The sequence below is a fragment of the Nicotiana attenuata genome, chromosome 2 (assembly GCF_001879085.1).
Source record: "Nicotiana attenuata strain UT chromosome 2, NIATTr2, whole genome shotgun sequence".
In the NCBI taxonomy this organism is placed as follows: domain Eukaryota; kingdom Viridiplantae; phylum Streptophyta; class Magnoliopsida; order Solanales; family Solanaceae; genus Nicotiana; species Nicotiana attenuata.
In genome coordinates this window covers 58,692,979-58,761,334 of record NC_031990.1, presented here as the reverse complement: position 1 = coordinate 58,761,334, position 68,356 = coordinate 58,692,979, and the positions used below count along the sequence as shown (strand labels likewise).

Sequence of the window (68,356 nt, the reverse complement as noted above, 5' to 3'; positions counted from 1 at the left end):
GCACATTGACGGGGTGAATGCACCTAAGCAGTTAGCCATTTCTATTATGCCTTTGCTCGGTCACATGCGTCATCCCGGATTTCCATTTCCTTTCTTGCCAATTGCAAACTTTCTTCTTTTTCTTCTTTTCTTTTGCCTTGGTTTTTCCTTGTTCCTATTCGCTCCTTTCCTCAAAATTGTTTTTCCGCTCTTTTCTTTCCTTTGCTCCCTTTTTATTTGTGTTTCCTCTCTTTTCTTTCCCTTTTTTTTCTTTTCTTTTTTGGTTATGGTCGAATCCTATGGAGATTGCGTACGTATCATGACCTCGCATGAATCAGACCAAGCGTAGTTCTTGCAGAATAAAGGTAAAGCAGAAGCAAACATATTTTTGGGAATTTCAATTTTATTGATAGCAACTACGTCTATTACAAAGACTCTAATGCAGAAAAGAACTACAGACTCCGCCCTCCCTATTCTAGTTCAAACAAAAAATACGGGCTCCATCAACTGACTAACTTTTAAGGAAATACAGACGCCAGCAGAAACGGAAATACAGACTCAAATGACAAATTCTAGTAGAAAAAGAAATACAGACTCAAAAGACAATCATGAATACATTAAAGCTCCTGGTGCCCGCGGGACATCGTTCGGTCTCGCCGCGGGCCTATATGCAAGTACCCCTTGAAGTCTGTCCATGTCACTCATTATCTGCTTCACAAATATCATCACTGATGCGAAGAAGGTGGTACGGGTCATGTTCTCGCACATTTGGCATTTCCTGTTAATAGAATGAGCAACGGTTAAGATTCTCTCTCTGATTCTGCCTTTTTCTTGAAGCAACCGCCCTATCTGTTGGGTCCTAGCCTCCAAAGTTTGCTCAGCTGCCTGGCTTTGTTCCCGGAGTTGTTGCAAGTCCATTTCTAATTGTGCCAATGCCATGTAACAATGCTCTCTTTCAACTTTGAATTCTTTTGCCTGTTTAATCATTCTGTTCTCTGTGGCAATGACCTTTTTCTTTAATCATGTGACCTCATTATCGTATTCTTCTTTTAACTGCTTAACCATGCGGGCCCGTTCTTCCGCATTTTTAGCCAATTATTTTCGAACCCCAGTTAATTCCCTTTCTGCTTTGTTGAGGTCAAAACTGTAGTCATTCACTTTTTGCCTTAGATTTTCTATAAGCTTCGCATCTTTGACACTCCTGACGGGATTTTCGGCGGCTAGCTTCATCTTTTGGATTTGGGCTCGTAAGGCTTCATTCTCTTTGGCCAATTTCTTTCTCTCACCCTCGTCAACCGCGGCTTGCACACTGTTTTCAAACTGGAGGTCTTGGACCTATTTTTCCAATGCTCCTATGCGGGCCCTGTATTCATTTTCTTTAGCTAACCAAGCCCACTGTTCTTGCGATGATTCGGCAAACTCCCGGATGTGAGGTCTTTTAGCTGGCCTTTCATGCTTATATTCTCTCCTATACCAAGCAAGGTATCCTGGCGACACTTCGCCTTTGGCCCGATCCTGTACGCAAGTATCCTCTTTTAAGTATTGGCATTTATTCCAGATCTGGCGGACTCTTGCTTCTGGGAACTGTCCGTCAGGGCTAATTTCAACCACCTGAGCACTAAGATTGCCATCTTTCGGCACTATTTGGCACCTCCTGAGTTGCCTTAAAACCCGATACGGGGCGTAGGGCTGGATGCTCTTAAGACCCATCAAAAAGAAGTGCGGCCCCGTTGCTGGCATATATATGATTTCATTGACAGACAACCATCCAAACGTCCACTCTATTTGACTAGCAGTGAGGGATTGAAAGTATGAAGTCCAACCCGTGAATCCCTCGGGCAAGCTGATCCCTTTAATCCTTGTGTAAAACTCTTCTATACATGTCTTCTTTGTAGACCCATAACTCAGGAACTGAGGACGATGGCACAAGTGTTCGGTCATCCACATTTTCAACAATAAATTGCACCCCTCGAAGAAGTCTCCCCCGGCTTTGCAAGCTGTAAGAGCGCGAAAGATTTCGGCTAATATCATGGGCGCAAGGGTGCTTTTGGCTTGGGTGAGTAGAGTGCTGACAACTCCGGCTATTTTTATGTCAATGTTTTCGTCTTTCCTTGGAAATACCACAAGCCCCAAAAAGACCACCATAAAGGCAAAACGTCTATGCTCCTCCCATTTTTGGCGGCTCCCTTTGCTACATATCTTGTTTTTCGGGTTGTTGAAACCTCCTATATGGCCATATCTGTGATATATGAAGTGTGGAGTACAAAAGCCGTTTGCCAAATCTGCATTGTGGACCGTCCTGCTTATTTTCAATGAGTCTAAAAATCTGTGCACAGCCACAGCTCTCGGGGCCACCAAGTACTTTTGTCTTAAAGGAACCTCATCTTTTTCTATGTAGCTGGCTATTTCCTCCAGTGTCGGGGTCAACTCAAAGTCCGAGAAATGGAAGACGTTATGTGCCGGGTCCCAACAGGTGACCAACGCTCCGATGATGTCTCCCCGAGGCACAATCTCTAACAAACCGGTAAGCCCTTTCAAATATTTTTTGACCTCATCTTGCCCTTCTCCTCCTAAGTCGCTCCACCACAGATGCAACTCCAAAGGGACTTTATGCATGATTGAAAAAGGTTCATTTTGAGTCGTGCTCATCCTGCACATTTATTAAGGTGATTTAATCACTTATTCGACCTAACAATGAACAATGACACTATTTGTGTTCAAATTTCCAATTTAAAACAAATGATCGGTTTTGCAAGTACGGCCTTTCAGCACTTTGGGTAGAAGATTTTAAGGCTGTGCCTGCTAACCGCTGAAACGGACTCAAGGTGGCTGTTCTTGCAAAAACAGCCTTCCGGCGCCCTTTTGGGGACATTCGGCTTATTTTAAACAAGAATGGCGGCACCCGACTTATTCATGACGAAATTAATAGTTTGGCATTTTTGGCTATTTCTGAAAAATGGGAGGTTGGACCCGATGAGGGTTGCCTACGTATCTCACATCCGGTGAGAATCAAACCTGCGTAGTTCGGGCAGATAAAACTAACTATCTTCGAAAACTAGACTCCTTTTTTTTGTTGGCAAATACACTATTTCTGAAAGCAAAACTCTTTTTATATTTTCTTTTTCAGTGGCAAATAAAACAAACTAATTTGAAAATAAAACTCTTTTTGTTTTTCTTTTCCGTTGGCAAACTAAAATAAACTAACTAAACTAAAAAAAAAAAAATTTTTCTTTGTTCCTTCATTTTTCTCAAAAATCCGGCAGAATTTCGGCACTACTTGGACATTGGTTTTTCTAATATGGGTAATTAACTCTCTATACTGCTATTTTCTCTTTTCCCCTTTTTGTTTTTCAATTTTTCCAGATATTCAAAGCCGGTCAGCATGAGAGTCCAAAACAGATAAATGCACAAGTAGGATGCATCAGGATGGTCCATTATTTCGGGTACACCTGTCCTAGACGGACCCAACCCCTGTGTTGAGTCCCCTAAGTCAAAATGCACGTGATGCAAATAAGCGTTCCTACTAGGGATCCGGCATGGAGTCAAGTTATTCTAGGTTCCAAACTTGGGTATGTGTTCTAGACTGTGTACCCGAGCGGACAACTCGAGTCGAGGAGGGGGCTACGTACCGGGGACCCGCGGGATCGTCCGACTTAGTAACTTGTCCGGCCTCTTTCTTATTTCAAGGTATGACACTAACAGAATAGGGAGTCTCCACCAGTGAGCACATCCCCGGAAGTGAGAAGAGAAGGGTTTCGGCACAGTCTATATACAGTTCACATAATATCAAAGCGGTAAAGCATGTAGCACATAAGGCATGGAAACATGTAGGAAAATCAAATAAAGCCAAATATAACAATTATTCTAAGCTCGAATTCTTAAACCATGAACCGAAGTTCTGGGTTTGTGTCCCCAGCAGAGTCGCCAGAGCTGTCACACCTCCTTTTTCCGCTTACCCGCAAGGGGCATAAAGGAGTTTTTCCACTTAAAGGACAATCGAAACGGGATTTATTATTGAGATTCAGAGTCGCCACTTGGGAGATTAATGGTGTCCCAAGTCACCGGTTGAATCCCGAACAGAGAAAATTATGACTCTGTTAACGGTCCGCGAACCAGAAATCCGAGTAAGGAATTCTGTTAACCCGGGAGAAGGTGTTAGGCATTCCCGGATTTCGTTGTTCTAGCACGGTCGCTCAACTGTTGTAATTGATTTTATCTGATTTCAAAACATGTTCTAACTTATGTGCCTTTTATTAGTAAACCGCTTTTATTTTTATTTTTAAATAAGAATTGCAACGTCGTGAAAATGCGTCTCGAACCACGTCGCACCAGTGCACCCGTGATTGTCAACACATTTCAACTTCGTTGCGATTTGGATTTGGGTCACATAAATGTGCACCCACATTTAAGAAGGTAATATTATTAAAATACGCGCCTAAAGCAACTACACGTTTATTATCTTTGGGGAAGACCGTGAAATTCGCTAAACGGTCCGCCCGAATTCTAAGTATTTTTATATAACATTTATTGAGGGCCCCGCATTTGTATTTCAATTGGCGAGGCTCGTCTCATTTATTATTTAAAAGGCAAATCTAAAGTAGACTACGATTTTCTATTTAGTTGTCTCTATCAATACAAGAAAAATCCTAATTAATTAACATATTTGAAATATCCAAAAGTCTATAAGTCAATTCCCCACAATTAGGCCCAATAACTGAATGAATAGAACAAAACATATCTAGCAGGTATTTTAAAGCAATTCATGTTTCATTTTGAAAAGGGTCGGGACTGCCTGGGCCCAGAACAAATTCAAAGGCCCACTCTNAAAATCAAAGCAACTCTTAAAACAAGAATTAACTAAAGCTAAAAAACAAATTGGAATTTTTGAAAAAAAATAATAGCAATCAAAAAATATAAACAAAAATCAAATTGTTATTGAATTATCAATCATGCAGCAATTCGATTAAACATGAATCAACCCATTTTCAGAATCAAAATTAAAAGAAAGACTAAAAGATAATAAAAGAGGAACTCACTGATTTTGACTCAAAATTAAGCATCGTATAATGAGATTTAATTGCCGTTGACCTTGAATTCATTACGAGGGAACCCCAGGAACCATATGGCATTGATTTGGTAGGAATTGGAGCAATTAGGGTTTTGGCCGGAAAACCTTTGATTTAATATTCGAGGCATTCCAGCCACCTTCGAGACAAGTGGTTATGGGGGTTGTGTAGAGGAGGCTCGGGTGGTTATACGGTGTTATTTTGGGGTTATTTGGGGTAACCGACGTCGTGGCCGAAAAATTTCAAAGGGATATTTGACAAATTCCGGCAAGATTCGAGGGGAAACAATGGTAAGAATGGGAAGAGGGGAACGAGACGAACCGGTGGTGTGAATTTGAGGGCCGTTGGCATAGGTGGCGTTCACCACCGGCGGCGGCTCCGGCGATGTTACAGGCTTAATATGAGGAAGAGGCGTTTTGTTTTAGGGTTTACTGATTTGTTTGGACAATTTTATTGAAATTGACGGATCAATCTGAGCCCTTGGATTTGAGGATATGGATGGTTGAGATCAAACGACGCCAAACGGCGTCGTTTTGTTGACTAGAGGGCAGGCCGTGTGGAGACATGGTTTGGGCCTGGAGTGGTGATTCGTTTGGGCTAAGGTTTTTTTTTTTTTTTTTTGGGCTAAGGTTTTAATTATTGAAGATTGGCCCAATTTCCTTTTAATGGTCTTTCTTTTCATTTATTTTTCTCTTTCTTTTTTTTTCTTTTTTTGTTATTTTATTTATTTATTATTTATGCATTTTTCTAATTTTATTAAATGTAAGATCAAAAACTAAAGACCCAAATTGGATCTATTTAATTTCCAAAAATAGAAAAATGTAAAATTTAAAATTGTAAAAGGACTATTTTTGTTATTTTCTTTATCTTAAAGTAACTTAATTACTAATTAATCTTAAAAATATGAAATTAACCCTAAATGCAAATGCCATTTTTGTATTTTTTGACTAATTAAAATGCACAAAAAAAATGCAAACAATTAACATAAAATGTCACAAAAATTCACAAAATTGCAAAATAATGAAAGAAATCATTTTGTTTGAATTTCTGGGAATAATTCATATAGGGCAAAAATCACGTGCTCACAGCTATTGGGATGTGGATGAATTCTACAATCTGTGTGATCCAGGTAATTTTTAGTTGAATTTATGTTGTCGGTTTCTTGTAGATTGATGATTTTATGGCTTTTGATTGTAGTAATATATGCTGTCAATTTAAATATTTTGAGAATTGGATATGAAAAAGAAAACTGATAATCTTAGTTTGAATATTTAGTGCTAATAAATGAGTTTTCTGTTAGTCTACGAAAGTGTTTATTTCTAAGATTTTTTGTTGATTTAAATAGTTTAGATATGTTTTTGCTTAGAGAAATTATATTTGTAGGAACATTGTTAACAAGGAGAATTTTGAACAAAATGAAATGAACAGTGACTTCGTTTTAAAGAAGAGTTTTAATTGGACCTGTTGCAACTTAAAGCGTGATTAATTGTGGACACGTACGCGTGACATGATTTTTGATGCACCAAACAAATGCGTACACGTACGCGTGATCTGTTTTAAGATAATTTCTTAATTAAAAGGGGTGAAAGCACATAGGTTCCAAATTGAGTAGTTAAACAATTTGTTAAGCCAAGTATGATTAAAGCGACCGTGCTAAAACCACGGAATCCGGGAATGCTTAACACCTTCTTCCGGGTTAACAGAATTCCTTACTTAGATTTCTGTGTTTCGCAGACTGTATAACAGAGTCAAACTTCCTCGATTCGGGATTTTAAACGGTGACTTGGAACACCATAAATTATCCCAAGTGGCGACTCTGAATTTGATAAATAATCCCGTTTCGATTGTCACTTAAATTAAAAAAGCTCCCTATATACCCCCTCGGGGGTAGAAAAAGGAGGTGTGACACTTATTACCAGATACTCCTCCAATATCTATTCCTCCCTATAGAATGGCCCCCGCACAGCTGAAAGAGTTAAAGGAACAACTAAGGGACTTGCTTGAAAAAGGTTTTATCAGACCTAGTACGTCACCGTGGGGAGCGCCTGTGTTGTTTGTGAGAAAGAAAGATGATTCCTTACGAATGTGTATTGATTATAGGCAGCTGAATAAGGTGACGATCAAGAATAAGTACCCACTCCCGAGAATTGATGATCTATTTGATCAGTTGCAAGGTGCCAAGTGTTTTTCAAAGATAGACTTGAGGTCCGGGTACCATCAGTAAGGGTTAAGGATGAAGATATTCCAAAGACAGCATTAAGGACTAGATATGGGCACTTTGAGTTTCGGGTTATGTCGTTCGGTTTGACCAATGCCCCAGCAGTATTCATGGATTTGATGAACCGTGTGTTCAAACCCTTTTTAGATCTGTTCGTAATTGTATTTATCGAGGATATATTGGTGTATTCTCGTTCAGAGACTGAACATGCAGATCATTTGCGTACTGTGCTCAGAACTCTACAAAAAGGGAAGTTGTATGCAAAATTCTCTAAATGTGAATTCTGGTTAAACTCTGTAGCTTTCCTTGGGTATATCGTTTCGGGTGAAGGCATCCGGGTGGATACACAAAAGATTGAGGCAGTAAAGACTTGGCCTAGACCCACAACACCGACGGAAGTTCGCAGCTTTCTTGGTTTGGCAGGTTATTATAGGAGATTTGTAGAGGGATTTTCTTCCCTTTCAGCTCCTTTAACAAAGTTGACTCAGAAAGGAGCAAAGTTTCAATGGACTGACGCTTCCGAATGGAGTTTCTAGGCCTTAAAGGACAGATTAACTTCAGCACCGGTTCTAACGCTCCCACAAGGGACCGATGGTTATGTGATCTATTATGACACTTCAGGCATTAGATTGGGTTGTGTGTTGATGCAGCATGGTAAGGCTGTGGCTTATGCTTCTAGACAACTAAGAAAGTACGAGAAGAACTACCCGACCCACGATTTAGAGTTAGCCGCGGTGATTCATGCACTAAAGATGTGGAGGCACTACTTGTATGGCATTCATGTTGATATCTATACGGATCATAAGAGCCTCCAGTACATCTTCGAGAAAAAGGAATTGAATCTACGTAAAAGGAGATGGTTGGAGCTACTTAAAGACTATGACGTTGATATTTTATACCATCCGAGGAAGACGAACGTAGTAGCCGACGCCCTCAGCCGTAGATCTATGGGTAGCATATTGTATTTACAGCCAGAAAAGAGGGGAATAGCCCATGAGGTTCATCAGCTAGCTAGTCTTGGAGTTCGGTTACTGGACTCAGGTGATATTGGAATTACTATTCAGGATACGGCAACATCCTCTTTAGTAACTGAAGTAAAGGAACGCCAGTACGGGGATCCTGTGTTAGTTCATTATAGGGATACCACCTTTCAGAAGGAGAAGACTCAGATATCGAGGACGATTATATGTCCCTAATGTTGCAGGGCTACGTCGGCAGGTTATGGCAGAAACTCACTATTCTCGTTATTCTGTCCATCCAGGAGCGACCAAGATGTATCATGATATCAGGGAAGTGTATTGGTGGGACGGAATGAAAAAGGATATAGCGGAGTTTGTTGCTCAGTGTCCTAACTGTCAGCAGGTTAAGATTGAGCATCAGAAACCTGGTGGGTTATTACAGGCTATGGAGATTCCGACTAGGAAATGGGAAGTAATCAATATGGATTTCATCGTAGGCTTACCTCGTACCCGGCGTAAGTTCGATTTGATATGGGTGATTGTTGATAGGCTTACAAAGTCAGCCCATTTTCTGCCCATTAGAACTACGTATTCCTCAGAGGATTATGCAAGGCTTTATATTAAGGAGATAGTACGACTGCATGGTGTCCCTGTATCTATTATCTCGGATAGAGGAGCTCAATTTACAGCTAACTTCTGGAGGTTCTTCCAAAAAGGATTGGGGACTCAAGTAAGTCTTAGTACAACATTTCATCCCCAGACAGACGGACAGGCTAAGCGTACTATTCAGACACTAGAGGATATACGAGCTTGTGTAATAGACTTCAAAGGTAGCTGGGATGATCATTTGCCGCTTATTGAGTTCGCATATAATAATAGTTACCATTCCAGTATTCAGATGGCTCCATAAGAAGCTCTTTACGGACGAAAGTGTAGGTCTCCTATCGGGTGGTTCGATGTTGGAGAATCTGGATTACATGGGCCAGACCTGGTTCAGCAAGCCATAGAAAAAGTAAAATTGATCCGGGATCAACTGTTGATAGCTCAGAGTCGTCAGAAGTCATATTCTGACAGGCGACGACGAGATTTAGAGTTTGGGGTTGATGACTAGGTATTCTTAAAGGTGTCACCTATGAAGGGTGTGATGAGATTTGGCAAGAAAGGCAAACTTAGCCCACGGTATGTTGGGCCTTATAGGATCATTCGGAGAGTGGGCCAAGTAGCTTATGAGTTAGCATTGCCCTTGGAATTGGAGTCTGTCCATCCGGTTTTTCACGTATCTATGTTACGGAAGTACATTGGCGATCCTACCCGAGTGGTGCCCACGGATAATGTACAGATTACAGAAGACTTGTCATACGAGGAAATTCCGGTTGCCATCTTAGACCGACAAATCCGCAAGCTACAGAATAAGGATGTAGCCTTCTTAAAAGTACTTTGGAGAAACAACAATGTGGAAGAAATGACTTGGGAGGCTGAAGAAGTCATGAAATCTAGATATCCTTACTTATTTCCTCCTCCAGAGAAGGGTCTGACTGGGACATCACAACCATAAGGTACGTGTATAAATTCTTGTGTTGGTTATTGTCGTTGGTCGTGTGAGGCCATTATCGTTATTAATGATCATGGTCCTATGTGGCATTAAATTATTGAGTTACAGGAAGAGTTGGTAGTAGTGTTATTACAAAGGCGACCCTGCCAAAGTTATATGGATCACGGGGAGTTGAACATTCGAGGACGAATGTTTCTAAGGGGGGAAGGATGTTACATCTCGCGTTTTCGTACGTTAAAAGTTTCGTCTTCAGTTAATTGACGTAGACTCGGGGATGAGATCATCTTGACGTTAACATATTTACGCTATTTATAGCAAGCGATAAATAAGTGTTATGAAGGATAAAGGGGTACACGAATTAAAGAAAACGAGTTTCGTTGAAAGATTGGGTCGTGACAAAAGTGGTATCAGAGCAGTTTTGTCCTAGGGAGTCTACAAGCCGTGTCTAGTAGAGTCTTGTTTATAGGTGTGTCGTGCCCCACACTTATAAGCAGGAGGCTACGGGGCATTTAGGATTGTCACTCTTTCTTCTTACTCTAGATCGTGTGGTAGAGCTCACTTATAAGAATTCAAATTCTGAAATTCTATTTTATTCGTAATAAGACGATACCTACATCCAGAAAGAAGGTTGGAAAGAGAGATAGTTATGGAAGAGCTGAGTCAGAGGAATTGGATTTTTGTATGATGCCTGTGATAAGTAAATGTGAGGTCTTTAGCAGATCATGGATGTACTGAAAGGTGTAAACTTCCTGATAAGAAGCCTTAAGGCAAGAATGCCTATCCATCTTTATGGTGAAAGACAACGAGAGATTAAGGAGATAAATACAAGTTTCAACAAGCAAAAGAAGCAAGATGAAGAAGGGTACGAGGCGTCCAGTTAATGAAGGTTAACAATGTTTATAATTCGGGCAGAGGAACATAAGCTTTTTGAGTTATATTCAACAGTAACAAAGGTATGTACAATTGGTCACACCCATTTCAGTTATGACCTGTAGGGGCTAACAGGTATAGTTAAGAGAAGGACGGGAGATACGGCTGGGGTTAGGGTAACCCAAATTGGTAAATGGATTGCTTGTGTTAGTTGACATTGCCAAAGGATATTGCAAATATGCTAATAGATCTCCTTGTGAGACACCCAGATGGTGTACTCTAGAATATTACAATTAGATGTGAATACTAGCATGATCAAAGAAAAAAAATCAAAATTTTTTTCTAGATAATAGGCACTAAAAGCCTGGAAGGGATAAATATTACCTTAGTGTGACTCTCGTCCCTAGTAGCGCGAGGACGTTGGGCAACCCCAAGAACTGATGAATGAAGCAAGGAGAGCTAAAAGCGAAAGAATGTCGTGTTGAAGTTTTCACAAGAAAAGGGATATGCAGAAATATTAGTAGAGTAATGAGAAGAGAGATAAGGAAGCATTATGAATAAGGTGCGATACATGGATGACAACGGTAGAGTGTTACAGAACCTATAGTCAAATGAACCAAGAGACGAAAGGTGATGAGCCTTAAGAAAACAAAAGAGTATAGGCCATACAGTCACATCCTCATTTCGAGAAATAAGTTGGCGACTCTAACGTTATTAACAGAAGGAAAAGTTAGACCCTAGAGTAATAAAAATCAGTATGGACTAGTGAATAAGATAAACTAAACATGAATAAGGAACTGAGTGATTTGATAATAGTCAGCATCATGAGAATTTCATATTGCATTCCGGTAATAATGGAATGGACAACAGAAGAAGATCCATGATGAATTCAGAGAAAGGTCATTCAGGGAGATGCTTCCCTAAAGCAAGCAATGTGAGCAAAGTTAAGCTTAACAGACTATATGTGCCAGTTACACTAAGTGTCACCATCGTGAGCGAGGGATTTTGTTATCCTTGGTACAGAAGGATTACCGCAAGGTGAGTAAGGGTCATTAATAATGTGAAAGGACACCAAAGATGAAGAGGAAAAATATCTATAGGCAAGTCGTCATAACTCCAAGTCTTAGTACTCCCCTAAAGGGGGGAATATGGAATAATAAAGGAAGAATGTGATAAAAAATGAGAAAGGGATGAGGTTGCACTTATCCAAATGTTACAGATATGCTATGATTCCAGAACGTTATGTAAGCGCGACGTCAAAAAAAAGGGAAGTAAGGGTTCCTGCACGGGATGTTATTGATAGATAAAGAGCCAGTACGTAAGGTAAGTTAAGACAAGGAAATAGCCCAAGAAAGATTACGTAGAATATGGATATGAGAATGGGCCACCGAGTAATTAGTAGTTGATTCAGGAAGATCCTAGTCATGACTAGACAAGAAGTTACGGACAAATCAACAGATCATGCAAGATGAATGTAGTAAACCCCAACATGGAGAATTCAGACTCGCAGTAATGTCATTATAATACTTGAGATATATTCAAATAGGAGTCGAGGTAGTTAACGGTACCATATGAGTGTTACGGGGATGAAAGAAAGTGCCACTGGGAAGGCAATCAAAATATCAGTTCAGAAGCAACCCTACAAGCACAAGGCCACGGAGGTAAGCAACTACGAATAATTATAAGCAAGGAAGGACATCAAAAGGTCCGTAATAAGCTCACAGCTTTACGAGGGTCAAGGGTTTTCCCTAAGTACTACAACGAAAGACTAGCTGAGGAAATAAGGAAGAAGGCTTCAACTTAAGCACAATGACCTAAAGAGGAAATGGTCGTGTAGCAGTAGTCTCACAACAACATTATAATCACTCCAAAGAAATGTGGCACCTACCGTGACTAATGAACGAGAAGTAAAATTAAAAGTAATATCCGAGATCATATGAGTTGCACGAAAACTCTGGCGTGTGTGGGCACTAAGATAAGCTAAGTATGGACGTAACAAGGGGCAGAAAGATCAGGAAAAGTAATAGCTTACGTTGAAAGAAAGCTAAAATGGAACGAAAGAAATTATTCGATCAATGATCCAGAGTTGGTTACGTTATGAACTCACTTAAGGGTTCGGAGTTTTATACATGCAGCATATACAGTCATAGAAGATTCTGGTATACGTTAAAAGAAAGAATTGAGCCCAGGTCATAAACGAAGGATTAATTTATTAAAAGGTTGTATCATGCATATTTCTCAAGCCCATGAAAGGCTAAACAGGATAACTAATACCATGAACCACAGATCGGAAGTTAGCTTAAGCCTACATAAAGGTTGATCAGAGGGAAGAGGAAACTAAAGAGTGACATCAACTAAGTAATCAGGAGTCTGATTATTGGACCCAGAAAATTAGAAACATCATGGTTGAGAACACTGTAGAACCACTCTTAATATCGGAGGAACAAAAGAAATAGTACAGTAGCCATATTCTATAACGACTCTATGATAGAGCCAGCTAGAAGAGTACCAGTATGGAGCTACCACCAGATTGTGTATGCACCAGAGGTGCAAGTATTATAAGAGAGCTTCAAGTTGTGGATGTAATTATACCTATGTGGAAGGGAGGTCATGAAAGAGATAAAAGATGTGATGTGAGACTTTAAGATGAGTAAGGTAAAGGTGGACAACGTACGAGATACTCAAATACAGAAGGTAGTGAATAGTCCTTACTTCGGATAGAAGGCTAGAAGCGCGGGGATTCAATAACCGGGAATGATAGCAGTATCGTCAGCGGCATGTCTTCCAGCCTATGGTTTCTAAGTACCGAGAAGTCTAGTTAAGAGAGTAGAGAAAATTTAGAAACGATGTGATGTCTCGCTTGACATTCCAGAATAACATAAGGAAATCTATGGTGCAAACAAGTTGAAGGAAGGTTGCGAGTAGTATAAATGGATATGTATAGGTTGCAAGCTAAAGTATGGTAGAGCGACAAAGTTTTAAGAAGACATGAGTAAGGATAAGGAAAGGCAAGTGAAAAGGTGACGAGAATGGATAAGTCCTCGGGATTAAGTCCATGAAAACAAGAGAGCTAATGGTTTGTCTAAGATATAGAAAGTTCAGTATAGCCTGAATGAACTCAAAGGAGTCTAAGACTAATAGCATTTAGAAGAAATGGAATGTTGCCCTGTTAATGGAATGAGAGAGTAATTGTGATAAATAAAGGATGACGTTTGGGCCTTCGATTGAGTAATGATTTGAAAAAAAAGGGGGGGATTTCATGAGTTGCACAGGATTAAAATACCCACGTAAGGTGAATCACATTGGGATGCAATAAAATACGATTATAAAAGTATGGTATCTCCCCTGGGTGGATCAGGAAAATCACTTCCAATGTTCCTTGATGCGACGTGAACTCTAGCCGCGGTGTTACATAAAAGGTCAAGGTTATAAATTGTATATTATAGATCAATATTGAGGTGAATTAACAATTGATGGATAAAAGTTATAAAGTATGAGATGAGATTAGGCCACATTCCTAAGGAGAACAATAATGAGGAAGCATTAAAGGACTTAGACTTATACATTATGATAAGCAGTGAAAGGGTAACCTGGAATTTGGTAGCAGACCTCACTAACAATGAATCGAAGTAAGAGTTATGGTATAATATGACCTACCTGGATGCAGTAAAGTCATACGGATGATAACCAGATCAATGAAATAAGATATGGCCATATTCGCAAGTTCTAGAAAGTATCGAGCAAAGAACTTCAGTACACCTATGGATGCCCAGAGAGGCATCCTATTAAGCCTTGTATATGTTTACAAAGTAAGGCCTACAGATTGACTAAAAGCTAAATGGAAAAAGGAAAGATGAATCGCATAAGCGCACTTACAAAGCCAGGGTCATACAAGCTGCATGATAGGAGGTAACGGCAGTTGCGAGATTAGAAAGATTTCAACCACAAGTCATGATATGAGCAAAAGGACTAAAGGGGGGAATACCCTAGACTTTGGTTTTATTCACAGAGCAACTGCTTAAATGGCAAGGAGAGTATTAAGGTATTCACAAGAGCTATAAGTTATGAAAATGATAAGAGCATCAGTAAACATTCAAGGACGAATGTTCCAAATGGGGGAATGATGTTACACCTTGCAATATTACGATGATGTTACGTCCTGCAGTATTACATTACGATGATGTTACGCTTCGCAGTATTAAGTTACGACCATGTTGCACCCTACAGTATTCCATTATGGTGATGCTACGCTTCGCAGTATTAAGTTACGACGATGTTGCACCATGTAGTATTGTACATTGAATTTGTCGTAAGGTAATTGACATCAGTCCAAGTAAAAGATTATTTGGAGATTATAAGGATTATGCTATTTCACAAGTGATGAGTAAATTCGTGAAGGTGAAAGGTGAAGCAAGTCAAAGAAAATGAATTTTCGTCAAAGTTTGACATTTTGGGGTAAAATACGGCCCGAGCTAAAATACCCGATAATTATGGACTAGTGTCATACAAGGTACTATATGACCATGCTAGTAAGGTATACAAGGTATGTTAAAAGAGAGTCATATTTTAAGTAAGTTGAGATAATTCTTAATTATGCGGGTAATTGATTAATTAACGGGTGCCCGTCGCGGCCCTGGGTCGTGACGGCCTTTATGAAAATTATGTATTCTTAGAGGCTTGTAGACAGATGTCATGTACATAAAATATTGTATGGCCTTGTCGGCCTATGTTCATTATACGAGTGGTTATTTGGTCTTATAGGCCCGTATGTCTTATGTAAATGTTGGTATCACATGTTGTATTCTACTTATCTTACGGCAGCCTTCCACTTCAATTATCTATGATAGTATGACATGAAAAGATACGTTATGTTGGTACTCGGTTGAGTAAGGTACCGGGTACCCGTCGCGGCCCATCGGTTCGGGTCGTGACAGTATGATGATCCTCATTTGTTTGTCCTCAAGGATAGGGTTCGGCACGGTGATGCCAGAGATGTGACTATTGGTGATGATGGGGAATTGAGGATGTAGGGCTAGATATGTGTGCCCAATGTAGATGGGTTGCGGGAGTTGATTCTTGAGGAGGCCCACAGCTTGCGTTATTCCATCCACTCGGGTGTCGCAAAGATGTACCATGATTTGAGACAACACTATTGGTGGAGGAGAATGAAAAGGGATATAGTTAGGTTTGTAGCTCGGTGTCTCAATTGTCAGCAAGTGAAATATGAGCATCAGAGGCCAGGTGGCTTGCTTCAGCAGATAGAGATTCCAGAGTGGAAGCGGGAGTGGATCACCATGGATTTCGTAGTTGGGCTCCCACGGACTTCGAGGAAGTTCGATGCTATTTGGGTGATTGTGGATCGGCTGACCAAGTCTGCACTTTATTCCTGTGAGTACTACCTATTCTTCAGATCGGTTGGCTGAGATTTACATCTGAGAGATTGTTCGCCTGCACGGGGTGCCAGTTTCCATCATTTGGCATGCAGTTCACATCACAGATTTGGAGAGTCGTGCAGCGAGAGTTGGTCACTCAGGTTGAGTTGAGCACAGCATTTCATCCTTAGACGGACGGAAAGTCTGAGCGCACTATTCAGGTATTAGAGGACATGTTATGTGTGTGTGTCATTGATTTTGGTGGTTCATGGGACCAGTTTCTACCGCTCGTGGAGTTCGCTTACAACAACAGTTATCAGTCGAGTATTCAGATGGTTCCGTATAAGGCTTTATATGGGAGGCGGTGTAGATCTCCGGTGGGTTGGTTGAGTTGGGCGAGGTCAGGCTATTGGGTACAGACTTAGCACAGGTTGCCTTGGAGAAGGTGAAAGTGATTCAGGAGCGGCTTCGCACGGCGCAGTCGAGACAGAATATTTATGCTGATAGGAAGGTCTGTGATGTGTCTTACATGGTTGGGGAGAAGGTTCTGCTGAAGTTTTAACCCATGATGGGTGCTATGAGATTCGGGAAAAAGGGCAAGTTGAGCCCTCGTTCATTGGGCCTTTTGAGGTACTTCGGAGGATTGGGGAGGTGGCTTACGAGCTTGCTTTGCCACCTAGCTTGTCGAGTACGCATCCAGTATTTCATGTTTCTATGCTCTGGAAGTATATCGGCAATTCGTCTCATGTTTTGTATTTCAGCACGGTCCAGTTAGATGGTGATTTGACTTATGATGTGGAGCCGGTGGCTATTTTGGAGCGTCAGGTTCGCAAGTTGAGGTCAAAAGATGTAGCTTCAGTGAAAGAGCAGTGGAGAGGTCAGCTCGTGGAGGAGGCTACTTGGAGACTGAGTAAGAGATGCGGAGCAGATATCCACACCTATTTATGGCTCCAGGTATCTTTCTAGACCTGTTTGAGGACGAACGTTTGTTTAAGAGGGGGAGGATGTAACGACCCGGCCGGTCGTTTCATGAGTTGTAGCCCCGTTTCCCCTAATTTTATGCTCCTTTTGTGTTCTACAGATGTATTGTGACGTATCGAGTTAGCTGGTTCGGGTCCGGAGTGAATTGATACACTTAGTCTCTTATTTGAAAGCTTAAGTTGGAAAAGTTAACCGGATGTTAACTTATGCGTAAACGGCCTCTAATTTGAATTTTGATGGTTCCGTTAGCTCCTGATTGTGATTTGGAGGCCCGTAGTAGATTTAGTCTTGAATGCCGAAAGTTGGAATTTTGGGAAGTTCGATCGGGGTTTTCGGAAGTTTGACCAGGTTCGTGGTGTCATTCATGACTTGTGTGAAAAATTTGGGGTCAATCGGACGTGATTTGATAGGTTTCGGCATCGATTGTAGAAGATTGAGGTTTTAAGTTCATTAAGTTTGAATTGGTGTGCGATTCATGTTTTTTTTGTTTGATCTGATTTGAGGGCTCGACTGAGTTTGTATGGTATTTTAGAACTTGATGGTACCTTTGATTGAGGTCCCGGGGGCCTCGGGTGTGTTTCGGGGTGAGTTTTGAGCGAGTCCGGGCATTTCGGCACTCTGATATTGTTCTGGTACTTTTGGAGGTGCGGAACGCACATTTTGGAGTGTTGAGGCGAAGGAGAGGTACCTACCACACATAAAAGTGCGGACCGCAGCAGAAATATGCGGACCTTAGAGGAGGAGTGCGGACCGCACAATTCTGCCTGCGGCCGCACTCCATGGAGTTCTACAGATTCGCTGGTCCGGCTTCGGAATCCAATATCTTTTGATCTACAAGAAATTTTGAGATGATTTAAACTGAAAGTTATATCCCTTCGTGTCTAGTTTCCAGAAAGGTATAGAAGTCATCATTTAGACATCTGTAGAGAAAGTTATGGTCAAAATACTAAAGCCTGGAAGTGCAGCCACCAAAAGGTGCGGCGGCACCATTTTTGTGCCACTGCAAGGGCTGGGATGTGCGGCCGCACTTGGAATAGTGCGGAACACACAATGTGAGTTCAGAGGATGTACTGTATAAACGAGGTTTAGGGCATTGTAACATATTTTGGACCTTGGGAGCTCGGTTTATGACGATTTTTTGTGGAATTTTTCAAGAAATTCATCGGGGTAAGTGATTCTAACTCATATTTGGTTAATATACATGAATATATCGTTGATTTCATCATCCGATTAGTAGTTTGAGATGGAAATTTGGGGGAAAATGTAGAAATTTTATAAAATGAATTTTTGGGATTTGAAAGTCTACTCGAAGTCGGATTTGAAAGAAACTAGTATGGTTGGACTCGTAATTGAATGGGTTGTCAGATTTTGTGACTTTTACCGAATTTCGATACGTGGGCTTGGGGCCTTTAGTTGATGTCCATGAGGAGTAAACGGACTTGTGCGGCTGGTGAATGAGCTCGGGCTCAGGATGGTCTACTAATTTCGTAATGATTGTACGCAGTGCAGCGACGTTAGAACATCTCGGCATGCAATTTCCACAGGTTGGTTATCCCTTGTGAGCAGGTTAGCGGTCGCGTAGTGTTGACGAAGCTTTTATGGAGAACTCTACTGGCTATCCAGTAAGAGGTCGGATATGTAAATATGGCTAGTAATTCAGAGTGTTCATGAAGGGTTTAACAGAAATATTTCGAGAAATTTGGCGGGTTGATTGTGCAAGATTATGCCAACGATGAAGAAAGAGCCTTGGTGGGTTCCAGGTGTATGCAATGGTAGCTTCAAGCTAAGTGGGAGAGCCCCACCGCCTAGAATTGGATTGTATGGTTATCTACTTATGAGGTTTCTAGTTATCGGCATATTGATGGGTTATTGCGACTAAGGAAAGAAAACATCAATGGTAATTTGAGCAAAGGATTTGAGGTAAAGGTTCTGGTCAGGAGAATAGACCCAATGATTTGTTGACTCGGTAGTTGGATATGAGTTTCTACACATCTCTTTCGTCATGGCTGTATTGCAAGAGTTGGAACAGGACATATATGAGTCATGAGGTGTGTTGTGAGCATCGAATTCATGAAATTTTGGCTATCGTCATTAGAGGATGTTATTATGGTCATGTAAGTTATGCAGTGCATAGTGTAGATTCGGCAAAGGTATGTAATCACGTATTAGTGCATTGCATAGAGATTGATACGGTGTTCGTATGATGGAAGCAGGCCTGGCAGAGAATTCCGAATGTTGGAATTGAGCTCTAAGGCCGTTTTGGCCAAGAAAAAGGGGAAAATCTTCAGACTGGCTCGAGCTAGAGTGCTCAACTGAGTTGTGGTGGCACGGGTAGGTGCACGAGGTGTTAAGCAGTGATTTCGGACAGCTCCAGAGCAGTTCTTAGCACGTTCGAGGACGAACGTATGTTTAAGTGGGAGAGAATGTAACGACTCGACCGGTCGTTTTGAGCTCTAGCGCGTCGTTCGGCGGTTTGAGGCCAAGAGCAGCTTCACTTGAGGTATCATGACTTGCATGCGTGGTCGGAATTGGAATTTCGGAAGTTCAGAGTTAATTTGGAAAGAAAATCCTCATTTCGAAAGCTTTAAGTTGGAAGAATTGACTAAGATTAGATTTTTGAGTAAACGACCTTGGAATCGGGATTTGAAGGTTCTAGCAGGTTCGTATGATAATTTTGGACTTGGGCGTACGTTCGGATCTTGTTTTGGATATCCCAGGAGCATTTCGGCGCCTATTATGGAAGATAGCATTTTGGAAGAGTTCCATGATTTTGAGGTGGAGGTGAATTTAATGTTATCGATGTTCGTTTGGGATTCCGAGTCTGCGAATAGCTATGTATGGTGATTAAGGTATTGGGAGCGCGTCCGGAGGTGGATGCGGAGGTCCGTAGGTCATTTTAGGGTCATTTGGCTAAAGTTAGAAATTTGAAGGTTTTTGAGAAGTTTGACCGAAAGTGGACTTTTTGAAAGCAGGGTCAGATTCCTATTCCGGAAGTTGGAGTAGGTCCGTAATGTTGAATGTGACTTGTGTGCAAAATTTAAGACCAATCGGACGTGATTTGATAGGTTTCGGCATCTAATGTGGAAGTTGAAATTCTAAAGTTCATTAAGCTTGAATTGGGGTGCGATTCATGAATCACGTTGTTTGATGTGATTTGAGGCCTCAAGCAAGCTCGTGTTATGTTTTTAGACTTGTGGGGGTGTTTGGTTTGGAGCCCCGAGGGCTCCGGTGAATTTCGGACGTTCGGGAGGATGAGAAAACTCTAGTTTTTCTGGTGTTTCTTGGCAGCAGTTGCAGGTCTCGCAAATGCGAGAATTTGTTCGCATTTGTGAACCTGGCATATGCGAGAAGGGCTTCACAATTGTGATTGAGCCTGACCTGGGGCAGAGTTCGCATTTGCGATATTTTGGTTGCATTTGCAACCTCAGCAGAGTCCGCATTTACGACTCATTGGTCGTTTGCGACCTTGGCAATGGAGGCCCATGTTCGTATTTGCGATGCTTTTGTCGCATTTGCGACCTTCGCACTTGCGAACCAGGTCTCGTAAATGCTACGTCTGAGGCTTGTGCACAACTTATTAATTGCGAGACTTAGACCATTTAGCTCATTTCCATTCATCTCTTGGGCAGTGTTTGGAGCTTTTGGAAGAGGATTTTCACCTAGCATTTTGAGGTAAGTAATTTCTACACAACATGAGTTTAATACATTGATTATGGATAGATTAAGATGTAAAAATTGGTGAAATCAAGGGTTTGGATGAAAACCTAGATGTTGGATAAAAATGAGATTTGACCACAAAAATGGTTATGGAATTTGGTAAAAATCATATATTTGACTTCATAAGGTTATGGATAACTACTTTCATCAAACATTTCTGAAATCCGGGCACGTGGGCCCCGGGGTGAATTTTAGGAATCTTACATTTAGGGTTGGGTTTTGACCTTAATAGTTGAAATATGAATTTTTGATCATGTATTGATTAGTTTATACACTAGTTTTGGATTGTTCGGCACCGAATTGAGGGTTTGCATAGTCTTGGACCGGAAAGTGGGCTTCGGAGAGAGGTAAGTCTCTCCTTTCTAACTTTGTAAGAGGAATTAACCCCATAGGTGAACTAAATTATTATGTGCTTCTATTTGTGGGGGGCTACGTACGCACGAGGTGACGAGAATCCGTACGTAGCTACTAGCTATGCCTATGTGCGGATAGTTTTAGGCTTACATCATGCCTTGTTGATATAGTTATTGATTTATGCTTTATCTGTTTGCCTTGAGAGGGAGCGAGATTGAGTTTGCCTATTAAATATTCTGAAAGGAGTTGGAACTGAGGAAAAGTTGGGATCTTAAAAGTTTTCATTTGAACTTCGTATTTTGAAAAGAATGGAAGAATATCATAATAACTTAAGAAATCTATGTGTGACCGCGTCGGATTTGAGTGAAACTAGCATGGCTGGACTCGTTATTGAATGGTTTGTCGGATTTCGAGACATGGGCCCGGGGCTAACTTTTGAGTTGACTTCTTGACTTTTGACCTAAAGCTTATTATTTTCTTATGGAATTGATTCCTTTAGCTCGTGTTGATTGTATTGAATTGTTTGTGGCTAGATTCAAGGCATTCAGAGGCCAATTTGAAAGGCAAAGGCATTGCAAAGTAGATATTTGCTCGGATTGAGGTAAGTAACAGTTATAAATCTGGTCCTGAGGGTATGAAACCCCGGATTTTGTGTCGTATCACTATTTTTGAGGTAACGCACATGCTAGGTGACGGCCGTGTGGGCGTGCACCGAAGGGATTGTGACTTGGTCCGTCCCGTAAGACTGTGGAATCGAATAGCTTACTGTTTACTACATGTTCCCCCCGTTTTAATGGAAATTGACTCCACTTCATGTTAGAAACCATGTTTAGGCCTTATGATATCACTATTGAGACCCGTGAGGTCATGTACTTGTTGAATTAACTGCTATTTGTTGTTTTGTTCTTAGTAATGATATTACTTGTGTATCATACCTCCGTCCCTTCTTATTTATTGATACATGTTATTATCTCTATTTGGAGTTGAATTATATGTTTTTTTAGAGCCCGAGGGACTGGAGAGGTTGGTGACTGAGATAGGGCCCGAGTGCCGAGCTGTGAGCTATGTGAGTATATAAGGATCGGGTTGCACGCCGTAACGAGCCTCAGGGCTATGTATATATTGGATCGGGTTGCACGCCGCAATGAGCCTTCGCGCTAATTATCTATATTGGATCGGGTTGCATGCCGCAACGAGCCTTATGGTTATTTATATTTTGGATCAGGTTGCACGCCGCAGCGATATAGCGCTTGGGCTAAAAGAGCCCCTCCAGAGTCAGCACACATCCAGTGAGTGCAGGTACCTATTGAGTATGATTACTGAGGGCTGAGAGCCGAGTGATTGAGTTGTTGAGATGAGTTGAGTGAGTGTTGTCTTGAGAGGCTTTACTTGCTTTCAATTATTTGTTGCATTTAGTTTTTATATGTTCTTGTTGTGCAAATTTCTAGAAGACTTGACTGGTTTACTTGAGCAGGAACTGATTTGACTTAAACTAAAAAAATTGAAAGCATGACTGTTTTTTACTTGAATTATTGAAATAAACTGTATTTTCATAGCTCGTCACTGCTTCTCAATTCCTTATTTATTTTTGTTGCTAACTCACGTTACTCCCTGCACCTTGTGTGCAAATTCAGGTGAGACCGGTCACAGAGGTTATTGAGTTCGTGCGCAGTTGGCTATCGGAGACATACGAGGTAGCTGACGGCATCCGCAGCCCTTGTCTCTCCTTCCATTGATATCTTTTCTTTCTGTTTAGTATTGGTGGACTATTGTAAACTCTGATTCTGGACTGGTCTTAGATGCTCATGACTTAGTGACACCCCGATGTCGGGCTATCTTTTCCGCATTTTTGTTTTTAGTTTGACTCTTTAATGAAATTTCTGTTATGAAAAAGCTTTGACTTATCTTTTAATGAAATATCAAAGTGTTTTGAAAGGCGTCGACTTGCCTAGTACCATGATAGGCTCCATCACGACAGGTTAGAGTTTTGGGTCATAATAGAGGTGATGGTAAGATGCTTACCTATGTGTCGGGCAGTGAATGACTTGAGAGGAGGTTTACTCAGTGCATGATTCAAAGATTCGGTATCTTATTTCCGGCGAAAGAAAAGGCAATTGGACTATAAATAGGTTTGGGTTGATGGAGAACGAAACTTGGTATTTTCGAGCGTGGTGGAATTTTCATCAGTAATGTGGTGTCGTCGCCCTTGATCGAATGTGTTAAGTTCGTCGGTGTTATGGTTCTCTTCAATTCGCCTTTGGGCAAAATATTATGAAATGGTGCCGGGGAAGCGACTGTCAGAGATAGTGGAGAATAGAAATTTTGGAATCGAATTGGTATTTCTAATATTGACGGCTCGAGGAAGATGACCCTCGGAGGGGTTTAAAGTTTGTAGCGACCTATTGGTTCAAATGCTACAGAGATGGATTTTTGATTTAAGGCAACAGCTGGGCAACGAAGGATGAGGAAGGACATGTGGGAAGTGTTATGCGGTTGTTAAATTTTTAGAAGGCCAGGTGTAAGAAGCAGAAGTCGAGTAGTTGCTTAAAGGAGAGGGTTTGACCAAAGTGGGAGAGTAGTTGTCTAGCATATGGGTTTAGTGGTGGGATAACTACACGTGTTGAGGAAAGTTTAGGGCGATTTGGGATTTATGGTGGACGGTGATTGTGTCTATGGACTTAATTTGAAATATTGGCTATTATGTGGCAGGAGATTGGATACGACAGAAAGGAGTTGCTTGATATGAAGAAGGATACAACGTGACTTCGGATTAGGATGTATTGTCGCACCTTTAGTTGATGTCCATAAGGAGTGAATGTGCTCGGGCTCAGGATGGTCTACTGATTTCTTAATGATTGTACCCAGTGCAGCGACATTAGAAGATGTCAGCATGCAATTTCCACGGGTGGGTTATCCCCTGTGAGCAGGTTAGCGGTCGCGTAGTGTTGACGAAGCTTTTATGAAGAATTCTACTGGCTATCCAGTAAGAGGTCGGATGTGTAAATATGGCTAGTAATTCAGAGTGTTCATGAAGGGTTTAACAGAAAGATTTCGAGAAATTTGGCGGGTTGATTGTGCAAGATTATGCCAACAATAAAGAAAGAGCCTTGGTGGGTTCCAAGTTTATACAATGGTAGCTTCAAGCTAAGTGGGAGAGCCCCACCGCCTACGATTGGATTGTATGGTTATCTACTTATGAGGTTTCTGGTTATCGGCATATTGATGGGTTATTGCGACTAAGTAAAGAAAACAACAGTGGTAATTTGAGCAAAGGATTAGAGGAATCTATTCCATAATTAGCATTTTCGCCTTATGTTCAGGCTTTGGTAAGACTCGGGAATTATGCTTCGTGTAGAAGTGAGTTACAAGGAAGATGATTCGGCCGGGTGCTTCTTTGAGAGGGTGGTCATGTGCTATCGAAGCCTTGAAGTTGATTATATTCGGGACCAAGTCAGAGTGGGTGACTCTCAACAATGGTCCTAGTGGATTCAAAAGTTAAAGTGCGGTGCCTAAGGATTTCGAGTCCATAGTATGGTTGAGTATCGAGCTTTTGCAGCGGATTATGATAAGGGAGCTTGGGGTATTCTACGTTATCTCCAGTCTGTGGTGTAGTATAAGAAGAATGGGAGGAAATAACTTTGGATTTATAGAAGAATTATCAGAATGGGTGTACCAGTTGAAGACGCGATTACGCGCACAAGGAGGGTATGAAGTAGTTCGTGGGTTTTGAGACAGTGTGGTCTCGTGAAATGGGGTCACTCAGGATGAGTGTGGATTGAGTTCGCTATGTTTGGAATGGAACTATTATTATTCCTAAGGCAAGTCCAGGGTAAATTAGAAGAAGTCGGATCGGTTAGCGGTGGTTGAATCGGCATAATAATGGCAATGATCAGCTCCTTCAGCGTGTTGAGTTACTCATGTGATTTGTGACGGTACGTGCGAGGTTTGACGGTCGTCGTAATTGATTTTAGTTGGGGGCTTTCGAGTATTAGGGCATGTTATGTGCAGATGGATCCCAGAAGAGATATGGTGGTTTACACCACTACTTGAGGCTGGTATTTTCTACGGATATGAGAATTCAGTCATGTGTTGCAATGGTTCTCTTGAAATGAGTTAATTAAACGTTTCTATAAGATGAAGTGTTTACCTTATTAGAAGTTCAGAAGTTAAGATGAAATTCTTGTACTCTTGCGCATTGGCATGATTAAGTGCAGTGAACGACATGGGATTCGGAAGTTGAGGATCAAGGTTGCAGTTTGGTGTCGACAAGAATGTCAAGAACTCGGATGAGCGGCCAAAGGATTCAGATGGTTAGATTAAGCTGGTATTGTCATTTAGCCTCACCTGAGATCGGTGTCCTGTGTAAGAGGCTTTTAGTACTGATTTCGGATTTTTGATTTGCTTTACAGCATTTGTGTGGCCGGGGGTATGGATGTGCAGACTTGTTATCTGGTGCGGAAGGTCGTGGGAGCATGTCCCATAGGAAAATTGTATAAGTGTAACATATAGTCACTTGATTGATCGAAGATCGGAACCAAGTATGGAGATTGTGGTACTATTGTTCATGTGAGAATTTATGCCTGGAGGGCGCTCGGTTCATTTGGTTGTGGACTATGGAGGTTTGTTCCGGATATGATGGTTGTTTTTGTGTGTATGGGAAAAAGGGTTATTATGAACCCTTGAAAGGTTATTAGACTAGTACGGTGCGATCAGAATCTGCTTGAGGTCCGTGGATGGATCAAGATATGAATGTGGGCTATATATCGGGCCGGAGGTGTTCATTTCAGCATAGCGCTCCTTGTGGTGGAGTATTCGTACGTTGGATGTTATTTCGTCTCCGGCTATTTCATGTAATACTATATTGTGCCGTATGAGTTGTGAAATGGCTTGATGAATTTCATACGAGTTGAGGTTCTCCATAGCGATGGTGTTATGTGAGCAGGATGGCTCTCGAGATTTAGATCATATATCGTACCTTAGTTGTGCTTGAGTTTTGTGGCGTATGGTGCTATCTGTCTCCCCAAGGATGGTATTATGCACTTAGCGTGCTTGTGGCCGATATTCGGGTATTTTGTAGTAATGAGCATTCTAGCTCGGTAAGTATCTCCTTATATAGATTTTATGTGTGGATCGGGTGGCACGCCGCCAGGGGTATGTTGTTTGGATCGGGTTGCACGCCGCAACAGTGTAATATTGAGTACAGTCCCCTTTATCTATTCGTGTGTGTTTTGTTTCCCATTTCATAGGAAGGTTCATAATACCTTTTCGGTTGTCTAATTAGTTGCGGGTCATTTGGCTAAAGTTAGAAATTTGAAGGTTTTTGAGAAGTTTGATCGGAAGTGGACTTTTTTATACCGGGGTTGGATTCCTATTCCGGAAGTTGAGTAGGTCCGTAATGTCGAATGTGACTTGTGTGCAAAATTTGAGGTCAATCGGACGTGAATTGATAGGTTTCGGCATCGAATGTGGAAGTTGAAGTTCTAAAGTTCATTAAGCATGAATTGGGGTGCGATTCATGAATTCGACTTTGTTTGATGTAATTTGAGGCCTCGAGCAAGTTCGTGTTATGTTTTTAGACTTGTGGGGGTATTTGGTTTGGAGCCCCGAGGGCTCGGGTGAGTTTCGGACGTTCGGGAGGATGAAAAAACTCTAGTTTTTTCTGGTGTTTCTTGGCAGCAGTTGCAGGTCTTGCAAATGCGAGAATTTGTTCGCATTTGCGAACCTGGAATATGCGAGAAGGGCTTCGCAATTACGATTGAGCCTAACCTGGGATAGAGTTCGCATTTGCGATATTTTGGTCGCATTTGCGACCTCAGTAGAGTCCGCATTTGCGACTCATTGGTCGTATTTACGACCTTGGCAGTGGAGGCTCATGTTCGCATTTGCGATGGTTTTGTCGCATTTGCGACCTTCGCATTTGCGAACCAGGTGTCGCAAATGCTATGTCTAAGGCCTGTGCACAGCTTATTAATTGCGAGACTTAGACCATTTAGCTCATTTCCTTTCATCTCTTGGGCGATTTTTAGAGCTTTTGGAAGAGGGTTTTCACCTAGCACTTTGAGGTAAGTAATTTCTACACAACATGAGTTTAATACATAGATTACGGATAGATTAACATGTAAAAATTGGTGAAATCAAGGGTTTAGATGGAAACCTAGATTTTGGATAAAAATGAGATTTGACCACGAAAATGGTTATGGAATTTGGTAAAAAATCATATATTTGACTTTATAAGGTTATCGATAACTACTCTCTTCGAAAACTTTTAGGAATACGGGCATGTGGGCCCGAGGGTGAATTTTAGGAATCTTACATTTGGGTTGGGTAATCACGTTAATAGTTGGAATATGAATTTTCGAACATGTATTGATTAGTTTATACACTATTTGATTAGTTATGGATTGTTCGGCACCAAATTGAGGGTTTGAACATAGTCTTGGACAGGAAAGTGGCTTCGGAGCGAGGTAAGTCTCCTTTCTAGCCTTGTAAGAGGAAACTAACCCCATAGGTGAACTAAATTATTATGTGATTCTATTTGTGGGGGGGCTACGTACGCACGAGGTGACGAGAATCCGTACGTAGCTACTAGCTATGCCTATGTCCAGATAGTTTTAGGCTTACATCATGCCTTGTTGATAATGTTATTGATTTATGTTTTATCTGTTTGCCTTGAGAGGGAGCGAGATTGAGTTTGCCTATTAAATGTTTTGAAAGGAATTGGAATTGAGGAAAAGTTGGGATCTTAAAAGTTTTTATTTGAACTTCGTATTTTGAAAAGAATGGAAGAATATCATAATAACTTAAGAAATCTATGTGTGACTGCGTCACAAATATGATCCGTGAGCGGGGTAAGTCATTAAATTTATATTTGATTGTGTCGCATGTATGATTCGCGAGCGGGGTAATGGATGCATCTATGGTTCGAGCCGTTCGACCCTCGGCAGTGTATAGTTTACATTTATGGTGGATCTGACCAAACGTTCTCGGAGAAATTCGTGTGTGATAATAGAACTGGAAGTCCCTTTTATAATTGACATAAATTCATTATTAGTGTGATCATTTGTTTTAACAGAAGTAAGTGAATTAGGTTCTTAAATATGGTGAAGACTTGTTCAGTTATTTCTTGTTTTCAGTTTTATCGTTGTATATCTTGCCTTATTAGAATTTCATATTATCATATTATTGGACCACTAGTAAGTGTCGGAGTCGACCCCTCGTCACTACTTCGAGGTTAGACTGGATACTTACTGGGTACGCGTTATTTTCGTACTCATACTACACTTGCTGTACATTTTGTTGTACAGGCACATGTGTGTTCAGTGGCCTTATGGGCGCAACGGCGCCGTTGATACGGGACTTAGGTGAGCTGCATCTTATGAGACGATCCGAAGCCAGCAGAGTCTCCTTCAGAGTACTTGTATATTCTTTTCTGTCCAAATTTGTATTCCGGACAATTATTGTATTATATTTTAAATTCCAAGAAATGCTCATGCACTTGTTACACCGGGTTCTGGGATGATTACGGGATATTCAGTATTAAGATTTGAAAATATTATTGATTATTCTGTAAAGTTCATCTTTATAATAGTTAAATTGAAGGAAAATTTATGATTTAAAAAATATTAAAACGAGAATTTAATTAACTACTTAGTGTTGGCTTGCCTGACAGTGGTGTCCGGCGCCATCACGATTTTTGGATTTTGGGTCGTGACAGATCATATGTGATTGTGCAATTTCCTATTTCTCGTCCAAGCCAAGAGAATGGTTCATCTCCTATAATCCGCCACCATCGTATTAAAATAACTATTTATAATATGAATCAAAATGTTGCCAAATAGACCTTTTCTTTTAATCATAACTGGAGATTTGCTCTCATGACTCTGCCAACAAAATAACACCCATCTTTACCCTTTCTATTATGTCATGCTACATTCTGGAGTGGCTTTTGTTATTGGAATTACTTCAATATAATTTTTTCTCAAAGTGGTCTTGGGATAAAACTGAATGTAATATGAAACGGATAGTCAAAATATATATGGTGCCACACAAAAGTTTGTTTGTAGGTTATTTCCGCTAATAGGTATGACTGTACATATAGCGTGAACCGTTGCCTTTTTTTCTTCAAACTTTGTAAGAAAGATATTAATTTACTTAGAAGGGTATTTATGTAATTTAACTTTTAAATTTTGGGCTTCCTACATTTATAATAATATAGATATAGATATAGATAAATATAGATACGGGCAAGTCGATATTAAAATATCGTAAAAATATGCCTAATATCATTATGATGACATTTTCTTGAAATTTTGAATTGCAAATTAAAGTATACTAAAGTTTACTTATAGAAGTTTAAACTTATGTCCTGGAATTCGAATTTTTACAAATAAAACTCTTGTGAGTTTGAGAAGGAGAAGAAAAGACGATGTTATAAAGAAGTCGTTGTGTGCCAACGATGTGTGGAGGGATATTATTGTTCAAATATTATTACTCCATTAAAGAGTGATTTAATTCTGATTAGTTTAAAAATAATGGCTGATTTTTAATCAACAGTTAAAATGGCTATTTTGTCCAAATAAACTTGAGTCATTTTATGGTTAGAAAAAGTAAATTGATTATTGAACTACTACAAGTCTACAACTATGCTATAAGTTGAGCATTAACCTTATTTATTAACTCCCAAAAACGACCAAATTCATGTGTCTGCATGAGTTTTTACGGAGGAGAAACTGTATCATCTGACCAAAACTCGTAGATTGCAACCATCTTGAAAATTTATTTTTACAGTCGCCTCCGTTTGCTTTGACAGGATAGTAAGAATAAAGAGATGATTATAAGCCCATTATTTACGGGTCCCTGGAAGCATCACCGCTGGAAAGGGAGTCTGAGATTTTTTTCGAACATATGCTACTATAGAAATAATGCTCCGCCATCGAAGTCCAACGTCGTTGTCTCCACTAACAAAGCCATAACAGAGCAAATGAAAGAGGGTTCAATTGAACAAGCTCGAAAGTTGTTCGATGAAATGCCTGAGAGAACCGTTGTCTCATGGAATACCACGATTTCTGGGTATTCCGAATGGGGAAAGTTCACCGAAGCGTTAAAGTTAGTTTCTTTGATGCATGGCAGCTATATGGAGCTAAATGAATCAACTTTTTCCTCAGTGCTAAGTGTTTGTGCTCGATCACAGTCGCTCAGTCGTGGCAAGCAAGTCCATGGGCTAGTCTTGAAATCTGGATATCAAAGTTTTCGTTTTGTGGGTAGTGCTTTATTGTATCTTTACTCCACTTGTTGTGAAATTGAAGATGCGAGAATGGTATTTGATGTGTTGCATCAGGAGAATGAGTTGTTATGGAGCTTGATGCTTGCGGGATATGTTCAATGTAACCTGCTAACTGATGCTTTTGAGATTTTTAGGAAAATGCCGACCCATGATGTTGTTGCTTGGACCACTTTGATTTCTGGATACTCAAAGGTGGAAGGTGGATGTCACAAGGCTTTAGAGTTGTTTAGGTCAATGAGAGAGGATGATAACGTGGTCCCGAATGAATTCACCTTGGACAGTGTTTTGAGGGCTTCCGGTAGATTGGGATCTTTATGTGAGGGTAGAGCACTTCATGGGTTGGTAGTGAAGCTTGGGTTTGAGTGGGATAATTCAGTTTCTGGTGCACTGGTTGATTTTTATTGTAATTGTGAGGTTCTTGATGATGCTATGTTGGTTTATAGTGCACTAGTTAATCCTTCCTTAAATGATTCAAACTTGCTGATTGGAGGGCTAATCAAGGCAGGCAGGATTGGGGTAGCTCGATCACTGTTTAACGGATTAATCAAGCGGGATCCTGCTTCATACAGTTTGATGATCAAAGGATATGCCATGTCTGGCCTAGTGGAGGAGTCAAAACAGTTGTTTCTGGAGATGCCGGAAAGAACTTTAATTTCCCTTAATACCATGATTACTGTGTACTCAAGGAATGGTGGAATCGATAAAGCTGTAGAGCTTTTTGAAGAAGCCAAAGTAAAGGAAAATTCTGTTACTTGGAATTCTATGATTTCAGGATATACCCAAAATGATCAACATGAGAGTGCGTTAAAGTTGTATACGACCATGAGAAGGTTAGCAATTAGCCAAACTAGGTCAACATTTGCTGTCCTGTTTCACGCTTGCTCCTGCCTTGGATCACTTCAGCAAGGTAAATTGATTCACGCAGATTTGATTAAAACTCCATTCGGATTCAATAATTATGTTGGAACAGCTCTTGTTGACATGTACTCCAAATGTGGGAGCCTTGGTGATGCTCAAGCGTCGTTTCACAGCATTGCTTTTCCTAATGTAGCAGCATGGACAGCTCTGATTAATGGGTATGCACATCATGGGCTTGGCTCTGAGGCGCTTAAATGTTTTCACCAAATGTTAGACGAAGGAATCGATCCAAATTCAGCAACTTTTGTGGGTGTCTTATTGGCTTGTACTCGTGTAGGTTTAGTGGGGGAGGGCACGAGACTTTTCCACGTTATGCAAGAACAATATGGTATAACACCCACCCTGGAACACTACACGTGCTTGGTAGATCTTCTTGGTAGATCAGGCCATCTACATGAAGCTGAGAAGCTTGTTAACAGAATGCATATTGAACCAGATAGCATTATTTTTGTTGCACTGCTTAATGCTTGTTGGTTCTGGATGGATGTGGAAATTGGTGAGAGGGTGGCTGAGAAACTGTTCTCATTGGATCCCAAGTCTACATCCGGCTGTGTTATCATGTCCAATATGTATGCAGGATTTGGCCGGTGGTTGCAGAAGATGAGAGCGAGGAAAGTATTGAGAAATCTGCAGTATAAGAAGGATCCTGGATATAGTTGGATTGAACTAAACAACAAGGTTCAATTTTTTTATGTAGATGATAGAACACATCATTTTTGTGATATAATTTACTCGACTTTGGAAAACCTAACAGCAAATGTGAACTCCGAAATTAATTTTGATTGTACTTCTTCAAGATTATATTGGGAAAGGGAGTTACTATCTTAGTTAATCCTCCTAATTATATTGGTATTGCAGAACATCCGCGGTGTTTAATTGATGTTATTAGTTTTTTGTCCAAAAAATTGCAACTAGCATCATGATGAATCCATAGCATCACCTAAAATTTGTGTTCTTGCTGTTTCATCATTTTGACTTCTCTATGCTTTTACTCAGTTTTCCCCAGTTTTTTTCTAAAAAAAATATCTAGATCTTGCCTCGCTTTGGGTGCCTGAGATAAAAATTAGTCCTGGATTCGTAATGGCTGATCCTTGTATATGAGGCCTTCTTCTGTCCAGATTAATGCATGTCGAAAATAGTACTTGGTCTCAAAGGCACAGGTTCAGTAGGCGTTGATATATCCTGAGATATTGTCGGTCTTGTTCATACAGTCTTCAACAATTTTGACGGGTCCTCAGTATATATTCTTTCATTATCCTCTGACATTATAGATCACAAAGTGGTTTAGATTTCATATTCCTAAGAAATAGTAGGAATATTAGCTTCTAGAGCTGTGTCCACTTTCCCAGCAAAATTCTGATGCTTTTCTGATCTTTTTTGGTAATTCTGATGCTGTTTTGGAATAAATCTCATATTTTACAAAACAGTACGACTATTAGTTTTTGGAGCTGCATTCACTTTCCTGGCGTAATCTGATGCTTTTCTGTTCTTTTTTGGTAGTTCTGATGCATTTTTGGGAAAAAGCTCTTGTTGGGCAGAATTTTACTTAAGCGCCATAACTTTGAAGCGCCAGTAATTTTGACTAATTTTTCAGCATTCTGGCAAAATCCTGAGAATCACCATAACAGTTGTTAAGGGAAATCTTGCCCAGAATGTATTTAAATTCTGGCGCTTAAGGAAAATCCTGTCGAGCGTGCTTTAAAATTCCTCTCCTTTCCTTTTAGTCCCTAAAATTTTTTTGGGCGAATGACACAAATAGGAATAGGATACTGTCTGGCAATTGTGTCAAAAAATCAACAGTAGGAATTGGAGTTTTGATGTGTGGCTGAAGTTTAGGCCCTAGGGAGAAACAAGGTCATAAACAAGAACTCTATGGTTTTTGAAATTCTGCTCAACTGTCCTCTCTAAGAAAACCTCTTCTTTCCTTTCTCTCCTAGTCATTCCACATCAAAGAAAATTATTATTATCCTTTTCTTTCTTCCAACTAAAAAAACGACTAGTAGTGGATATCGTGGATGCAGTATTTGATTATCTTTCGTATATTAGTCTTTCCTTAATCATGACTGATGAGTCAAGAAATAATTTAAGATTTTATACTAAACTTTATGGCTTAAAGCAGATTTCTTTGAAGGGGTCACAATTATAGAATAATCTCTATTTTATAAAGCAGAGTAAAATACGTGATTGCTGGGTCAACTATATAGCTCAAAACTAAAGTGAAAATGACAAAAAAAGAAAAATGAAAGAAAAGTAGAAGCTTGAGGCACAAAATAAATTCTTTCAATTCTCGAGAGAATTAAGAGTTACAGAACAGACTAAGCAATGCATGCAAATATTTCTTGGTCCTCTTTCTGAACGTTGGTGAGGGCAACTCCTTGATCGAGTAAGTTTTTACCTGCTTGTCCAAAAATAAAATGGTAACAAAACTCTTATTATTACTTACCAATAGATAACAAGAATGAAACAAATAGATGGCAACACACAATGTGAGAATATGTATAGTATACCTTACCTTGAGTAAATTACGAAAATTAAGCTAGCTCTTCAAATCTTGGTACTGAGATTCTCAGTGACAATTAACTTCGATTCTTTTACCTCATCCAATGGGAATTCTTGCTTGATTTTCTCATCGTTATATTCCAAATTTGGCCATTTCTTTGGTTCTAAATCCTTTATGGGGTTCTTTCGGTACTTGCAATACAGTATAAGCTGCAGGATACACAGTGGTGTTCCCACCAGATTTGGAGACTGAAATGACAAATAGTTGATATTATAACACTATTCATCTAGCTTTGAATTTATGAAAAAATAAAAAGAAAAAGATTCAAGGTAGTATATACAAACCGCTAGAAAGAGATCATGGCTCAAGAGACCATAGGCCATCCAAAGGCAACTAGCAAGAAATGAGAAAAATGACAAGTAAAATGGCATAAACTCCACGCTCTTTGTCTTTATCACTTGTCTCTGCACCCAATTAGTACGCACGTACATGAGTAATAATTTAATTAAATATAATCGAAATAGACAAAAAGATTTTAAAAAAAAATTGAAGGGGTCTAGTGATCATCATGCTCATGAGCAACCTGTATAAACTTATAATTAGAATCTTGTAAGAAATTTTACAACGTATAAGTGCTTTAACATTTTGGTTGATACTGTCGTCTGTCGAGACAATAATTACTCCTATTAGTTTAATTTAATATATCCGATGGATATCTATAATTAGATAGTCCACTTAATAAGTCCCTCTCATGGTGCATGTGTCCCATTAGATTGCGAGACAAGCCCCATAATACATAAAAACTTAAACTACTAATCAGTGGCGGACGCAGGTTTATCGTCAAGGGGTTCAAAAAAAGAAAAAAGTTAACCTTGTAGCTAGTGGGAATAGAACCAATAACCTTACAAAAGATTTTGAACTCCCTTAACCACTAAGCTATGCTTTTGGGCTATGCCAAGGGAATTCAAAACATAATATATAGAGATACAAAACAGATTTTGCCTTACATGTACAGTGTAATTATTTGGCTAAGGGGTTCGGGTGAACACCCTTCCACCCCTAAATCCGCCCCTGCCCTGCTACTAGTAGTACTTTACGGGGGGAAAAACGTAAACGAATAAAAGATTTAAGATATATATAGTACAGTAAAAAAAAAAAAAGTTCACTATCAATTCAATTTAACTATGTTTTTCAGATTTCCTTATTAGAGTAGTCACGAACATTTTTATTTTAAGTCAACTTAAGTTGCTGATTGATGGCGTAAAAATTAAATTTATACATTAATTATATGTGGACTCAATGCCGAGAATGAGAAGTTAAAGTCATGAAAAAACAAAAAAAAAGACTTACCACAACAACTAGAGGGGAAGCATACATAGCCACTGAAGCTACCAGTCCAATGCTCCCTACAAAAACCTTGCGACGGCGATGATCATGAAATACAAATGCAGATATAATTCCTGTTGCCACGCATATTAGAATTATAGGCACCACCATTTTAGCTACCTCCTTCTGCTTTTCAGAAGAAAAAAAAACTAAGTAATTAATATTGCACTATGCTATACAAATAATAATAATAATAATAATAACGTGCCATATTCAGAAAATTGAGATATATTCTACTTGCCTTTCCTTTAGCGGAAGAAAACCAGAAATATATGAGAATGAAAGAGATCTCCAAAAGAATCCCTATTCCATTAATAGTAACCACTGGAAAATTTTCCCATCGATAACTTACTACTGGTAACCCATACCATGTGTAGAGACAACAGTTGAACAATGCTAGTACGTAAGGTACGCATGAAAATCCTTCGGTACTCTTTTTCTTTATAACTCTAGAGAAAGTAAGTCTGCCAAACACAGGGAAAAAAATGTCATTGTATATATATATATAAACGATATATAGCATGTTATGATCTGAAATATTATATGAATATATAAGTAATTACATAGGTGCAGCATAGAGCAACATGGAGGCGGCATTCCCTGGGACAAATAAAACCATGCACGTTAATATATCATGTAATACTAGTTAATTACTATATATATAAAAATTATTCCTAGATATGGAAAAGAAAAGTGGAGTTAAATAAAAGTGTGGTTTACCCATTACTCCTACTGCCAAACGCAACATATCAGCCATTTCTTTTGGAGAGAAAAAATATATATGAATGAGGACGATAAAACTAGCTCAGAAGACCTGCTAATTAAGAAGCAAGTATATTTAAGGTGGTTGTCTCTGAACTGTTTTGTATTCCTCTAAGGTATAAATACTATGGGTTTTGCTTAAGAAAGAGAGGAAGTGCTGTCTACATCTATCCAAATTTGTGGGTGGAAGCTGACCAATCAATATCAAAATAAAAGAAAAAAGAAAAATTTGTGGTAGGAAATTAAAATTGGTTAGCTTGTGTATTTTATATGGAATAATTTGTTAAATGTAAATGCTCCATTTAAAAACGCTTTAATTTATGGGTATATAATAAGATAGAAGGAGGGAACGAGATGCATGCAAAAGGAAAAGCATAAGTTTGAAGAAATTCTATTTTACTACAAGATATATATGTTGGTTCTATCTGTTGGGTGGAAGATGTTACTGGACTTCCACTATCCACTTATTTTTTATGCAAAACGCTAATATTCAGGTGGTTTCACTTTCACGTCAGGCACAGGTGTGTCTCAATTTTTGTTTCATTGGGTTATTTCGAACCCACTCACCAGATTGATCCAATTATTTTTTATTCTCAGAACTCAAACCTCGATACTCTGGTTGAGAGTAGAGGGATAACATCTATTTATCACACCCGTTGGTCGTGTTAAATTTTTCTTACAAATTCTTATTCTCGCTCCATATGCAGTGTGTCATGAAGAATTTTTTTTTTCACGTTAGTATAGCATTAAGATTGGCGAAAAGGAGGACTTCTAGTTAATTAATGGTTATATACTAAAGCTGATTGGAAAATTACCTGAATAAAGATTTTGAAATTCTTGATAAACCATAGCAGTTTTACGTGTCCAGAGTACAAATTACTTATTGTTTACCTCGAAAATTCGAGTAACAATTAAATTTGATTTATGGTTTTAAAGATATGTGATTAGTTCAATACCAATTAATAATGAAGAAGTATAAAGTATAAGTGAAAGAAATGAATAAACCAAACCAGTGTTACTAAGCAGTATCGACCTCGAGCTCAGTGACCTCGAGATGAATTAAGAACAATAAAGCAAGAGGACCATTCTGATGAACAATGAGCGAAAAGTAGAGATATATTCTTTGCCAATGATTAGATGATGTTTACAAATGATTGGGATACCCTTTATATAATAGGGGAACCCTAAATAAGGTACATTTCTTACAGTAAAGAATCTAACTGTGACAGTTGTATAACCGCCTAGTACGGATTTGTACTAATTCGTACAAATTAATTCCGGAATTTGCACCATGATCTTGGGGACATGGCAGGAATATTGTCCTTCTGTAACACACTCATAATGGCATTGTCCCGGAGTCGGTCGTACTTGGCTCCGATGTTCCTCGAGCACTTAGGTCTTCAAGCCTCTTATTCTACCTTTGAGCCCGAGCTCGGCTCCGATGTCCCTCGAGTACTTAGGTCCTCGATGCGACCTCTCGCGCCTATAGATCGAAGGCATATGATTTTGACCGTATACAGATAGACCCTGCGTTTCTTAGAGTAAGACGATAAGAAACGACTTGATCTTCGATGCTCCAACGCCTTGAGCCTGATATCAATCTCGTGATGTCAGTGGCTGAAGTGATTGAAAAGTCGCTTTCGCGTAGCTCCCAAGGTCATTAATTGGAGGCGGCTGACGGTCGGCTATTTGACTTCTCCAATATGCTTAAGCGGCCTCTACAAATAGGCCAATTTCTTAATTTTTGCGAACTTTACTTCTCAAATCATCCTTGAAATCTCTTTAGCTCCTTCACCTTCTTCTCAATTTGCTCTCACTACAGCATCTAATCTTTCTCCTCTTTTAAATTTATAAACCGCCATGGCCAAAATATCTAAAACTGTTCCTCAAAAAGAAAAAGCTTTTTCAACATCACGGCCAGCCAGAGGTAGAGAGGTGGTGACACCTCGTATCGAGGAGTGTATTCCTCCGCCGTGCAAACTAACTTCCAATTTCAAAATCGATAAACCTGCATCGACACCGGGCCAATGCGAGCCCATGTCTCGATACATCTGCTTGATAACCGAAGACGAACTCGAGCAGGTGAAAGAGGACTGCAACTGGAAGAACAAGGATGTAGTGATCCCTTCCCCTGAAAAGGACATCACTACTCATAAGGTAGGGAACTTAAGCGTGTATACCTATCCATTGACGTTGGGTCCTGTAGATCCAGCTCTAGGTCCCATAGACCTAGTGATTCTTGATTTTTGCCAACAATATCAGGTGACGCTTGGCCAGATCTACCCTTCATTCTGGCGTATCGTCCACCTAATTAGGTACTTCTCGAGCTTGATCGAGGGGATGCCTTTCACTCTCGACCACCTGATCAGGCTGTACAGCCCTCGCCTTTATCGAGGTGGTCTGATAAAACTGCAACGCTGATCCTCGAAATCTCTCTTCTCCAGCATTGATGAGGACAAGGACCGAGGATGGATGAGCCGGTTTGTCCGAATCAGGACCTCCGACCTGATTCCCGCTAAGAGGATACCATTCGCCGAGGAATGGAATATGAAACGTAAGTACAAGTTTATCGGTAGTGACTTTATATTCTGCTTTCTTTACTCTTTCTTGACCTCATCCTTAACTCGATCTAATCCCTTTCCGATAGTGTAGCTGTTGCTTGGTTTCCTGGTGCGGTCCCAGACCTTGAAGGTTGGGTACGGCAACTAGCCTCCACTTCTTCATATGCGGAACGCAGCTGGCGTGACCTGGCCAAGGGCTGATGGGAGGCTAAAAACCATGGTGAGTTATCTTGTTTGCATTCTTATGTTCCTTAGTGAAATACTTACCTCATCTTTATGCAGGCCTCGGAGACGCTGTTGCTATGCGGTCGCCCCCGCACGGTGAAGAGGAAATCCCAAAGCCCTCAAAGGAAAACAAAAGAAAGAGGAGATCGCCTGCGAATTCCCTGAAGCTAAAGAAAATCATGGCTCGAAAGCCTAAGGCCGACCCGTGGCTCTGTCTCCAGAAACGGCCCAACACCTTCGGGATGAGGATGAAGAGTGGGAGGATGATGATTGCATGTTGGTAGTTTGGAAAAGAGGAAGCGCTGACGCTTCGAAGACCGCTAAACCGATGGTGGTTGATGCGGTTCACTCTCGAACCGAAGAAATCTCTTAGGGGAGTTCGATGAAAGTCCCCGATCTATCGGGCAGCAAAAGAGCACCTCGTCTTGGAGGTCATTTGGAGGGAGAGACCAAGGGGCCCGGTTCCGAGGCTCTACAAAGAGAAGACAATGTCCCTAGCGGATCACATGGGGTAATCAATATGGATGAATCGCCGCCTGGTCCTGAGTTCTCCGAGGGGCAATTCCGAGATGCCCGGAACATGAGAACTCCCGACGTGGGAACGGGCCACGAAGGGAATGATATCTTTCGACAGTGCCTTACAGGGGTCGAAGATGGTCCCGACCCAGATGCCTTATTTATTTTTGATGAGGCCCGACAGCTTTTCAAATAAATAATTTTCTGCCCTTAATATTATGCCTGCGCTTTATCTTTGTTGTTCTGACTCTAACTTTTCCCTTTTGTGAAGGCTGTGATGCTCCATCGGGAAGCGTTTTCCAAGTCTCGGACCGAGCTCGCTCGATGTGAGGCAGAGCTTAAGAAGCTCGCAGAAGAGAGGGATGGCCTTAAGCGCCTTTATGTTCAGAAAGAGGAGGAGATCAAGGATCTCCGAGTTGAGTTGGCGAAGGCTCATTGAGAACAAATCGAACTTGTTGAAAAGGTAATATACCCTTTGAGGATTTGTTATGCATTTATCCGATTAAGTGACTAACACTTCAACTTTGGAGGCCCAACAGAAGGGCGAGCTGGTGGAACAGCTTCGAGAGGAGCTCAAAATGAAGAATGCCGAGACCCTGAAATGGAAGCAAAGTATGGACCGTCTCGCCTCCGAGAAAGATACTCTTCGAGAGCAGCTGACTTCAATTGAACGCCAGCTTTGGAGTGTGAAGAAGGAAAGCCTGGCCCGAAGCCGCAAAATCGAGGATCTCGAAGCTAAATCCGCTGCTGAGCTTGCAAACGCCAAATCTGATGCAGAGGTATTTGTGTCTTCGTACCGAGCTGATGCCGAAGCCGCTAACATACGGGCACATGAGATCTCTACTGCGGCTGAGGTTAAGTAATCATATGCCCTCGACCACATGCCAGGCGACAGTCTCGGAGGGAAACCCTCGAGGAGGTGCATGCCCGTGGCTTCGACCTCTCAGCCGATATCAAAAAAGCAAAGACCTTGGAGGAAGAGGTTGTCGCTTTGCTCTCTGATTATAAGGATTCAGCTAGTGGCCCCGAGAGCGGAGGAGATGAAGATCAAGCCCCCGAGGAGGAGGTTCCCAAAGACGCGGCTCCTGAAGATGTAGCTCCCGAGGGTGTGGCCCCGAAGTAGATTTAGGTTCCTTTATTTTGTTTTTGCAAGGGCCCCTCGTGGATATTGTAAATATCTTTTGTAAGCATCCCTTATAAATATAAAGAACCTCTTTGCTTCATCTTCAATTTGTGTTGAATTCCGTTTCGTTTTCATTTGAAAAATTTGATGTTATAACTCTAATGATCAGTCCGAATATTAGCTTGGATTCAGAGTATAAACCCTTAGATTTTTTTATTGATCAATGGGCAATCTTTATAATAGAATACCTCTTAAGGTTTTGTTAGCCTTCGAGCTAAGCTTAAGTCGATTTGTCGATGGGACTCTTGAGTCCGAGCTAGGTGAGAATAAGGTCTCAAACTCTGCATTCTTTGGCCCTTAGGCTCTTTTATATTGGCCCTTAGGCTCTTTTAGGTTGGCTCTTAGGATCTTTTAGGTTGGGCAAATTCGGCCTCTAAAGTGGCTATAATTTTCCCCTCTTTTCGGCTAAAAGACTTAGTGAGAATTTTTCTATGCCTTAGCATGTGTTTTTTGTACCCGTTGGGTTTTTAGAAGGTTCGATCGATTGGAACCTCATTGCAATTCGTTTGTGTAACGATAATCGAATACCTCTTGAGGTTTTTTCTAAGGCTGATGTTATCGAAGCCTTTAAATTATGCGAGGGCCGATTTTATCGAAGCCCTTTATTTGCTTTTGTCGAGGGTAGCCTGATTTAACCGGTTTTTCAAAGTGGTTGAAGGCCTTTAATTTATGGCGGAAGTTGGACGTCTCCTAGCCACATTATTTCAGTTGTAGCCTTCTTATATGACTGCAGTCTTTAATATGACTGTAGCCTTTGATATGGCCGTAGCCTTTAATATGGTCGTAGCCTTCGGTTATGTCTCTTGGACTTGTTTCCCGATAACCTTTCAAACTTGTTCGAAAGGTTAGTCCCCGAGTATGATGGCCTTGGCCTTTATATCGAGGGGATGCCTCTTTGAGGTCTTATGAATTCGAGTTTTTGATGACACGGATATGTTGACTGTCGATGGCAGTCCTCCAGTATTCGAGGTGCATTTATGTTTTGGCTCTTGAGCCGTTCCCATAGAGTTATAAGTATGAAGATCATATTGTAGTAGACTTCTTTGAGACACAAAGTGTTTTGATTTGGAAAGAATGCGTCTTTGAATAATTGATTCATGCGTACATGTTTTGTCGTTGGGGCTCGACTATTCTATATAGACACGGTTCATTTGACCATTTGGCTCATTACAAAGTTCTCCTACCGAGGCCCTCTTTGGTGTGAAGTACTTTCCTCAAAAATATAACCTCCGAGGGTGATTCCCCCAGTATTCTAGGTTGATTGAAAAGAAGCCTTGGGTACTGTTGAGTTCTCCTTAGGTAGCACATAGTTGTCGCCTCGTTAAAAACCTTGCCGGTAAAACCCATTTGGGACAAAATCCGGTCTAAGGGAAAAAGAGTGCAATGCGTGCTTTAAAACCTAAGGCCTTCATGTAGAAAGGTGTCTCCGATATCCTCGATCGATCACCTGCAATGGATTAGTTTCAAATTCAAATGGACAAAAGGAGAAAGTCGTACTTTAGCAATAGTATCATTTGAGTAGTGATATGTTCCAATTGTTAGGAAGCTATTCACCTTCCATTGCGCTAAGTTTGTAAGACCCTTTACCGACAACTCCGAGGACTCGGTACGGTCCTTCCCAATTTGGGCCTAGTTTCCCTTCATTTGGGTCTCGAGTGTTGAGGGTAACTTTCTGTAGAACTAAGTCCCCGATTCCAAAGTGTCGAAGGTTAGACCTTCGATTGTAGTACCTCTCAATTCTTTGCTTCTGCGCGGCCATCCGAACAAGTGCTGCCTCTCGTTTTTCATCTAATAGCTCGAGGCTAGTATTCATAGCCTCGTGATTTGATTCCTCCGATGCATGTCGAAACCTAGCGTTGGGTTCTCCGACCTCGACAGGGATAAGGGCCTCAGAGCCATATACTAAAGAAAATAGAGTAGCCCTTGTGCTAGACTTTGATGTTGTTCAATATGCCCAAAGGACCTCGGTTAGAACTTCTTTCCATTTTCCCTTTGCATCGTCCAACCTTTTCTTTAGGTTTTGAATGATAGTTTTGTTTGTGGACTCGGCCTGTCCATTTCCAGTTGTGTGGTACGGTGTCGACAAGATCCTCTTTATTTTATGTGCTTCGAGGAACTCCGTCACCTTGCTGCCTACGAATTGCTTTCCATTGTCACATACAATCTCGGCAGGCATCCCGAACCGACATATGACGTGGTCCCAGATGAAGTCAATAACTTCCTTTTCTCTGACCTTCTCGAGGCCTGTGCTTCCACCCATTTAGAAAAATAATTAGTCATAAACAAAATAAATTTAGCTTTACCTGGGCCGTTGGTAGAGGGCCGACTATGTCCATTCCCCCTTTCATGAAAGGCCACGGGGATAGGACCGAGTGGAGTTGTTCTCCGGGCTGATGGATCATCGTTGCAAGCCGTAGGCACTTATCACATTTTTTGACAAACTCCTTAGTATCTTCTTCCATGCTGTCCCAGTAATACCCTGCTCTAATAATTTTGCGAATCAAAGACTTGGAGTCGGAGTGATTCCTACAAGTACCTGCGTGGATTTCTCGTAGAACATAATCGGTGTCCCCCGGCCCTAAACATACTGCCGATGATCCATCGAATGTTCTTCTGTACAATGTTCCATCTCCGTCTAATAGGAACCTAGGGGCCTTGGTTCGTAGGGCCGTCGATTCTTTGTAGTCCGACGGGAGTTTTCCATTTTTCAAATAATCGACATACTTATTCCTCCAGTCCCAAGTCAAACTCAATGAATTTATCTCGGCATGCCCCTCTTCAACCACATACCTCGATAACTGGACGACAGTCCCCGGGATGATATCATCTTCTTCAATCGAGGATCCCAAATTAGCAAGTGCATCGGCCTCGCTATTTTGTTCTCGAGGCACGTGATCCAGAGTCCATTCCTTGAAGCGGTGCAAAGTTACCTGTAACTTATCCAAGTACCGTTGCATCCCATCCTCTCAAACTTCAAAACTTTTGTTTACTTGGTTTACCACTAACAGTGAATCGCACTTTGCTTCAATAACTTTTGCTCCCAAGCTCTTAGCTAGCTCGAGACCTGCAATCATGGCCACATACTCGGCCTCATTATTAGTCAACCTAGAAGTTTTGATAGATTGTCTAATGGTACTACCTGTAGGTGGCTTCAAGACAATGCCAAGCCCGGACCCTTTCACATTCGAGGCACCGTCCGTGAAAAGGGTCCATACCCCCGATGATATACCCGATCTTAGCAGGAGTTCTTTCTCCACTTGGGGTACGAGGGTCGGTGTAACGTCGACCACGAAGTCAGCTAGGATTTGAGACTTTATGGCCGTTCGGGGTTGATATTCGATATCGTACCCGCTAAGTTTGACGGCCCATTTGGCCAACCGGCCCGATAGCTCGAGCTTATGCAAAACATTTCGAAGAGGGTAAGTGGTTAATACACATATGGGATGACACTGAAAATATGGCTTTATCTTTCTAGATGCGCTTATCAATGCAAGTGCTAATTTTCTAAGTGAGGATATCTAGTTTCAGCATCTCCTGGAGTTCGGCTTACATAATAAACAGGGAATTGCGTATCTTGCTCTTCTCGGACTAGTACTCCACTTATCGGTATCTCGGATACTGCCAAATACAAGTAAAGCTTTATCATCTACCTTCGAGGTGTGAAGCAAAGGCGGGCTCGATAAATATCGCTTCAACTCTTCCAAGGCTTGTTGGTATTCCGGGGTCCATGCGAAATCTTTCTTCTTTTTAAGCAATGAAAAGAACCGATGACTTCGATCTGATGACCTCGAAATGAAATGACCTAAGGCAGTTATTCGCCCTGTTAGCCTTTGTACGGCCTTCACACTATCCACGACCGTGATATCCTCGATGGCATTGATTTTGTCGAGGTTGATTTTGATACCCCGATTCGACACCATGAAGCCGAGGAACTTACCCGAGCCGACTCCGAAGGCACATTTTTCCGGGTTAAGCTTCATGTTGTACTTCTTCAAGATTTTGAATGTTTCCTGCAAATGAGTTAAATGGTCCTCTGCGCGTAGGGACTTAACCAACATATCATCAATGTAAAATTCCATCGATTTACCTATCTGTTCCTTGAACATTTTGTTAGCTAGGCATTGGTATGTAGCTCCTGCACTTTTTAGCCCGAAGGGCATTACGTTGTAACAATAAGTTCCAAATTTAGTGATAAACGAGGTCTTTTCCTGGTCCTCCGGGTTCATCTGAATTTGATTGTACCCAGAGTAGGTGTCGAGAAAAGTTAGGATCTCGTGGCCGACCGTGGCATCGATCATACATCGATGTTGGGCAGTGGGAAAGAGTCTTTTGGGCATGCTTTGTTTAAATCCTTGTAATCTACGCACATTCTTAGTTTTTTTCCTTTTTTAGGAACTACAACTACGTTGGCTAACCATTCGGGGGTATTTTACCTCCCGAATAGACCCTATTTTAAGAAGTTTGGTTACCTCGTCCTTTATGAATGCATGTTTTACCTCGGACTAGGGCCTCCTTTTTTGCTTTACCAGTTTGAACCTGGGGTCGAGGCTTAACCGGTGTGTGTGATTTCCGGTGGAATCCCTGTCACATCTAAATGGGACCAAGCAAAGCAATCCATATTATCAATAAGAAATTGAATGAGTTTTTTCCTAAGTTCGGGGGTTGATCCCGTTCCAAGGTATACCTTTCTCTCGGGCATGTATTCGATCAGTATGACCTGCTCCAGTTCCTCGACAGTTGATTTGATTACATCGGACTCTTCGGGAGCGACGAAGGTTCGAGGAGTAAGGAAATCCTCTTCTTCATCTTCGATTACCTGTTGCTCCGAGTCCGTCGAGGCTGGGGGCGGTGATTGCTATTTAGCCGCCTGCTTACCTTTGGTGCTCGACTTCTCCGAAGTCAAAGGTTCTGGTATCGGCGTCACTTCATCTATTGCAAACATTTCCTTTGTAGCGTGTTGCTCTCCGTAGACCGTGCACTCCATCCTCTATTAGGAACTTCATCATCTGATGAAGAGTTGAAGATACTGACCTCATGTTGTGTATCCATGGTCTCACGAGGAGTGCATTATACCTCATGTCACCTTCGATGACATGGAACTTCGTATTTTGTATGGTCCCAGCTACGTTTACTGGGAGGATTATCTCCCCCTTTGTTGTCTCGCTTGCCATGTTGAAGCCATTTAGAACCCGGGATGCAGGTACAATCTTGTGAGCACGTGATTTTTGCCTCGCATGATTTACTCCTACAGGATTCCCAAAATTAGGATTTTTCTTTTAATTGATTGCATAATTTTCATGTTTATTTGCATTTCTGTGTGCATTTTTAGTTTATATAATTCATAGAAAATACAAAAATACGCATTGCATTTGCATTTAGGGTTTAATTTTACATATTTTTAGATTAATTAGTAATTAGGGTTCCACAAAAATATAAAAATCACAAAAATTGATTTATTCGCTCTGTTTAATTTTTAGCTTTGAGTTTTGTTAGTTTTCCTTTAATTTGGTATTTAATTAATTGTGTTGATTATTAATTAGAGCTTAATATAATTTGGTAGGTTAATTTAGAGTTAATTTAGGTTGTTAGTTTTAATTTGAAAAGAAAAAGAAAAGAGAATTAAAAAAGAAATTGAGTCTTTAATAAAATACCCAATTTTGGGCTGGCCCAAATCAAGCTCAGCCAAATTCCCATTAATTAAACCCCCAAACCCGTCCAAAAAACCATTTGATCCGGCCCAAAATCACCCAACCCGGTCCAGGCTTTCCCCCTTGACCCCAAAACGACCTCGTTTGATCTCAAATTGATCCTAGCCGTCGAGGTTAGATGATCCAACGGCTCAGAAGCCTGGGTCACTTACTATTTAATTGTCCAAACACACCCCACCCACCCCTTCCTTCGTCTCTCTCAACCCTCACCCCTTCAGAGAAACCCTAGAAGTCGCCTTACTTTCCTCCACCGGCTCCGCCGCCCGCCGCCCGCCGCCCGCCGAAATCGCCTACGGCGGCGACCGGTGGCCAATCGCCACCAAACTTACACCAAATACTCATCTCCTTCTCCTCTTTTCAAATCCACACCTTTCCCTCGAATCCCAGCCAAACCTCTCAAATCTTGAATCAAAGAGAGGCGGCTAACCCTAATTCCTCCAAATAGCCCCAAATTAACACCCCTTGACCGCCATGAAACCCTCATCCCAAATCCCTAACCTATTCCTTTCAAATCACCCAGGAACTACTCAAATCTTGAATCAAAATAAAACCCTGATTTCCAAGAGGTCCCCAGTCCGTCTCTTCTTGAAGACTTGGGTCCATTTCGAGGTTATTCGTGTGTTCTTATTAAGAACATGCAATTAATATCGTAATGGGCCAGAAAATCCAAAGAGTGGGAAGCTTTGATCCTTTCTTTCATGTATAGAGGCCTTGTAGGTATTTCTTTTCCGTTTTTCCTTTGAGTAATTTATTTTCTTTATTTCCTCTTTTCTGTTTTGCTTTTCCAGTTTTAACTGTTCTTAGTGTTTTAAATATCACAGTTTTAATTACATACACGTTAGTCTTTTTAAGAAGTTTTCTTTTCTTTAAATAGTTTAAGAATTTAATTCAAATTTCATTAAGTGTTTAGTTGCATCAATTGGGAATTAGTAGAAATTTTGTCCAAATTGCTTCTGTCTCTGTTGATTTCATTTTTCAGTTCAGAGTTCGGTTTTGTTTGAGTGGTTTGGGTTCGAGGTGTATACCCTTAAGCCCAATTTTGGGCTGGTTGCCTAAGGGATTTGACCCAGGGTCAAATTGACAAATAGCCCACTGAGTAGGCTGAAGTAAAATCAGGAGATAGCTGGGGGGTAATTGGGGTAATTCAATTAGAGAATCTTGCAGTAACCACCTAAGAAACCCCTAGAAGCTTCTAAGCAAGGACTTATGATTAAATTTCAGAGGATAACTTGGAAAACAAGTCATAAAATTAGGGACCTAAGGGGTAAAATAAAATCTGAAGGGTTGCCCTATTTGCTTGCCTATAAAGGCATTGCATTCTTGCCTTGCAAGAGAACGGAGAGATCAGAATTTTTAAGAGCAAAAATCCTGCAAAATTGAGAGACTTAAGACCCTAGAGATTTGAAGAGCTGAAAATACAGAGAAAAGATTTCTAAGAGCTAAAAGTCCTGAAAATCCAAACGACTGAAAACTCTAGGAACCATACTGTTTCATCGAGTCCTGTTGGTGATTTCTGAAATTTCTCCTAGCGTTGAAACAATTTTGGGTAGCTGATAGCTGAAATGAATTGAAATCGAGTCTAGTTGAGATCTTCTGTTTCATTGCTGGGTTTGCAGTTGATTTTCAAGATTATTTTGCTCCACTTTCTGGGTTAAAACTGGTTGTTTACCTGCTGATCCTGTGCTACTTTGCTGAACCTTTGATTCAATTTCTAATTCGTTTTGGCCATATTCGGGTACACAATTCTGTAACCCTGCTGATTGTGTAATGGAAATTTGAAGAATGAGAAATGGAAAAACAGGAGTTTGAAGCCTAGCATCAGTTCTTTGATTCAAAACTTTACTTCTTTTGTCCTTCTAAATTTCCTTGTTCTGATCCAATGTATGAATAAGTTTGACTTTGAATTGTGGTGAAAACCTGATGTATAACTGATGTAACAGAGCCAGTAGTTATATCCTGCTTGTTAGATGATGTTAACTGTATTGGATTTCTCTTAGTTGTGTAATTTGCCTGGACTATCACGACATGTTTACCTGCAATTAAATGGAGTCATAGGCATGCATTAGATACTGATTGTTCATTAAGTAATTAAAGAGGTCTAGGTTATTTCAAAGTTGAGCTAAAATGGTTGAAATCTATTGTGTGTATACTGTGGGATATGCTGTAGAATTCTCTTTGAAATGGATTAAGCAATTTCTTCTGCAATAGTGATTATGTGCGGTATTTGAAGTTTGATGCATGAAGATTCAGCATATTTTCATGTTTAAATATGTTAGTGTGTGTAAAATTGGTACATGAATACTAGTGAAGAGGAATCCAGGAGTTTAATGTTGAAGGGTTTCATACGATCAATCCATTATGGGCTTTCATCTGATGTTCTGTAGTTAGAGTTTGCATTAAGCGATGAGTTTCAAGGGTATGCTTTGTTTTAATGAAATCAGTGTTCAGCACAAAAATTGGAGTTTGATAGCAACGCATGAATGCAAGATGATTTGTGAAGCATTTAATATTTCCTGCATATCAAGCTGTTAGATGTTGATGATCAAGTTTATTTGGCATAATTCTTTGGTTTGTATGTCCCTTTGTGTCCATTTGGGCTCGATTCTGGGTCTTCTACCTTCAGCCTGCAGTTTGTAGAGTTTGGGCCTCTTATGGGCCTGAATGTCGAAGTTATTATGAGATAAGAGGGAGTTTGCTGCTTCAAGGTGGAGATGTCCAGTAATTGCTGGGCCTGCTGCCAGGCCCAGGCGTGGTTTTGAATAAATGACGTATCAGGCCCTTCTCTTTACTGGACCATTGAGCGACACTTTAGGTTCGAACTCAGTTTTAAAAGTAACTGTAATCTCTTTAAGCTTGATTTAATCAATGGATCCCGATAGTCCTTATAGTTAATTTGAGGTGAGCCGTAATTACATAACAAACAACCTATGGCCCTCCGAATTTTAGGTTGAATATCCTATTAAAATAGAATTGAGGTGCGCCGCGCCAAATAAAATCAGAAATGCGTGGCCCTCTTTAATTATTTCCTTTAAAATACTTAGAACTCGGGACGTGCCATTTAGCGAATTTTCATGGCCCCCCGCAAAGTTAACAACGCGTAGTTGCTTTAGGCGCGTCTTTTAATAATATTACCTTCCTAAACTCGGGTGTGCATTTCATGTGAACCAAATCCAAATCCTAAAACGTTGAATAAAATATGTTTTAGATTGCGGGTGCATTTCATGTGACTCGATCCAAAGACACGTTTTAGACGACGTTCAATTTTCCTTAAAATTAATTAAAAGCGGTAAATAATTTAAAATTGCACTATAGGTTTGAACATGTATAAAAATCAAATAATAGACCAATTGTAATAGTTTAAGCGACCGTGCTAGAACCACGGAATCCGGGGGTGCCTAACACCTTCCCCCGGGTTAACAGAATTCCTTAGTCAGAATTTCTGGTTCGCAGACTTCATAAGGAAAGTCGAAATTTTCCTCGATTTTGGATTCAAAATAAACCGGTGACTTGGGACACCAAATAAACTATCCCAAGTGGCGACTCTGATAAATAAATAATCCCATTTCGAATAATGTCACTTGAAGTGGAAAAACTCCCTTATACACTATCCTTCCGGGGGTGGTGTGTAAAAAAAGGAGGTGTGACAGCTCTGATCCTGTAGGCCGAGCTGTTCTACGACCCTTGATCTGATTACGTTTGCAGAGCTACCTGGATCCACTAGAACACGTTTAACTTGAATTTTATTTAAAAGGATAGAAATTACCAGGGCATCATTATGCGGTTGAGATATTCCTTCTGTTTCCTCGTCATAGAATGATAAGGCGTCCTCGGGCACATAGCTTCGAGTCCATTTTTCTCTAGTGATCGACACCTTGGTGCGTTTGAATACAGGTCCTTGAGGGACATCTACACCGCCAACGATCATATGGATTACATGTTGTGGTTCTTCTTGCTCATTTTTTTCTTGCATCTCTCTCCATGAAGTGGTTCTTAGCTCGATCACTGAGAAATTCTCGAAGGTGACCCTCGTTGAACAACCGAGCTACCTCCTCCCTTAGTTGCCTGCAGTCTTCGGTTCTATGGCCATGTGTGCCATGATTCTTACAGATCAAGTTTGGATTCCTCTGAGAAGGATCAGTTTGTATAGTCCTGGGCCACCTGGTATCTTTGATTCTTCCAATAGCTGACACAATCCCTGATGCGTCTACACTGAAATTATATTCTGACAATCGAGGTGCTTCCGCGGGGTTGATGTGTTCATCGAACCCATTCTTACTCATGAGTCCCCGAGAGCTTTGACCTCGATCATTTCGAGGAGCGTTACGACCTGAGCCATTGTTTCTCCGATCGACATACGGCTGATACCGTTCCTTGTTTGATCTCGATTCTATGTCTGTATCCCTCGGGGGCTTGGCTGCCAATCTATTAGGATGAAGTGAACCCGAAGGGGCTCCCAACTGGTCGTCCTCGACCCTGATTTTTGATTGATAATGGTTATGCACGTCTAACCACGTCACAGCCGGATACTCGATCAGATTCTGCTTTAATTGTCGAGATGCAATCGAACTCCTTTCATTCAAACCTTGCATAAAAGCTCGTACTGCCCAGTTATCCGAGACCGGTGGTAATTCTATTCGTTCCATCTGAAACCTAGACACGAACTCCCTCAACATCTCTCGTTCCTTTATTTTATCTTGAAGACGTCCGATTTCCTCGTCGCCACCTTTATGGCCCCGGCGTGTGCTTTCACGAAGGCGTCTGCTAACACAACAAACTAATCAATAGAGTTAGGAGGCAAGTTGTGATACCAAATCATGGCTCCTTTCGACAAAGTTTTCCCAAATTTTTTCAACAACACTGACTCGATCTCATCACCATTTAGGTCGTTTCCTTTAATGCCGCAAGTATATGAGGTATTGTGCTCATTGGGGTCGATTGTCCCGTTATATTTGGGTATATCGGGCATGTGAAACTTCTTAGGTATGGGCATCGGAGCCGCGCTCTAAGGGAATGTTTTCTGTAAGAACTTTTTGACATCTAAACCTTTCAAAATCGGAGGTGCCCCCGGTATTTGGTCGACACGGGAGTTATAAGTCTCCGCCTTTTTATCATTGTCCTCAATCTTCTTTTCCCCGGACTCGATCCTTTTGGTGAGCTCTTCAAGCATTCTCAAAATGGTGGGGTCAGTCCCCGAGCCATTTTCGTTCGACCTCTCTAGCGTCGGTTCAGCACGTTGAGTGTTTTCTGTTTCGGCTATACTCGGAGTTATATTCTGACTCTGAAGTTGAGCGATGGCAATTTGCTGAGTTTGCAGCATCTCAAATATAACTTGGAGGTTGGCTTCCCCATCTCCTTTACCTTGTGTTCCTTGGCCCCCAGATCGGGCTTCCCTATTTACACTTCCTCCGGGGTCTGCGCCTAAATCTGCATCCAAAGCAATGTGCGAACTAACATCAACTGGTTCCACATTTGGTACTTCCCCTGGGTTTACTGGTGGTACACCGACCCCTACATTGTTGTTTTCCCCATGAAATCCAAGACCTTCTTTGTTATGAACAGGTGCGTTTTGCGAGTTTGACATGTTTAATCCTGAGAATCAAAATTCTTGACAAGAAAAAGTATAAAAATAACGTGTGTTATGAGAATCAGTAATGAAATAATCACTATTATCTTTAGCCCCACGGTGGGCGCCAAACTGTTTACCTCGAAAATACGAGTAATTAAATTTGATTTGTAATTTTAAAGATATGTGATTTAGTTCAATACCAATTAATAATCAAGAAGTATAAAGTATAAGTGAAAGAAATGAATAAACCAAACCAGTGTTACTAAGCAGTATCGACCTCGAGCTCAGCGACCTCGAGATGAATTAAGAACAATAAAGCAATAATAGTAAAGCAAGAGGACAATTCTGATGAACAATGAGCGAAAAGTAGAGAGATATTCTTTGCCAATGATTAGATGATGTTTACAAATGATTGGGATACCCTTTATATAATAGGGGAACCCTAAGGTACTTTTCTATTTACAGTAAAGAATCTAATTATGACAGCTGTATAACCGCCTAGTACGGATTTGTATACTAATTCGTACAAATCAATTCCGGAATTTGCGCCATGATCTTGGGGACGTGACGGGAATCTTGTCTTTCTGTAACAAAAACTCATAACAGCACTGTCCCGAAGTCGGTCGTACTTGGCTCCGATGTTCCTCGAGCACTTAGGTCTTCGAGCCTCTTATTCTACCTTTGAGCCCGAGCTCGGCTCCGATGTCCCTCGTGTACTTAGGTCCTCGATGCGACCTCTCGAGCCTATAGATCGGAGGCATATGAATTTGACCGTATACACTTATCTCTTCATGTTCTTAAACGATCCAAAGGCAAAATTTCAGAATTTTATGTCGGTGGATACAAACTGCTCCTACTGTTACTATTTGAGGAGGAATAAAAAAAGAATAAATCAAATTACCAGATAATTGCAGAATTATTGGAAAGGTGAACTTTGAGGTCAAACATGCAGGAAAGTGATTAGGGAAGAAACCAATTCATTATGATGGTTGATATCAGCATTATCTTTGAGATGTTCCCCATTCATTCTATTACAATATTCCAAAAATCCATTAAAATTCTATTATCCTCAAATGAGCATTAGCTGCTCCTACGGTTATGCTTGAATCTTATTCTGTCTTTGTTCTGGAAAATGCTATTGAATATTAATGTTCGTCCAACGCATTAATCCAAATTTCCAAGAGACAATAGACTACTCCCTTTTTTCTGTCGATTAGTGCCTCCCATGACATGCTTGATAAGAAGTTAAAGCTTTCTCCCTTTTCTACCACGTAAAATTATATATATTGACAGTGTAAAAAATTTTGCAAATTATTTTTGAATATTAATACGTGATAGTAGATTAGATATTATTTTATTAGGTTATAAATAAAATAAAATTTACTTATGATTACTTTATATATGACATAGTTGTATCAATATTTCTTATACCATTACACCTTCATAAAGCTTAAAAACTCCTTATAATTACCCATCCCTTTTTTTATTTTCTGTATATGCTATAAATTGGCACGTGTCACTCACATGGATATATATGATAAACAATTCTATTTTCTTTAAATTGTCTAGTTTCAACTTGATAAAATGTCCACTATTATTCGACAATACATAAATTTTCGCTTCAGCTACGCATGTACTCAATTCCATTTTATGTCAATCTCTTTGACCAGACACGTTTAAAAAAGAGAGATACTTTTGAAATTTGCGGTTTTAAACATGTCATAATATTTGTGTGGTTAAAACTTTTGAGAAACTAGTGGTTTTATACCTGCCATAACATATGTGTGGCTATATTTGAACGAAATGTTGTATTAATAATGTGGATGATTATTTTTTCTTATATCTCAAACCATATGAATCCCTAAGATGTGCGATGAAGTAGTTTATTTGTTGGAGAGAGATTTGAAATGATATGTTCCCATGTCGAGAAGAATATTAGTTAATATATTCTACTTGCATGCAGTTTTGACTCACGTAAATTTTGTTGGTTATTTGAGGTACACTACAATATTCTCATGGTTGTCACATTAATTGATTTAACTGAATAGTGAGAACATCTAGTAATGTGTTTGTACAATATAAGTTAGATGCTCTTTCTTCATAAATAAAATGGCTAATAGTTCAATCCTATTAGTTTTTCAGTTTGGTTCGACAAGAATCACTTTTCTGTGGTGAAGCAAGCTTCATAGAGGTATGAGTGTTTACTTCTAGTTTAGGTCTGGTTAATTAATCCAAAATAGAAATAGCTTGCTTTGAACCAACTTGAAGTTCTATTAGGCATATTTCTGTCTTCCTTTCAAACTTTTTATCATCATGAAATAAGCTAAAAGACTGTTTGATTCTTCAGTCATCGCTTTTAAACTCATGCTTGTAAAATGACATGGAATTTAGTGCTTTTTTTTACTTGTCTTTTCTTTTACTCCCTCCGTTTTATATTAAATGAGGTACTTTCCTTTTTAGTCTGTTCCAAAACAAGTGACACATTTCTAAATTTGAAAATAATTCAACTTTAAACTCTTTCATTTTACCCATTTACCCTTAATGAGAAGTTTTTATAGCCACACAAATGTCATGGCTCCACAAACTTTTTACCCCTTAAGCTTTTAAGACCACAAGTTTCAAAAGTCTTCTTCTTTTTTCTTAAATTCCGCGCCGAGTCAAACTACCTCATATAATATGAAACGCAGGGAGTAATTGATATTGATGCAGTGGGAGCATGGGCAGATTTAAGCTTAACACAAGAGGCATCTTTTAGATGGAAATAGAAAAATAATTTTTTTTTAAAATGTGTATATATAATAAGCTGCACTACCTCGAATTCGCTAATTCTGGACTTCTCTTTTGATAGTAGGGTTTAAGAGTCTAGTGCGTTAGGGAAATGCTTTTGAGATAAGGCCAATTAGAAACAAAATTATGTGCCTCAGATAACGTTTTTCAACACAAAAACTACCCAAGTATGTTCCCATTTGGCTTAGTTTTGGATATCGCACAACGATGGACAAAGACTCGGTCAAGTCTCTTCGCTAGAATGTCACTGAATTATAATAAGGTCGACCACTGTTAGGATCGAAAAAATCAAGTGTCATGCGTAACCTAGCAAAGTAAATTTTGAACAACGATAAATCATACAACAAAGAAAAATAAATCAAAAGAGACACAAACATTTAACGTGGTTTGGTCAACTGACATACGTTCATGGCGGAGATGAGCAATCCACTATATAAAATAGAGTACAAAATATCGAGAGAACAGAGGCAAACACAAGTGACACACTAACACTTGTCCCGTAAAGCTCTCCCCCTAAACACGACTCTCAGACCCCATATGGCTACATTGTGGATGTTGCTGAATGACAAGGAAGGATCCTCAATTTATAGAAGTCCAAACCTTTTAATTTACTACAAGAAAAGGGACTAGCCAAATATGGGAGATTTATAATTTTCTTCTACAAAATAAAAACCCAATTATGATAAATATGTTACCATTTCCTTCAAGAGATAGAAAAACCAAATATGATAAGAAAATCAGGACAACACCTAACAACCACTACATAAACTGCTGACGGAAAAGCTTGAAGCAACTAGAATATCTTTTCACGCGTTGTTTATTATTCACGAATGAATTAGAAAAACCAACACAAAAATTAGATTCTGACTTTGTAAAGCCGGTGCTGTTATTGTCGAGCTTTGAGAATGATATCATTCTAGGCATTCATGGCATCAGTACCCTTATCTGATACAGAATCAGATGTGTAAAACAAAGATGATCGACTTACATATGTGTATAATTCCATTATGATTCCCCAGTCAATGGCACATGTCTGCCAACAGTATACAATAAACAACTGCTTAAAATATGACAATCATAGAGTAATAATATCCCTTCATATATCAGAGATCCCCAATCCCTAATGCATTCAGCAGCTATATGAAAATCTAACTTTCTGTGATGACCCGACCGGTCGTTTTGAGTATTTGCACTTTGCTCAGTAGTTTGGGGGCACGAGTAGCTCTGTATGATGCATTAGGACTTGTGTGCAAAATTTGAGTTCATTCCAAGTTGATTTGATATGTTTCGAGGTGAGTTTTTGGAAGTCGAAAGTTTGAAAGTTCGTTAAGTTTGATTTGGGGTGCGTTTCGTCGTTTCGGTATTGTTATGTGTGTTTTGAGGCCCCGAGTAGGTCTGTATTATTATACGGAACTTGTTGGTACGTTTCGACGGGGTCCCGAGGGGCTCAGGTGAGTTTCGGATATGTTTGGGTTGTGTTGCGCTCGTTTTTCTTATGTTTCGACGTTGTTTCTTCAAAAATAAATGGTCCACATTAAAAAAATGAGCTCCGATTTCTATTTTGATTGAAGTATTAGATCCGTATCATAATTACGGAGCCATAGCAAAAAGAATCGTCAAATTTGGAAATCGTATGAGGATTTTATGGTCATTTTACTAAGAATTGGGTTGTCAGATTTTTCAGATTAATTACGAAATTGCCACTGACTGCGTATTTAAAAATCTGCCCTATTTTCAAATATTGAAACCAACATATCTCCTTCAAGGTCAAATGGAGTGATTCAAGAGCCTAACTTGACTAGAATTTCACAAGGAATTCATTAGAGGTATCAAAAGTGAGTTTCGAGATCTTTCGGCATAAGAAACGAGGCAAAATAATGTTAAAACGAGGGTTTTGTGCATTTAACATATTTTAAGTTGGGGAGCTCGGAATTGGGTAACTTTTGAGGCAATTTTCAGCATACGAATTGGGGTAAGTGTTCTCTACTCGGTTTTGGTTATATTTCATGAATCTATCTTCGATTTTAGCTTTTGGTTGATGAATTTTAAAGAAGAAATTGGGGGTTTTGGCCTAAAGTTTCATAATATGAATTTTTGAGTTGTTTTTGATTAGTTTCGAGCCGTTCGGAGGTTGGAACGCGCGTGATGGCATTCTTAGAGTATCGCTTGGCTTGCTCGGTGTCGGAATTGGCTTGTTTAAGATAAGTAACTCTTCTAAACTTAGTGCTGAGGGTATGAAGCCCCGAATTTTGTGTTATGTGATTGATGTTGAGGTGACGCACATGCTAGGTGACGGGCGTGTGGGCGTGCGCCATGTGAGTTATGACTCTGTTGTTTCTAGGGCATTGAATAATGGCCATATTTTATTGATATCTGTGTTTTCACCATGTGATAAGATAAATGAGCTGTACATCATGCTAGATTTCATGTTAGGCTTTATGCTGATATTGTTGGGATCCATATTGGTCGTTTCTTGCTGTCATCTCATTGAATTCATTGATATTTCGTACTCAGTCACATTCATGCATTCATATCATATCCCAGTCTCAGTTGTTACTTACTGATACATCTTATCATTGATCCGTGTCAATTTTCATGACATTGTGAGCCCGTGGGTGAGACTAGAGAGATTGATGACCCAGTGAGGCTGAGAGCCTGATTATGAGTGACAATTATGGGATCGGGCTACACGCCGCAACATGTTTTATTGATTATTGAGCAAGGACGAGGCCTGATTGATTTATGCCATGATTGGCTTGTTATAGCGCTTGGGCTGAAGGAGCCCCTCCGCAGTCTGCACACCGCCAGTGAGCGCGGTTGATTATATTAAGGGATGGATCTTCCCTTGATATGGAGATGGATCTTCTCCATGAGGCTGGGTTGGTTTGTTTCCTCGGTACTGGGTCACTTATAGTCAGTGATGTATATATTCCGGGATGGATCTTTCCTGGGCCGTATGGGTCATATATAGTACCTAGTGGTTGATTATGATGAGTGGAAGGTGCGATACAGTGAGGTTGAGTACTCTAAGAGTGTGAGTACATGATTCATCCTTGAGATACATGGCATTGGCATGCATATATGGCATACATGCATAGAGACGCATTTTTCCTCATGCTGTACGGTATCACATCATTCATGACTTTTACACATTAGTATGCGGGCATAGAGTGGTATTTCACACATGTTATTTGAAAAAGAAAATGAAACATGTTTATCTATTGTGGAAAGGATTTTCAAGAAAAAAATTACTATTTTCAAACTATCTCATGATATTTCGATGATTTTGATAAAGGATTTGGGTTTTTCACTGATATTCTTGAAAAGCGAAACTATTTTTTTGAAAACTGTGTAAAAGTTGAACATTTTTACCTCTGAGAGTATCTCCTTATTTATTTGCTCTACGTTGTATGAACTACTGTTGGTTATTTGTGTTGGACCCGACCTATGTTCCAGCTCGTCACTGCTTTCAACCTGAGGTTAGGTTTGTTACTTTTTGAGTACATGGGGTCGGTTGTACTCATATTGCACTTCCTGCACAGTGCGTGCAGATCCCGGATGCCGATGTTGCTGTATTCGATGGTTTTGCTGGATTTGAAGGCGTACATGCCTTCCTGCTGCAGCTGCCTCTTGTTCACGGTAGCCTTAGATTATAAAATTCTGTTTATGTACTTTTCAAACAGTAGATGTATTTTCTTCATATCTACTTTGTAAACTCTATTCTTAGAAGCTCATGATTTGTACTACCAGTCCTTTGGGGAAAGTATAAAATTCAGTTAACTTCTCTATTTAATTGTTTGGTTGACTTTAATGGAATTGGATAGTTATTAGTTGGCTTACCTAGCGGGTTGGGTTAGCTGCCATCACGACTAGTGGATTTTGGGTCGTGACACTTTCATCCGTTTTCCTTATCCTATAATGGTTTTATCATACTGCTCAATCATTTAGATAGGATGCACTGGATCAAATTTTTTAATTCTATAATCATAACGTGGACTTGCACATTTTCACTATTGGCTTTATGGATGACGGTCCTGCACTAGTTTTTAGCAGTGCTATTCTGAATCACTGCAGATATACCTGCATCATTTCACCCCCAGTTACCCTGAGACAACAGAGGTAACAAGCACTTGCAGATGCTTGTACAGTAATTCTCTTTCCCTTTTGCTTTTAGTGAACTAATTGGTTACGCAAAATGTAAAGTTAGAGTCAGAAAGTTACCTTTTTTACCAATAACTGAACTAAGAACTTAGAGCGCTGGGCAAGGTAAGCATATCCAGCGACATAATCCATCCTAATTGATAACTGTCTAGAGAGAAGGATTAATACAATCAGAGACCGCCATGAAAATTCGGACAATCGAAGATCACCACAAAGATTGAGAGAAACATTTTCATTCATGTCGCAAATATACAGATCAGTTGTTTCAAACTCACTGTAAGAAGAAAGAAAGATAAATATGTTGTTTACAGGGTGTGTGTACTAAAATATTTTGGTTTTGAGTATAGTGAAAAAGGATGTAAAGTTATAACTATGGTACAAATGATTAGTGTACATGCAGCTATTTTACAGTAGGGGCAAGATTGCTGATCCAGGAATAGGGGTAAATTTTCTCCAACGTAATAACCAATGATGTTGATTTCTTTAGAATATGTACTGGCGAAGATAATCTACTCGAGTTGGATGCTTGAGCTTCATGAGAGCCTTCACTTCATGCTTCCGTACCATCTCTCTCGAAATATTTAGGTTACCCGCAATTTCTCCCAATGTTCTATCACCTTTGCCATCAAGTCCATATCTTTGTCTGATTACTAGACTCTCCTTGGGCTTAAGAGAATCAAGCTGGCAAAAGAGGAACGTGATTTACTGTTAGAACTAAAATCAATAGTGCAGAAATTCTGAAAATCTCCAAATTTAACAAACTGAAACGTATAAACTTAAAATGCTTTTCACTTAGAGCAAGGTATATCTTAAGACTCAAGATTTACAAGTAATATTTCGGCAAATCTATTCGTAGTGCCCTTTCAGTGCCAGAAGTTTCCATTACTTTTCCTTGAAGTGTTATTAGCATCTGATTCTCTTTGAAAGACAGATAACCTCATAATGAAGGCGTCTAACAAAAGAGATGCCAGTTTCATCAATATATTTGCTTGTGGGCATATTGCGTAAGTGATGCAATTGATTTAATCAAATTTCAACAACACTGTAGTGTCAGAGGATTGGGATTGGATTTAAAGCTTAATACTGTAGTGTTCCCTTCAGGATTAAGTAGGTATTGTTGGAAACTTATGTGGATGGTCGGCATACACAAAAGGGTGGATGTGGAATAAAAAATTCAAGCTATGATAATTCACTTCCTTAAGAAAGATAACTGTCCTCACACCAAGTTTTCTAACGGATTAAGACAATAACTCTCTCAATATAAAACGAAGTTCTTACTCTACAATTTGCAACAACGGACTACCCCTAGCCTCTTATTCAAAAGGTCTTGATGTTTAAAGTTTGCTGTGATATACCCTTGCACTTTGCTAAATAATTACTCCTTGTACCTTACTTTCACAATAGCTTTTAAGTTCATTCAAGGATTAACGAATCATCCACCTATAGACAAATAATTAATCCATATATTCCAAACTTTAGAGTAAATACGCGTACCTGCATTATTGTGCGTAAATCTGTTTGACATGATTACCACAGCAACTTTGTTTATCCACTGCTTACGCGTACTTCATATTTTATGAACTTTCTTTTCATTTCAAGGCAACACAAACTAACTTAAACGGATCCTTCATTTGTCTAAACATACTTATGTTTAAATGGTCTGATAAGATGTGAGTTCTTCAAAATACATTAACAATTAGTTAAAAAAAACTTGACATACCGTTCCAGATACTTCCACACCTCCATACTGGTACTTACCTTTAACAGTTTCATTTAACATAGTCTAAAACTGGTTGTTTCATATGTACTTCCTCAATGAGTTCATCATTTAAAATGTCATTTTAGCATCTCATTTGGTGCAACATGAAACTTATAAATGGATGCCAAAGCTACAAGAATTCTACTGAAGTCATCCTAGTCACTGGTGCATATGTATAAAAAACAATCTAGACCTTTTGTTTTTGTTGCTCTTTGACTACTAACTTAGCCTAGAAACATTGTAATGGATAGAATTGTATTTCCTTTATAATACCATTTGCACCCACTTACCTTTCATTCAGAAGTTAATCTACTAGAATCCAAGTATTGTTTGACAGAATTGAGCACATCTATTTCCAGAATGTTGAACCTCTAGAAGTCGCTCCTGCTTCACCACAGCTTTATGGATCTTCTTCCATATTCAGCATAATGGAGCTCTTACCAAATAAAGAACTTCTGTTTTTTCTTCAACTAGGAACACTATAGACTACGAGAAAACTATTTTCCTTTCGTTCCTCACCCTTTGTCTTTTCCTAAGTTCTATAATAAACTCATCAAGACGTTTATGAGTTTTATCATTTGAAAATAACACAAATAATTTCATCTAACTCTGAAGTAGGGATAAATCATTACACAATCTAATTGCAAATTCTATTATTTTATATGCTTTAAGTTTGGGCTTATCCTATAAATACACTCTTTATTCTCTGGGCAATAACCATTTTAAATGGTTATGAAATTTGAAAACTACCATATCCAAAAATTGGTGATATTATTTAAAAAAAAAAAAAAAAGAAGCAAAACTCTTAACCAGAGAAGCAAGTTCAACACCAAACATAAAGGCCAAGAGGACAAAACATTACCACATCATCAAGAGCAAGCCTGAGTAGAGCTGGTTGCCTCCTCTTATCCCCATCAACGCCATCTACATCAGTTATTCCATTAATAAACTCTTCTTGGGTCGTCATGTGTCTTGCATGGAGAGAGAAGACAGGTTTTGATACTTTCATCACTTCATGGTATCTCTCAGGGGAAAGTCTAACTCTTTCAATTATCTCTTCATCTGTTGGCATCCTCTGAAGCTCAAATAGCAGCTGCAATTTGGCCTTCTGAATTTCCACTCTGATCTGAATCAGAAAAAGGATATTAATTATTTTTTTCACTGACTACTTGACAAGTACAACCAAATGAGCAAAGATTAGGCATTTCTTTAAAGAAGAGAACAATACTCCTAACGGGATCACAAAAGAACTTACAGCTATTTAAAGGATTTTCCATTTCACCCATACAAATTCCTTTAGACTGTTCGTTGACTCAAAATTTTGCTATATCCTCTTAAAAAAGATATAGTAGTACATTGGTTGTATATTTCCAAGTTATATTAAAACACAGTTGGAGGTCAACAAATGATTTTCTTTCACCAACTGAAAATGTCTCATAACTAGAGATAATATGCTTTTCTTTTCACCAAATGAAGAAATCATTTAGCTTCCAGAGAGTGACAGAAGAAGAAAATGGTTCTTTGATGGATGAACAGTGAAAAGGAAAAACACTGGCAGATAGAAGAAAGAGAACTTACAGATTCAAGCCCGAATGGGACTTTGGTGAAGCTTGAGGTTGTCATAGAACGTATTATGGCATGCCTTATCCAAAAAAGACCATATGTTGACAGTCTAAATTTCCTATTAGGTTCAAATCGATCAACAGCTGTAATTAGTCCCTTGACGCCTGCCTGACAGAGGTCTTGGAATTTTGGCCCATTAGCAAAATCTTGAAAATATTTGTTTATCACGAACAAAACAAGACGTAGATTGTGCTGCAACCAAACAAGACTGCAAAGGTGAGTTATTTATAAAGCTAAAAACTCACATAATATGTGGATGCATAAGAAAGTTAGATGATATCAAGAATTTGGGGTAGTTCAAGTTACACTACTAGTATTGGCTTCATTTCCCCTCTCAGAGGCATAGACTCAAGTAAGAAGAATTTAAAGGTTATAAGATACTCAACAGAAAATACAGAAGATAATTAACTGTGCTTTATAACATATAATACTACCTTGCACATATTGCTGCTTGTGAGCAGTACATGTCAAGATTGACCACCTTCAATGTAACAACAAATTCATCGAGGAATTATGAAAAAACAGATTGCACCAGATTCATTTAACTCAGATTATAAAACCAGAAACAAGTGTTCTTTTGCTTGAGCCATAAATTAAACTTCTATGGTGCACATCAAGAAGGTCTGACAAGTAAAGAAGAGCAAGTACCTTAATCAGCTTATTTCTAGCAGCTCGACCAACTTCCAGATTTTTCCGTAGTTCAGAGGCATCGATATTTGTTGCCTCAGCTACTTCAGCGTCAGTTGGTTCTCGCCCCAAATCATTTTGCAAGTTCTCCTTAACTTGAAGGATTGCCTAAATTACGACAACTGATTCTCAATCATAAAGTACAACAATAGCAATACCAAAATCTCATGAATAAGCAAATGTACTCCAGAAACTTCCTTTCGCATTTAATCTTTTCCGTTAACAGTGAAAATGTACGTACCTTCATAGGTTGCATCAACTTGAAGAGCCACGCATGCTCAGAAGATGGAAGCACTGGAGGGATCTTCATTTTCTTCCAGTCTAAGCTCGCTAAGTCAGTAGCACCTGAATATTCTCTGACAAGCTTATCAATTTTTTCATCTTCGGTGTCCTCTTTAAGTTTTCTATTTTGGGATGAAGCAACCAATTCACCTTCTTTATTCTTTAGCAGAGCAATCCTCTGGTCAAGATTCAGCCGCTTTGACTTCTTTCGACGATTCTTGACCACATTATCAGCAATTCCCTTCTTCGCTTCCTCATCGCCTACAATCCTCTTCCTCGTCCTTTGCCTTCTCTTCACGATTTGATGATCCTTAGCTTCTGTATCGGAACTATCAGTTTCCAGACTGCGCTTGTAGATACTTTCAAGTTTGGCAGCAGCTTCACTGTAGTCCAATTCTAACGTACTTGGAGATGCTTCAATATCAATTGAAACAGCATGCACTCTCTCAGTACGTTTAGATACTCGTCTTGACCTCTTTTCATTCTCTTTAGACGTTTCTATAGGCAACGATATGGATTCCTTAGGTGCAACTAAAGTTGTTTTTTTCGTTTTATCTTTTTTAAATGATACAACTACAGGCCTTTTAAGCGGACATAAATGAGCAGAAAACCTTGTGCTCAATCCCAATGGACTTCGAGAAGCAGAGCTAGAAACAGTCACAACTCCCATGCCAAGTAGTTCTGTCAAAATTTTACCCAGTGAAATATAGAGCTTTTCTCAAACAATTTCCCTGTCAGATCCAATATACATGCATTATTAATTATATGTAAAATCAATTTAATCTCAACTGCAAAACAACGGTTAAGGAAATTCTTTTGAACTTGAACTACTTTCTTCTATTTCTATTTGCTTCCTAAAGAAGCTTCAGGTCAATGATCAACAAACTAAAGTTTATTAATAGAGAACTCCGCAGCTATTTGCAAAAAAAATTTCCACTACTGAGATTCAATTAAACGGAATACATTGAACAAGATGGTTCGATTTCGTAAGTCACGCAACTTTTCAATCACAATCATATTATTTTCTAACTTATTATGTTTCCTGTTTCTCACACCAAATTTAAATAAAAAATATTGACTTTCAATAAACTTAAGTAGTTGTAGCAGTATAAATCAGAAACAATGTATCGCACCTGAAACGTAGCTCAGTCGAATTACGAGTCTGATCCCGGCCGGCGATGAAGATTCCGGTAGAGAAACTGGTCGGAATGGAAACTTTTATTTTTTCTTTTTTCTAGAATCAGCGATCGTAGTGGAAACTTAGAGAGGCTCAAAATGGAAATGACAAAATGCGGTAGTTAATAAGAAAATAATTTATTTTCAAAAACATATATACCCTCTCGAATTTCAGTGTCCACAAGTCGAATTTCGGTGTCCACAAGCTCTTTTTCCTAACTATCTAACGGCTAGGATTGCTAGTCTAGGAGATCGACGGTGAGAAATTTTTGTCCGCGTGGACAGAAGAAGAGAGGTGGATGACGTGGACAGTGCCACAGCAGAAGAATAATCCGAGTGAAAGAACAAGGTGGCAAGTAGAGAGTGGAAGCAGAGATATTTTAGAGAGAGTTTATGGATGTGGTTACTGACACGAGGTCTAATTTTTTAATTGAATAAAAGATGTTCACAAAAGCCAGTAGGCCCTACCGATGAAGTGGTCTGTAGAATCTTACGTCGCCTTATTTGAGCCATTTGAATTGTACATTTTTTCAGTTATTTGGGGTTTAATTGCCTGCCTCATTATTTCAATGGTAGTGATTCTATTGAATCTTGGTCTTACTATTAGTATTAACTAGTATTAACTAGTATACGTACCCGCGCGATGCGCGAATCGTTTAAAAGGGGAAAAAATGATATAGTAAATCTATATTGCAGACTAAATTTAGTAATCACATTGAAAAGAATTAAACTAAAAAATAAATATTTGAATTTCATCGGTTTGTGTATATGCCAGGGACCAACAATTTTATGCAGTCACGCAAAAGTGAAGGATAAAGCTTGTCTCAAATTCAAAATAAAACCAATATAGATAATCAAGAAAAGAGCAGTAGTACATTTCCCTTTGGAGTGATTGAAATTTCTTTCCTTCACAAAATAAGGACAATAAAAGCTTCTGGTCAACTTATTCAAAACCCTTTCCATCATTCGAAGCATAATCAATCACCGCTTCTGCTCTTGCTGAAAAAATCTATATTCTCATTGAATTTTGTACAAAATGATGCGCCTTNACTATCATTATCATCACAGCATCATAATTTTTTTAATTATATGTTTATCTATCAACTACATTCACTGAGAAAAGAAAGTGCTTTTTGGATTGAAATCACGGGTATACCTGAGAAGCAAAAGTAGCCTTATGTGATACCTCATTCTTTTGTTCACTAGCTTGAGCTGAAATCGGGAGCACTGTTCAAAGCACAAGAGGTCACAAGTTTGATTCCTAAGAATTTGAGGCTCGGATACTGCATTTTGCACGGACAAAGAGAAGGCAACCACCCTTTCTGGGCTGATTTCTTTTAGGAATTCTTGCCTATTAAATTTAAACTAGTATATGAATCCGCGCCATGCGCGGATGGTTTAAAAGGGGAAAAAATGATATAGTAAGTCTATATTGCAGACTAAATTTAGTAATGACATTGAAAAGAATTAAACTAAAAAATAAATATTTGAATTTCATCGGATTGTATATATGCCAGGGACCAACAATTTTATGTACTCACGCAAAGGTGAAGGATAAAACTTGTCTCAAATTCAAAATAAAACCAATATAGATAATCAAGAAAAGAGCAGTAGTACATTTTCCTTTGGAGTGATTGAAATTTCTTTCCGTTACAAAATAAGGACAATAAAAGCTTTTGGTCAACTAATTCAAAACCCTTCCCATCATTTGAAGCATAATCAATCACCGCTTCTGCTGAAAAAATCTATATTCTCATTGAATTTTGTACAAAATGATGCGCCTTGCACAAGGTGTCATACTTGTGCAGCTCCCAGGGGGAATTACTGTCTATTTGTTCAATGTTTCAACTACTTTCCCTGCAAATCCCATTCCATCTTTTCCTGTTTCCATTGTAACATCTTTAACCCTAGCATCTTTTTCCCCAACATAGCTTGCTGCACTCTTGCTCTGTTCTGAAATGCTTTATTTTGCAATTGAAGCTATCACGTCAGGGGAAGAAGTTTTTTGTTTCATCGGTTGTACTGATCTTCTCCTTAATCTCCCATGTTTTTGGGGCAACAAAGAACAGAAGGGAAAAATATAACATTTGCTCTGTCCAAAGGAAAAATAATTATTTGAAGTTTGAAATAAAATATAACTCTTATATAAAATTGATAACAAATCTGCCTGAAGGAATTGTGGTATCCTGTACCAGTATCATAATTGTCCTCGAATACAAGCCTGAATTCAGTTTTTATTGCTTGCTTCAGTTTGTCAATCCAGCTCGCACCAAATCACCACTAAGAATCTTGTCTTCCACTTCCCATTAAACATCTCATCATGAACTTATAATAAGCAAAAGTGATGAAAATGATTACCACTAAGAATCTATGTACTACACATTACCGTAGTTTTTTATATGTGAATAAATTATTGAAAATGATCACCACTAAGTATCTATGTCTTCCACTTCCCATTAAACATCTCATCATGAACTTATAATAAGCAAAAGTGATGAAGATTGCACATTACAGTAGTTTTTATAATGTAGCAAAAGAGGTGTTTGATAATAATTAGGCACTTAAAGGTTAAAATTTAATACCTTCAAAGCCTATTAAAAGCGTTATAATACTTTCGTGAGAACAATTTGAGTTCGCAAAAAATTGCCAATTGCCAATCAATGGTCTAAATTAAATTGTACATTGCATTGTAAAAGCTTAAACCTATTCAAAAATTTGACAGACCATGGCAGTTAAACTAATTTTACTTACCAGTCAATGCTACATTTACAACTCGACAAAAATAAAAAATGGTGCAATAAAATTTGGCAAACAGTATACCTTTAATATGAGAATGATATTGGTATTTCCTTCGTTCCAAAGAAGAGGCCGATTAGCCAGCGTTCGAGGGCCATGAGGTAGTTTACTTCTCATTGTGATAGAAAGATATTTCTGCATAAAATATATGTAACTAAGAAATATCGCTTATTGATTAAACTATAAATTACCAATGTTCCTTTTAAGATATCTCATAAGTCGATGAGTACAAGAAATATATATGAAAAGCATGTTACGAAAATACCATGGCTCCACTATGTCCAGTCAAACCATATTAGAGATGCCAGAGTTCATAGTTTCCTATTTGCCATGTGATGTCATGCCAGTCATCACACGCCCTCGGCTAAAAACAATGAGGATCTATGTGCAAATAGGAAATGTATTTACCTGACCATGGTAAGTCAAGGGATTAAAATCAATATTCCGGGTATGGGGTAAGTAGTCATTGACCCAATCATACGTGCTTAGATCAAAATTATGAAATAAATTTTGATAATTTAAAACCAATGTTCCTCCTATTTGTGCTTAGCTCAAATTAGTGTTTGCCTCCCTTACATTACACTTTATAGCAGTATCATCATACGTTCTGGCTAAAAATTAAGTCCTGTCAATTTTGAAAGAGCAAACGGCATAACATAAGAGGGATGTGGAGAGTTAAGTTATGCTTATTGGACCTTGTAGCTTCTATCTCTCTGTCAATCATTCCAAAATAGATATACATGTTTACCTTTCTCATTAGACCTTGCAGCTACCATGATTATTGTGAGACAAGTGGTTAGTCACTTCTTTTGAGAAACTGCACTATCTGAGCTTCCCACGTCCGCATTTGTGCGGCGTGACTCCCCCGTATTTCGAGCTTCCTCTAGAGAACCCAATGCTTTGATGTCGATGTGTATATGGAGAAACACTCCTTTTATGAAATTAGACATCTACTTATCAAGTAAAGACGATAGTTAGCAAAAATTACTTTGCTGATGTAGAAAAAAAAAGATTTGAAACTTAGGGGGTTCAACAATTTATTATTTATATGCAGTGTATTCCAAAAAGTTGTAGTGTATAAAAACTAAACTAATTGGAACAGAAAAATTACCAAGAGTATTATTTTTCTGTCAAATTCAAAAGGAAATCAATATATATAGCCCGTTTGGCCAAGCTTCTAAAATCAGCTTATTTGAGAAGTGCTTTTCTCAAAAAGTCTTTTAAAAAAACGTGACTTTTGGTGTAGAAGTAGTTTAGTGTTTTGGCTAATTAATCAGAAAAGCACTTTTGAGCAGTATTAATGTTTGGCCTAAGCTTTTGAAAACTTGACTTCTAACGTGTGTATTTCTCAAAAGTTGCTTCTCAGTAAAACGTGACTTTTTGGAGTAGAAGTTACGTTTTTTACTTGC

At 39.5% G+C, this 68,356-nt stretch overlaps 3 protein-coding genes across 3 annotated transcripts; 1 reads left to right on the top strand and 2 right to left on the bottom strand.

Annotated features, from left to right (window-relative positions):
* LOC109211097 (pentatricopeptide repeat-containing protein At2g13600-like) lies at positions 29,626-32,134 on the top strand. Its single transcript, XM_019374600.1, has one exon. The coding sequence runs from the start codon at positions 29,896-29,898 to the stop codon at positions 32,095-32,097; it is 2,202 nt and encodes a 733-aa protein (XP_019230145.1). The 5' UTR covers positions 29,626-29,895; the 3' UTR covers positions 32,098-32,134.
* Positions 33,505-36,030, bottom strand: LOC109222992 (bidirectional sugar transporter SWEET3b). The gene is made up of 7 exons (XM_019387268.1): positions 35,876-36,030; positions 35,719-35,755; positions 35,397-35,619; positions 35,120-35,281; positions 34,114-34,233; positions 33,782-34,017; positions 33,505-33,664 (listed from the first exon to the last, which is right to left on the bottom strand). Exons 1-6 carry the CDS (start codon positions 35,910-35,912, stop codon positions 33,814-33,816), a joined length of 783 nt encoding a protein of 260 aa, XP_019242813.1. The 5' UTR covers positions 35,913-36,030; the 3' UTR covers positions 33,505-33,664; positions 33,782-33,813.
* LOC109211086 (RNA polymerase sigma factor sigE, chloroplastic/mitochondrial) lies at positions 58,830-64,285 on the bottom strand. Its single transcript, XM_019374590.1, has 6 exons — positions 64,109-64,285; positions 62,935-63,706; positions 62,655-62,801; positions 61,962-62,198; positions 61,246-61,509; positions 58,830-59,305 (listed from the first exon to the last, which is right to left on the bottom strand). The coding sequence occupies exons 2-6, from the start codon at positions 63,643-63,645 to the stop codon at positions 59,108-59,110; spliced, it is 1,557 nt and encodes a 518-aa protein (XP_019230135.1). The 5' UTR covers positions 63,646-63,706; positions 64,109-64,285; the 3' UTR covers positions 58,830-59,107.

Coding starts and splice junctions, on each gene's coding strand:
- LOC109211097 (XM_019374600.1), top strand. CDS start 29,896: ATGATTATAAGCCCATTATTTACGGGTCCCTGGAAGCATCACCGCTGG.
- LOC109222992 (XM_019387268.1), bottom strand. CDS start 35,912: ATGGCTGATATGTTGCGTTTGGCAGTAGGAGTAATGG. Junction 35,620..35,718: donor TTGCTCTATGCTGCACCTAT/GTAATTACTTAT, acceptor TGTGTTTGGCAG/ACTTACTTTCTCTAGAGTTA. Junction 34,234..35,119: donor CTTCCCCTCTAGTTGTTGTG/GTAAGTCTTTTT, acceptor AATTGGGTGCAG/AGACAAGTGATAAAGACAAA.
- LOC109211086 (XM_019374590.1), bottom strand. CDS start 63,645: ATGGGAGTTGTGACTGTTTCTAGCTCTGCTTCTCGAAGTCCATTGGGA. Junction 62,802..62,934: donor AGTTGATGCAACCTATGAAG/GTACGTACATTT, acceptor GTCGTAATTTAG/GCAATCCTTCAAGTTAAGGA. Junction 62,199..62,654: donor CTAGAAATAAGCTGATTAAG/GTACTTGCTCTT, acceptor GTTTGGTTGCAG/CACAATCTACGTCTTGTTTT.